The sequence below is a fragment of the Triticum aestivum genome, chromosome 5A (assembly GCF_018294505.1).
Source record: "Triticum aestivum cultivar Chinese Spring chromosome 5A, IWGSC CS RefSeq v2.1, whole genome shotgun sequence".
NCBI lineage: Eukaryota > Viridiplantae > Streptophyta > Magnoliopsida > Poales > Poaceae > Triticum > Triticum aestivum.
The window spans coordinates 150,375,090-150,447,178 of NC_057806.1; the positions used below are offsets into that span (position 1 = coordinate 150,375,090).

Here is a 72,089-nt window from a genome sequence, read left to right on the forward strand (position 1 = left end):
AATGCAAAACGAAGACAAACCCAACCATGAAGGGAAATCTTATAACTTAAAGCCAAAAATGGCAAGAGTCGGAGTTACAATTATGGCAAGTTACAACTGGGGTGTTACACTTGGTGTGCTAGGAAACACATATGGAATGGAGGCGGCCAACCTATCAAACCATGGAGTACTTCGCACATAGGCGTGACTAACTTGGGATAATTCCAGAGGAAGCAAAAACAATCTTTCTCGGATCCACGGCTGCAACTTACATCAAGTGCACGTGAATTAGTGGAAGTCACTTCTTTCATCCAAATGTATACCTCGTGAGCGGAACATGAAGGCAATGCTTACAAAGTTTCCAATACTAACTTAGATGTTCAACATGAATCATGGACAAGATGAAATTGTTGTCAATGGGCTCAACAACAATCCATCCAGGCTTCCATATAGGTGGAATTCCAAAATTATGTGAACAAGGCGATAGTATTGGTCATACCCAAAAGATGTAATGGTGTATGCTCGAGGGACAATCGCGAGTAAGACAACATTACGAACATCGTTGGTTCTGATTTAATTTGACGATAGCCCATACGCCAATCAAAGATTCGGGTAAGACAATAGGTCCAACAATTGATCATGAGGACCAATCAATGAAGATATCATCTTTCTTCAACACACACACACACACATACACACTCACACACACACAAAGATATCCCTTAATGATGAACTAAGTCAGACAAGCTTTCATCTTCCAACTCTCCAAGTTGTTGTTTAGCTTAACCCACTAGCTCAGGGTATCCAACACAGATTCTTGGAGAAGGGGTGGTTTAGAGAAAAACAACTTGATCATGAACTCAACATAACGGTCAGGGGTCAACCTGGTGATACTTCCGAGAAGATATTCGGAAAATCCCGAACCACCAATATGTTACTAAACTCGAGAAAAATCTTGCTCTTCAGGCAAGATGATATGATCAAAAGAGCGAGGGATTGATACAATCCTAACTCACTGATTGAAGGGTGCACCAAGAAAATGGGCCAGGTAGCACAGTCAATCTTAGAATAGTGGTCCAATAACCAACATGCTAAGAATGATATTATTGTCCATTAACTACCAGGCAACAGGGTTGCTAGGAGTATTGAGTTCACACATCATATTTCACTTGTCGGCATTCCGATTACAACAACACGGGACAGAGGAATGAATAATGATGGCGAGAAGTATCACCGCGTCAAGAATTCATAAGAGGTCGTGCAATTCTCATGACATTCTTGACATAAAGATGGTAACACTCCAAGGTAGAACAGAGCAAAACCTGGATTTGCATTTTGATCCACGGAATGCAACTACTTTGACCCAATCCTCAAAGTGGACAAGGTACTGGAGTTTGTTTCTCCTAGTCATTCCAGAATAGAATGGCTTGACAGACCACAAGAATATGAGGTATCGATGAGCATGAAAACCCAAAGTGGCACTAACTTACAGGGACAGGCATACATGACCCAGCAACGAACGTGTCGGTCATCAGCAAGTGAATCCGGGCTATAGCAGCTGGGCTAACAGGACTCTGGAGAATCCGGGCTGTAGCAGGCTAATAGGCCCCCGGTAGACACTGTGTGACATTTCCCCGAAGGGACAGACATAGGAACGAACAAGGACACATGCCGGCCAGCCTATGTGTTTCGGAGTAGTAGCAAGCTACCATGGCTCAATGGAAGCACTAGGAGTCATTTCCCGATAAGAGATGCTACCAAGGATAAACAACTAGGTTGTCAGATCCCACACATACCAAGCATTTCAATAACATACACACAATATGCTCGATATGTGCAAATACACATGGCATCACAACATAACTCTATAACTCAAAGTATTTATTCATTAGGCTCCGAAGAGCCGCATATTAGAAACATGGGTCTGATGACCCAGCATTCAAGTCATACAAGCAACAAGCACAAGCGGAAGCTTAACTTGTCTGAGTACAGACAACTACAAATGAAAAGGTTGTAAAGCCTGACTATCTACAAGACCCTGCAGAGGGCACAAGATCATAGCTGAGGTAACAAGCTAAATGTCGAAGTCCACGCGGAACTACTAGCGATACTGAAGTCTCTCTGCAAAAACATAAATTAAGCAAACGTGAGTACAAATGGACCCAGCAAGACTTACATCAGAGCTAACTACATATTCATCGGTATCAACAAAGGGGGTGGTGGAGTTTAAGTGCAGCAAGCCAGCTTTGACTCGGTGGCTATCCTAAACTACGACTGCAAGTAACTCTTTTGAGGTGGCGCACACGAGTCCACATATTCATCATATCAATACACCACTATGGATCCTCTCCCGTCTCCCTATGAGAAGGCCATCCATAGCACTCACGCTTATCTTGCGCATTTTAGAGTATCCAATTTCACTTGTCTATGAACTGTATAGGCAACCCAGAGGTCCTTTACTGCGGACGCGGCTATTCGAACTACAGGCAAACCTGACCGATGAGGCCGACTAGTCAGTGACATGGGTGCTAATCCCGCGTTGACTAGCACTTTGACCCGTTGCGGGGCCCATTGTCAGTGGCTGAAGGGCGGCTGAGCTGGCGGGGATTAGCGATAATAGCTACGCCACGTCGGCCCTCGCCAGAATTCCACGGCGGAGACCAAAGCAATGGCGGTGCGGCTCGGATTTGAGCTATGGGTGGTGGTTTTGAGCTTGGTTTTCATCTATAGGATGCTGGGACTCGCGCGCATCCATTGTAACAAGCGGCAGCAGCTGGGGTGGCCAGAGCTCGTTGGAAATGAGCTCGTGGCGGCGGCCGGAGTTCGGGTGGGGTCGGGTTTGGCACTATGGTGCATGGAAGGAGGACCTGGTGGGTGTGTGGGCTTGCTGGGAAGCTTATGAGCACGGTGACGCGCTCGGTTTCGAGCTTACGCGTCTGTGGCCACGACGGCGACATGGCCGGCGACGGTGAGGTTTCGGCTCCAAAGGCTAACGCGGCTAGCAGACGAAATCAAGATCGGGGAGCAGGGGAAAAGACGGCAGGGCTCACTAGGGGGCGGAGGAGAAGGCCAACGGGCTCGGGGACGCGCCGGAGCGGGAGCACGGTCGTCGGCGATCTCGGCGACCAGAGGAAGAAGACGTCGGGGACGGGGCTCCGCGGCTCTTCCCGTCGTGTGGCTCGATGGAGACAGCGTAGGGCTCAACGACGGAGCTCGAAGTCACGTCGGAGAGGCATGGGGGAGGCTGTGGTCGCGGCAACAGCGAGCGGTGGCATTGGTTGCGCTCGGTGGCGTTGTGGGGAAGAGAAAACAAAGGAGGGGAGGAGCACGGGGAGAGTGAGAGGGGGTCAGGGGTGTACGTGGCGGTGACCGGGCACGTCGAGGAGGAGCCAGGCAGGCTGGGAGGGAGGAGGTGGCCAGGGCGCGTGCCCACGCGCGGCAACCACACGCCCTCCTGCCTACCACACGCCCTCCTGACGGTGGGGGTGCCTGGTGGGCTGGGCCAACAGTGATGGGCCGCAGCTGGACCGCCAGGTAGGTTAGGTAGGTTTTCTGTCCTCTCCCTGTTCTAACTCTTTTCTGTTTTCTATTTTCTGTTTTGATTTAGTAATAATACTAAACCATTTCATAACATGCTGGAAATAATATGGGTGCTTTCTGAATTATTCCAGTGACCCTTAACAATTTCCAACATTTTTGGAGCATCTAAAATATATATAGCATTTAAATAGCTCCAAATCAAATATGTTTGAATTAATTCAAAGTCCAAATATGTCCTTCAAAAATGTGAACCATTTTTGTTAGATGCTTCCACCTTGATCCAAAAATGATGAACATTTTTAAAGGGCATTTTGAAATCATTGAAAAATATTTTGGTTGGACCTATTTGAATTCCTTTGATGCTAGTGTTTGAACATCCCCATTTCTAATTTCTATGAAAGTTAAACATGATGCAGGCAAGATGCAAACACTAGGCAGCACCAGAAGCTAGGGATGTGACAGTCTACGCGAGCTCCCCGGCACACAAGCAGAGGTTGAGGATGGAGGCGCCGGTGATGGGGGCGACCTACCAATGGTTTTGAGGGTTGTGTGTGTCTGTGTGAGTGGAGGTTGTGTTTGAGGAAATACTGCGGCAACTGAAAATTTTACTAGGCGTGAGTACCAAGGCGGGGCTACTAAAAATTTGGATCAAAGGCGAGGATATATTTTTGAGATTGCAAGGGATGCAGAGGCAGTAGTAAAATGCCGGGGCTACTGAAAATTTGAATCAAGGGACAAAAGCAGAGCGGGAGTAACAGACATCACACACAGTCGACACATACTAATCATGTGCTATCAAACATTAAAATCTTCCAGGAGGTAGATATTTTCGAGATTGCGAGGGATGCAGAGGCGGGAGTTTTAGGGGAGCGAGCAGTGTGCTTGACACGCTGGCTATGGACTGTAGCCAACACACCTTCTCGCGTAAGCCATAGGCGTACTATACACCGACGGTGCTCCAAGATATTTTGTACTACATCTCACACAGTTGGTGAGAATAAACTGGGTGGGATCTACTTGATTTGAATTACAAAATGGGGTCACGGCGGAAATGGACAGTGTTTGAATTGCTAGACCTTTTATCTGTAGTGAACATGCAACTGTATGTGTGTAGTAAAAGAATTGAAATTATTCAGGGTTCGTTTGGACATTTCATACATTAAACTGGTTTTCTAGCCATTTCAGGTGCACAATTCAAAATTAGACTACATGCACATGCTCCGGTGCATAGAAATTGTTTGAAAAATCAAATCTGTGTCCTTCAGTCCATGCTTAGGTCCCATGGAAGAAATGGGAATGAATTTTTCGAGGTTCGTTTGGCCTTTTTTATACATTAACTGGGTTTACTAGGCATTTTATGTGCAAAATTCAAATTTTAACTACAAGCACATGCTCCAATGCACTAAATGTTAAAACCAAGGTTGGGCCTTGCTGGAGGAGTTTTATTCAAAGCAAACTATCAAGGGATTCCCATAACACCCAACCGCGTAAGGAATGCAAAATCAAGGAACATAACACCGGTATGACGGAAACTAGGGCGGCAAGAGTGGAACAAAATACCAAGCATAAGGCCGAGCCTTCCACCCTTTACCAAGTATATAGATGCATTAAAGTAAATAAGAGATAATAATGATATCCCAACAATATCCATGTTCCAACATGGAACAACCTTCATCTTCACCTGCAACTAGCAACGCTATAAGAGGGGCTGAGCAAAAGCGGTAACATAGCCAAACAACAGTTTGCTAGGAAAGGTGGGTTAGTGGCTTGACATGGTAATATGGGAGGCATGATAAAGCAAGTGGTAGGTAGCACGGTATAGCGATAGAGCGAACAACTAGCAAGCAAAGATAGAAGTGATTTCGAGGGTATGGTCATCTTGTCTGCAAAGTTCTCAGAGTTGTCGAAAGCTTGATCCTCATTAGCGTACTCAACAGGTTCCTAGGTCACATAGTAATCTCCCGGCTCTACCCAAAGAAAGAACACAAGTAATAGAACAACAGTCAATCACGGTGCAATGCACAAGCAACATGATGCAAAACATGGCATGATATACAATACATGATGTGCAATGCATAAGTTTGCTCCGGAAGAGAAAGAATTATCAAGGCATCAACTTGGCAAACCAAGTCTGCCACTGGTAAGATGAGATGATTTCGGTTGAAATCAATATAAAGATCACCGAAAACGGAGGCACGGTTTGCAAATGGCAAGCAAAACAAGAATGGTGCTATTCTGCGATTAACAGCACGATGCCACTTAGAATGCAACAAGAAACTAAGCTACTGCACTTCAACATAGCAACAAAACATGAACACTGAGCTACGGCTAAATCACACAAGAGTAGATTCAAACAAGCATGGCAAAAGTGCAAAAGATATCAGCTTCACAGACTTACTGAAAATACTAACATGTCAAAAACAACATCAGGAAGCACTGTTTAGAGCAAGCAAGCAACATGCTACAGGAACATATCATAGCAAAAAAAAAGCATGGAATTATTCTACTAAATGCATAGATCAAAAGTCCCTTACTGATTATGAGCCAAAAAGGTACAGAAGATATGATGGCACCCGTGTAAACATGCAAGTTTTATTAACAGTTTCAGACTTAGCAGAAAAACCGAGCATGTTATAAACAGAATTATGATAGCAAGTTCACGAGCTCAAACCACTCACCAAAAAGCATTGCATGACAAAACAAGCATAGCAACATCAATATGACATGTTCATGAAGCTAACCATGGCAATAGCTAGTTCATAGGATGCATGGATCACTAGCAACACCCATGTCAAAATTGACTAACATGTTATCATTCTGCCAGGAACATTTTAAGTCCCTCAAAACAGCAACATTGCGGAGGCTACTTTGCATGCTTGTGCTATTCACCACATATATCACAAAAATACAAGACAAGCACCCCTGTAAAGATGGCATGGTGTAGTTCAAAAGTCATGTAGACCTCAAGCTCATATGATGCACACATCAAATGGAACAAAAATTACAAAACCTCATGATTTGATAAGTACCAGCAATTAACATTTTATAGCACTCTTGCATCAATGAAAAAGTCATCATAACAGACAGTAACTGCCGGATCACGGGTTCCGGCAAAACCCTTAAGGTTCGAACACTCGGGTGCGCGCGAAGATCTCCCCCCTATCAATCCGCATCCGAACTTAGCCTAGATCTCATGAACTAACTCGACGAACTCGCAACACAAAGGACACAAGATTTATACTGGTTCGGGCCACTATTGTGGTGTAATACCCTACTCCAGTGTGGTGGTGGTGGATTGCCTCTTGGGCTGAAGACGAGCAGTACAAGGCAAAGAACAGCCTCCTGAGGTTGAGGTGTTCTTGTGCTTGGTGGGTGTGCCGCCAAGGATGTGGTGGCTCCAATCTCCGATCCCCTCACTCTATGGTGGTGGCTAGTATTATTTATAGAGGCCCTGGTCCTCTCCCCAAATATTGAGCGGGAAGGAAGCCAACAACGACCAATTTGAAAGGGGACAGCTAGTACAAGCTATCCTGATAAAAGCAGTCTTCGCCTGCCAAAGGCTCTGGTGGTGACGCCGTCTTGGGCTCCACGGTGACCTCCGTCTTGCCATCCTTCTGGTCTTGGTCTTGTTGCACCAATATGGAAACCTTTGCTTGATGCCTCGGTACTCCGCGCCTGCGCTTGCCCCCTTAGCACCAAAGAGGAAACAAGGACGCTACGCGCGCTGGCGCCCACCTGGACTCGATCGTCATGGCTTACGTCACGAGAACCTCGCGAGGTTTACCCGGCCTTGAACTCTCCGCCCCTCACGAGCCAGCCTGGTGAGGCCGCTCCTGAGGAGGTCTTGTGTCGTCCGCCTCGCGAGGGTCTTGATTCCTTGTTGATGAAGATGGGACGTACGGGCCTGCCAACAAAGCCACGCCATGGGCCGCAGGCAGGCAAGTCTGGGGACCCCAGTTCCCAGAATGCTGACAGTAGCCCCTGGGCCCAAGGCGCGCTCGTCCTTGGCTTCGAGGCGAAGCCAAGGGTCAAGTGCGGAGCGCCGCGGGCCCCCATAGCATGCGGCCTCGGTCGACGCGTGGCGATTGATTGGGCGTGGGCGTCTCCGCTTCCCCATGCTGCCTCGGCAACTGCCCGACTGACAAGTCCCCGCGACATGCAAGGAAAACCATCATTACCTGTGATCATGGGGGGTGCTGGTTGGCCTTCTCTTGGTATAAATGGGAGGGGGCCGGAGCCCCCGTCGCCCATCTTTCCTCTGCCTCTCCTGCTTCTTCTTCTTCCTTGCTCCACTCCTTGCTTGTGTAGACATGGCGCCGATCCGGAGGTTCTCGGACGCAGAGAAGGGCAAGGCTCCCCTCAACGTGCCCGATCTGCTCCCATCAAAGAAAAGGAGGTCTCATCACTGCGAGGTGGTCGTGAGGCCGGTGCTGTCGAGGCCTAGGTATGAGAGGCTGCCTCCTAGGTACCCGTTGTCCTTGTACGCTCACGCTGACCATTCCGGAGGGATGAGCGGTGAGCGGCGCCGCCCGTGCCAGGGCCGTGGTCGCCGTGCCACGGAGGCGCACGTGTCGCCCCAGGGGTCCATGATGCGGACTCTTCGCGCAAGTTCTTCCTGTGGGCAGTGATGCCCCGAGCACCTGGATATACCTCCCGCCGAGCCTGAAGCAGGGTCGTGGCGTCCAGCCACCGTCGCCGCTGATCTAGATGGGGTTGGTGCCGGCCTCATGTGGCCCACTGTTGATGATGGCGTTGGCAACACCTGGTGCGCGTAGATAGAACCCCTGGGAATTCCTTCCCTTTTGTTCCCTGCGAGGAATCAAAAAACAGACCCCGTGGGGTGTGTAAAGCGTCTGTAATGCCTTTTGTCAATATAGCCCTCGTTATGAAGATTTGTGTGTGCATATTCTGTCGAGGCTCGGCCTCCCCTTTCCAATCCTGCGGTAGCTTGGTGCTCTACGCTAACAGGTCCCGGTCCCCAGGCAGGTTGCAGCCATCACTGGTATGCCAAGTCACGTGTCGTGGTCAAGGCCAGGAGGTGAGCGGCCCGAGGTCCAATAAGAGCTCCTGAGGCGCGATGCTCAAGAGGTCCCCCTTAGCGCGCAAGCACCTATCTTAGGATGGGAAAGGAAGAAAACATTGATGTAGCAGGGCAGTGAAGGGAGTGAGTGAGGGTCTCGTGCCGCAAGTGACTGGTGGATCCAGAGCGAGAACTTATCTTTGGCTGTCTGGGGTCTGCTCCTCGAGTCGTGCCAGACTCACGTGTCGGTCGCTGTAGTTTGGCTAGGTATAGCCCGTGCGGGCTTCCCCCTCCCCTCCATGTCCTTCTTGGTGCTCTGCGTCCTCAGGTCCCGACCCTCGAGCGAGCTCAGCCGCCGCTGGTATGCCAGGTCGTGTGCCGTGGTGAAGACCAGGGGGTGAGGGCTGGAGAGCCAGTAAGGGCTCCTAAGGCGCGATGCTCAAGAGCGCCCCTTTTAATGCGCAAGCGAATCGCATGAGGGAAGAGAGAGAGTCCGCGGTACCGCTTGCTGTGGCCCTCATGAAGTTCCAGAAAGTTAGCGCAAGGTAGGGTACCGGTCGCTGTGGTGATTGCTGGTTTGCTTCTGGCGCGTGAGAGGGGACTCCCTACTGTGGGGATCCCCCGGGGCGTGTACAGTCCCGCCCTACCTCAAGAGGGCGTGCACGGCAGGGCTATACAAGGTGTGTCTGGACACTCGTGAGCTGGCGCGGGACTCACGAGGCCCTACCTCAAGGCGGGTTGCGCGTGGTCTTGGTTCTTGTTTGCTGTATTGGTCCTGTGAAATGGTTAGACAGCGCGAAGGGTCCTAAAGAAAGACGGCTGGCGCGCGGCTCCCATGGTGGGTGACAATCAAGCAGGAGATAGGCATAGATAGATTAAGCATGGAAAGCAATCTAGCTCAGGTAAATGCAGGGAAAATGCATGCCACTGGGTTCGGCCCGAGCGTCTTGGGGATGATACAGCCCGAGGGGCCCCCCAACAGGGTAAGCTAAAGACATAAAAGGAAAGATACATGCCACAGGGACGTACCCATGCGGCCTGGGAATGATGCAGCCCTGGGGGCACTCCCAGCTGAATGAACTTTGGAAAATGTCACCTAGTTCTGTTGATGAAGGAGAGTTGGGGTAGCTGAAGGCGTGCGGCGAAGGGGCTGCCCCTCATGAGCCACCGGGGCCCTGAGCCTCGGGAGGCTCTGGGGGTCCAGGGGGTTCCTTGAGGACCGTCTTCATCTCTTTTAGCGCCGCATGGTGCCTGGCCCCCTGAGCCTCCAGGATGCTCCGCAGGTTGCGTTGATGGGCGGCCGCCACGCTCGGTAGACCAAAGGGCATGCGAACGTAGATGTGAGGTGGGCCCTCACAGCGTCCCATGCGCGAAGGCCAGAGAAGCTTCTGAGAGGCGGCCCGATTGAGCCCTGGGACGTCGATGCAAATGCGCAGCCCGGCATCCTCGCCTGGATGGGGAGCTGTGCCTGAGTGGTCTTGGTGATGACCTCGTGAGCGGTGGGCACTCCTTGCCCTGTGCTCTCCTGAGAGAAACGTGCTGCGAAGCACGCCTTCAAGTGGTGCCCAAGCGCCTCCCTCATGATGTTGGCAAAGTCGGAGGCCGTCCAAAAGAGAGCCCCCGAGCCCTGCTCGAGAGGGGCGCTGGGCGCGCTTTCCTATGCGATGAAGGGAGGCGCCCCAGGCGCGGGCGCCGATCCTGACGAGGCGCCGCTTGCTTGAGGCCCTTCGTGGCGCAGCTGCTTCTTCTTCTTGGGGGTGGCCTCAGGAGGGTGCTCGCCCTGACTGTTGGGGGTCGTCGATTGCTGCAGTTGGAAGGCACGCTCGAGGGAGCACACCGCGTCTCTCTCTTCGCACGGGACCATGATGATTCCACCGCTTCCCGGCATCTTGAGGACATTGTAGCCGTGATGGGTCACCGCCATGAACTTGGCCAGGGCTGGATACCCGAGGATGGACTTGTATGGCAGGTGGATGCAAGCGACGTCGAAGTCGATGAGTTCGGTATGGTAGTTGTTGCGTTCTCCGAAGGTAACGGGGAGGCGGAGCTGCCCGATCGGGGTAGTAGAGCCGTCGGTCACTCCTAAGAAAGGCTTGGTAGGCTGAAGCTGGTCATATGGCACTTGGAGGTTGTCGAACGTGTCGATGGACAGGACATTGAGCCCCACGCCCCCGTCGATGAGGGTCTTGGTAACTTGCACGTTGCTGATGACCGGTGAACAAAGCATTGGGAGGACGCCTGCAGTAGCCGCGCACTTGAGCTGATCTGCCGAACTGAACGTGATGGGGCACCTGGACCATCTGAGTGGGCGTGTGGCCTCGAGCTTGGGGAGAACTACATTCACTTCACGGGCAAATTGTTTGAAGATACGCTATGAGGCTGGGGCTTGAGCTCCGCCCAAGATGTAGGCGATAGCGCGTGGCTCCTGGAAGCCCCCAGCCCCCTTGTCTTGATGGTGGTCGTCATTCCTTCTGGGTGGCGGCGGTAATGGAGGAAGGCCAACGTTGCCTTGAGGATGAGCCTCACGAGGATGGTCCCTCCAGGTGCCCTCGCGAGGCTGATCCTGCCAGCGGTCCTCACGAGGCCGGTCGTGCCGCTCCTGGCGCGGGCCACGATCGTCCCAGCGTCCGCCGCCACGTCCTCCTCGGTCATAGCCCCGGTCGCTGCGCTCGGGGCGTCGACCGAAGTGTCCTTCTCGAATGGCTCTGAGCTCTTGACAGTCACTGGTGTTGTGGGTATGCAGGTTGTGGAAGGCGCAGAACGGTCGGCTGCCCTTGGATGACTCAGGCTAGTCTATGTCGCGCTTGGTGTGTGGCTCTGCCGTGAGCACGGCTGCTCCCTTGCGCTTCACGTCCTTGGCCTTGGTCTTCTTCTCCTCTGGGTCCGCGGTAGGGAGCTCGAGGAGGGAGAGGCGCCCCTCCTCAGCTCTTGCACACTTGGTCGCGATGTTGAACAGCTCCAGGGTCATGCACAGCTCCTCATGGATGGCGAGCTCCTCCTTCATCTTGACGTCGCGGACGCCATCGGAGAACACTGAGATGATGGCCTCATCGGTCACCTTGGGGATTTTGATTCGCATGCTATTGAAGCGCTGAATGTACTTCTGCAGGGTCTCTCCTGGTTGTTGCTTGATGCGGTGCAGGTCACCCCCGACCGGGGGGCGGTCGCGAGTGCCCTGGAAGTTGGCGATGAAGGGTTTGTGCATCTCGTCCCAGGAGGAAATTAAGCCTGGAGGCAGGTTCAGGAGCCAGGAGCGAGGGCCGTCCTTGAGAGCCATGGGAAACCAGTTCGCCATGACTTTCTCGTCGCCGTTGGCCGCCTCGATGCTCAGCTCGTAGAGCTGCAGGAACTCCGCGGGGTCAGGGGTGCTGTCGTAGCGAAGAGGCAGATCTGGCTTGAACTTGCCCGGCCAGGCGATGCTGCGCAGCTTGGGGGTGAAGGCGCGGCAGCCGGCCGTGGTCACCAGGGCCCGCCTTGGAGGTGGAGCTTGGTCTTGGCGCCCGCATGCCGCTACGGCAAGTGGCGCAGGGCCCTGCCGCAGCAAACGATCATGGCGTGGCGGTGCAAGGAGCGGCGGAGCATTCGCTTGCGGTCGAGGGACTTCTTGACAGCTTCTTTCTTCACGCGCGGGCGCCGGACACGGTGGGTCGCGCCATGGAGCCGCGTGCCTTGGTGCTAGGGCGCCGTCTTGGGGCAGAGGTGGTGAAGGTGCTTCATGAGCTGCGTCGCCCGTGGCTGGCGGAGGGCGAGGCAGAGAGTGGGACGGCGCAGGGGAGCCCCCTGCGGCACAGACAACCTCAGCGATGCGGTCAAGCCAGTCCTCGTAGAGGTCGTTGACTGGGCGGTAGCACAGAAGCTCGTGTGCCATGAGGAGCGCGACCCGTGTGTCCGTGGGAACGCGACGAGCGTGAGACGACGAACTAGTGGGAGTCAGCGATGGAGTGGCAGTGCGGCCGTCCTGTCGCACCGAGGGTGCAGCGAGGATGCTTGTTGTTTGTTTCCCACCGGGCCGGTGGAGGCATTGGCGGCAGGCGACGGAGAGCGACGGGTTGGCCCGCCGATAGGGCCGTTTGAGCAACGCAGGTGGAGAGGGCAGCCCGGCGCTCGGCACGGGCGCGACGTGCGTCCGCCATGAAGACGATGAAGCGACGTGATGCGGAGCGACGGGAAGGAAGCTTCGGCGCACCCCTACCTGGCGCGCCAAATGTCGGATCACGGGTTTCGACAAAACCCCTAAGGTTCGAACACTAGGGTGCGCGTGAAGATCTCCCCCCTATCGATCCACGTCCTAACTTAGCCTAGATCTCACGAACTAACTCTTGCATCAATGAAAAAGGCATCATAACAGACAGTAACTGCCGGATCACGGGTTCCGGCAAAACCCTTAAGGTTCGAACACTAGGGTGCGCGCGAAGATCTCCCCCCCTATCAATCCGCATCCTAACTTAGCCTAGATCTCACGAACTAACTCGACGAACTCGCAACACAAAGGACACAAGATTTATATTGGTTCGGGCCACCGTTGTGGTGTAATACCCTACTCCAGTGTGGTGGTGGTGGATTGCCTCTTGGGCTGAAGACGAGCAGTACAAGGCGAAGAATAGCCTCCTGAGGTTGAGGTGTTCTTGTGCTTGGTGGGTGTGCTGCCAAGGATGTGGTGGCTCCAATCTCCGATCCCCTCACTCTATGGTGGTGGCTAGTCCTATTTATAGAGGCCCTGGTCCTCTTCGCAAATATTGACCGGGAAGGAAGCCAACAACGGCCAATTTGAAAGGGGACAGCTAGTACAAGCTATCTTGACAAAAGCAGTCTTCGCCTGCAAAAGGCTCTGGTGGTGACGCCATCTTGGGCTCCACGGTGACATCCGTCTTGCCGTCCTTCTGGTCTTGGTCTCGTTGCACCAATATGGAAACCTATGCTTGATGCCTCGGTACTCCGCGCCTGCGCTTGCCCCCTTAGCACCAACGAGGAAACAAGGACGTTGCGCGCCCTGGCGCCCGCCTGGCACCCGCCTGGTCTCGATCGTCACGGCTTATGTCACGAGAACCTCGCGAGGTTTACCCGCCCCTGAACTCTCCGCCCCTCACGAGCCAGCCTGGTGAGGCCGCTCCTGAGGAGGTCTTGTGTCGTCCGCCTCGCGAGGGTCTTGATTCCTTATTGATGAAGATGGGTCGTACGAATCTGCCAGCAAAGCCACACCATGGGCCACAGGCAGGCAAGTCTGGGGACCCCCGTTCCCAGAACACTGACAGTAACATGCATGGAAATGCTTCTACCATGAACAGCTCATCGAGACGAACAATTCTACATATCATATGCATGATTTGGAGCTACGGTCACCAAGATGTGATGCGATGAACATGGCATAAAAATATTGCAGAAGAAAGACTTAGATGAAATCGGGGTCAACCTAGGGTTTGCATGCTTCTCGATGCACGATTGGATATCACCGGAGTTGGAGTTCGCCGGAGTTGCGGGCGGTGGAGGAGGCCGGAGCTTCATCGGAGGAGGGCCGGCGGGTCGGGGGCGCCGGATCCGGTCCGGCCCGACCGGATCCACGGCGGGGCGGCGGCGCTCGCGGCCGCGAAGCTCGGCGGCGCTCGGTGGCGAGGCGCGCGGTGGCGGCGGCGGCCGGCGATGGCGGGGCGGCGGCGGACGCGGCGCGGGGCGGCGGGCGAGCGCGGGCGCGGGGCGGTGGCGGTTGGGCCCGTGGGGGCCGGCCTCGGGCCCGGCGGGCTTCGGCGGCGGCGGCCGATGGAGGAGCCACGTGGCGGGAGGTGATTGGATGGGGCGCGGCGGCGGACGTGTCTGACGCGCGGAGGAAGGGGAAGACTAGGGTTTCATCCGAATTTTCGGAGGAGGAGGCCTTTTTATAGGTAGAGGGAGTTTGGAGTTTCCAAAAGAGGTGTAGTTTTCGCCCACACGGTCGTGATCCGACGATGAAGGACATGAAGATGGTTTAGATGGGTTAATGGGATGTTTTGGAGGGTTGTTGGGCTGCAACACACAAGAGGCCTATGCAGTTACCCGGTTAACCGTTGGAGCATCAAATGGACTCCAAATGGAATGAAATTTGACAGGCAGTCTAACGATGGTGCACCAAGGCCACTTGGCAAATCTCGGCCCATTCCGAGAATGTTTAACACCCGCTCACGAAAAGAGACAAGAGGGGTGCGCCAGTGCATGTAGGAGTGTCAAATTGCGAAACGAACAACGGGGAAAATGCTCGGATGCATGAGATGAACACGAATGCAAATGCGATGCACATGACGACATGATATGAAATGCATGACATGAAAAAAATGCAAAATGAAAGACAGAACCCAACCACGAAGGGAATCTCATAACTTAATGCCGAAAATGGCAAGAGTCGGAGTTACAAATATGGAAAGTTACATCCGGGGTGTTACAATAGAACAACAGGAGTGTTGTGTTCAATCTTGGAATTTTTCGTGGTTCGTTTGGCCTTTTTTATACATTAACTAGGTTTTCTAGGCATTTTATGTGCATAATTCAAATTTGAACTACAAGCACATGCTCCAATGCACTAAAGTTGGTTGAAAAATCACATGTGCGTCCTTGGGTGAATTTCTAGGTCCCATGCAAGAGATGGGAATGAAATTCAAACACCAGGGCACTATTGATTGCCAGCAAAACGTTGAGATGCCTGGTTTTTAAAATCTAGTGAATCCAAAACTCATATGAAATTCATGAAACTTGGCATGCTATCATGGAGCGGCATCAACATGTCGTGGTAAAAAAATTGTCCAATTTGGGACGGGTTCGGGTATAAGCTTCTCACAAATTAGAGCTTCTCACAAACAAGCATGATGGTTTCGATAGGGAACGTCCTACCTTTGGGGGGGAAACGATATTCATTGTCTCTTATTGCTTTCAAATTTTTTTCTAGTATCAACATAGAACAACAGGAGTGTTGTGTCAATTTTTGTGATTTTTCGGGGTTCGTTTGGACATTTGTATGCATTAACTGGGTTTTTTAGGCATTTTATGTGCGTAATTCAAATTTGAACTACAAGCACATGCTCCAATGCACTAAGGTTAGTTGAAAAATCTAATCTGTGTCCTTGGGTGAATTTCTAGGTCCCATGCAAGAGATGGGAATGAAATTCAAACACCAGGGCACCGTTGATTGCCGGCAAAATGTTGAGATGCCTGGTTTTTAAATTCTCGTAAATCCAAAACTTGTCTGAAATTCATGAAACTTGGCACGCTATCATGAAGCGGCATCAACATGCCGTGTTAAAAAAATGTCCCATTTCGGGCAGGTTCAGGTATATGCTTCTCACAAACGAGAGCTTCTCACAACAAGCATGATGGTTTCGGTAGGGAACGTCCCACCTTTGGGGACGAAACGATATCCATTGCCTCTTATTTCTTTCAAAAAAATTCTCGTGTCAACATAGAACAACATGAGTGTTGTGTCAATTTTTGGGATTTTTCGGGGTTCGTTTGGACATTTTTATGCATTAACTGAGTTTTCAATGCATTTATGTGCATGATTCAAATTTGAACTTCATGCACATGCTCCAGTGCATATAAATTGGTTGAAAAATCAAATATGTGTCCTTGTGTGTATGCTTAGGTCCCATGCAAGAAATGGGAATGAATTTCAAACACCAGTGCACCGTTGATTGCCGGCAAAACATTGAGATGCCTCTTTTTAAATTCTAGTAAATCCAAAACTTGTCTGAAATTCATGAAACTTGGCATGCTTTCATGGAGCAGCATCAACATGCCGTGGTAAAAAAAATTGTCCCGTTTGGGGCAGGTTTGGGTATATGCTTCTCACAAACGAGAGCTTCTCACAACAAGCATCATGGTCTCGGTAGGGAACGTCCCACCTTCAGGGACGAAACGATATCCACTGCCTCTTATTGCTTCCAAAAAATTTCTCGTATCAACATAGAACAACAGGAGTGTTGTGTCAATTTTTGTTATTTTTTGAGGTTCTTTTGGACATTTTTATGCATCAACTGAGTTTTCAATGCATTTATGTGCATAATTCAAATTTGAACTACATGCACATGCTCCACTGCATATAAATTGGTTTAAAAATCAAATATGTGTCCTTGGGTGCATGCTTAGGTCCCATGCAAGAAATGGGAATGAATTTCAAACACCGGGGCACTATTGATTGCCGGCAAAACATTGAGATGCCTGGTTTTTAAATTCTAGTAAATCCAAAACTCGTCTGAAATTCAGAAAACTTGGCATGCTATCATGGAATGGCACCCGACATGATGTGGTATTTTTTGTGTCCATTTTGAGAGAAGGCACACTCGAATAATGACAGCCAACAAAGGCATTTTGAAAAAATAGCTGCCACTTTAATATCTCAAACGATTGTATAATTCAAACCGTGTGCGTTCCGTTAACCATTCACATGACGCCACGTGTCTTGGTTTTAATGACTATAGGAGGTGTCGTGCGGACAGCTGCTTGACCTTGACTGAACGGAAGGCATGCTAGTGTAGTCTGGTGCGCAGGCTGACCGAGAAACGTGCAAGATGTCCTCCAATGCGCAGGCTTGCCAGGAAGCGTGCGAGCTGTACGCTGCGCAGGCTCATTGGGAAGCAAAACCTTTGACTTCCATGGCCGCTCGCCTTCCTCTCCATTAATGGTACCCGAGCCGCTGTTTAATACGGGCGGCCTTACTGTTCGCCTCCCATTCCCCTCCCCCCGCAGACCTCCACCGCCATGGCGCAAAATGATCATCTGCACCTAGTCTTCAAGTTTGGTGAAGTCGACTCCGAATCAGAGGAGATAGAAAATAAGGAGGAATGGGGCCTCATGGACATGGCCCAGAACGAGCTCGCCGCGGTGGTTGCTGCCCCACTCCCGTCCCAGCGACCATCCCCGCGCCCGCGCCAGCAACCATCCCCGTAGCATTGACGGGCTGGTCGCCGAGCACTATCGCAGAGCTGGAAGCCACGGGCATCAGCGAGGTCTCCACGGACCCGCGCGAGCTCGTTTACATGCCAGCGCCAGCGCCCGTGCCCGTGCACGCCCCTCCACCCACCGTGCCGCCGGCCCCCGTGCGTTTGGTTGCACACGTCGCGCCCGTGCACACTCCTCCACCCACCGCGGCGCCGATCCCCGTGCGTTTGGCTGCACCTGCCGCGCCCGTGCCCGTGCCCGTGCGCCCCCCTACCCTCAGCGGCATGGGACGCTGCCGTCGTCCGCTACCTCTCAGCGGCGCCAGTTGCCGTCCTCCCGCGCCCCGCCCATCGATCGCGCGACGACATGATGTTTGATTTACAAGTGAAGAACATTTTGTGTTGCCTTGAAGACTTCAACAACGGCGTCCCAGAGATGACAACGACAACAACGGCACGGCACACCGCCTCCGCCGCCGCCGGAAATAGTTTTTTTTTGGTTTAATACTGTATCTCGAATTCTCGATCATATGAATATAAATTCGTAGTGTGACTGAATGAAAGATATGGTTTGAACGAACTTGCATTTTTCTCTCTTAATGCACAGACTTATCAAACGATTTTCTTTTGAAAAAACATCAACGGCTTTTAAATATAAAACATTCATCACAAACTTTTTAGTTAGAACACCCGTATGCAAACCGACAGCTTCCCCAGGAAGCCAACGGAAAATGTACCGAGCAGGATTTCTGCATCCCTTCAACGCAAACGGTTTGTTTTGCATGACCCGTGTGCAACCACGTACAAACAATTGGGTAAGATTTGCATATCTGTCATTTTGGGTATGTTGCCATTTCTCAAGCTGGAAAGATTGACATTTGTTTATCTAGTAACATTGCCATTTGTCAACCTTGTAACACTACGATTTGTCAAACTATGCAGCTACAAATCACTAGCACTATCTAATTTTTGCAACTAAAATCAATAGCACTGTTCATATGGACACCACTAGCAGGCGTGAGTTCATGGGCGCTGTAACGCCCCGAGACCGATGTGCCAGGTGTCTTCCAGTTATTCGCCATCGTTGCCATGTCATTTGCTTGCGTGTTGCATCTTGTCATGTCATCATGTGCATTGCATCATCATGTTTTCAAAACCTGCATCCATCCGGGTTTCCCCCAGTTCTTTTCGTTGTCCATTCTGAGCCCAGACACACTTGCACGCGCCCGCGGCATGTCCGAAATAGCATTTTATAAGTGGCCAGAAAATGTTCTCGGAATGGGATGAGAGTTGATGTGTGGTCTTATTATAGTGTAGATAGACTGCCTGTCAAGTTTCATCGCATTCGGAGATCGTTTGATGCCCCAACGGATGACTATAGAGGCAGTATAGCCGGGTCTAGCGTCGGACGTTTCCGGTCTCCGGAAACGGTTGCCGGGTTGCATTCCCCCTCTCTCTTCTCAGTCCACACACTTGACCTCGTTCGCCTAACCCCTCTCTGCACAGTGCATCGAACCCCTCGCGCGCGCCCGAAAGCTGTCCCGGACCCGACCCGGGGTTTCGTCACCGTTGGATCCGGATCATCCCCAAACATCTACAAAACATCTCCGTTCTGTTAATTGGACTCCCTAGCTTTTTATCCGCGATCATCCGATTGCGATCGAAGGGACGAGGTAGCCGCTAACCTAATCTGTGATGTATATATACTCCACTTCTAGTCTATTTTGGACAAACCCTAAAATCAAGGAGAGCTGTCCCATCCCGCCGCCACTCCACCTAAATCCTCTCGGGATCCCCTCTGCAGCCTCCTCCCACCTCTCTTCGAATCCAGATTCAGCCAACCACCACAAGCTCTTCCCACCCGATCTGGACCACCGGATCTCAGATCCGACGGCCCAGAGAGCCTCTGCAGCCCCAGCTCCCCCACAAGCCGAGAGCCTCCTCCCGTTTGACCGCGTTGGCGGGCGCCACCACCGGAGATACCCCGTCCGCTGCCCGAACCTGCAAGACAAGCAGATGAGTCGCCGCCTGCCTCCTTTTCTCCCCTGTTTTTCCTCTCTTTCCTCCTCTAACCTCTCCCTCTTGTTTGACTTCTTCTCTGCCGGGAAACGAAAGGGCCTCGCGCCCTGATGCTGTGGCCGCCAGCGACCGAAGCCGCTGTGTTCCCTCTCCTTCCCGTCTCCTACCTCGCCGTCCAGACACTGCATCGCCGTCCGCCGGCACCCTGACCTCCTCATCGTCTGAGCGCCTACAGAGAACCCCGCATGTTCCCGTCGCCATGGACGACCTCCTTGTCACCCGTTCGTCGCCTGAGGCTCCGCTACTGCCTGAAGCTTCCTCGACCCCGTCGTCGGCCAGATCTGCGTCTGCCCTCCGCTGCCTTGCCTTCCTCACTGGCATCTCGCCGGATGGAGCAGCCGCTGCGCCCCTGCCGTCGCCGCTGCTTTGTCTCTGTCAAGCAGAGAACGAACAGCGAACGCGCGCTCCTACGGTCCTACCTGCGTTGACCGAGGCCGTGCCAGGCCCAGATCCCGCCAGCGTCCGCCACGCGCATGGGCGTCTTTGCCTCTCCAAGGCCCAGTGCCTCCCTTCGCGGCCTGCATCTTCCTCCGACTGGGCAAGGCCCATGGGTGAGAAACCCCGGCGCCTCATGATGTTTGTTTTTCTTTTGCCTTTTCCCCACTGTTGGGCCAGCAGTTCCGACCCATGTAGTTTTTTTTGGCTCTGCGATTTAGCTATTATCCCAGGTTTTGCAGTTTTACAGAAAAACCCTTTGGGATCAGGCATTTAATAACTTCTAAACCGTGCATCGGATTAAAATGCTTTATATATGAAAAATGCCTAAAATTTTGTTTAGTTTCGTAATATCCAATTTTTATCCATGTTTAAAATGTTTAAAATGTTGTTTGGTTAAATTTGCTCCTATGCCATGTTAAAATGCTTTATTTCATAACTAAATAACCGTAGCTCCAAATTTAATAAACTTTATATGTAAATGGGGTAGAAAATGCCTAGTTTAACAAGATGCACTCATCTAGCATGTTTAACAACTCTAAAATTATGTTTAGGGCAGAACAGTACCAAACCTAATATATGCATATGAGGAGTTTCCGGACTTGTTGTTTTGTTGTTCCGGACTCATTTAAACTTGCCTAGATTAGATAGTTTCATCATGCTTCACATCTTTCCATGCTAACAACATTTAACCTTGTTGGGTACATAAACGAGAGAGAACTAAATAAGTCATGTGGTGTTTTCTTCAATATGCAACTCCGTTGCATATTGAGCTCCACTTAATTTGTAGGGTTGTTTGTGCACTTTGCCATGCCATGCCTCATTAAACCGGACATGCATCATACTTGTTTGCGCATCGTGCCATGCTTATGTGATGTTTGTTCACTATGTTGTGTGCTTCTTTCCGGTGTTGCTTCTTCAAGTTGGTTCCGATAACGTTGTGTTGTGAGGATCCGTTCGACTACGTCCATTTGTCTTCTTCATGGACTCGTTCTACTTCCTTGCGGCATTTCAGGCAAGATGACCATGCCCTCGAAATCACCTCTATATTTGCTTGCTAGTTGCTTGCTCTTTTGCTATGCCTATGCTGCGATACCTACCACTTGCTTATCATGCCTCCCATATTGTTGAACCAAGCCTCTAATCGACCTTGTCCTAGCAAACCATTGTTTGGCTATGTTACCGCTTTGCTCAGCCCCTCTTATAGCATTGTTAGTTGCAAGTGAAGATTGAAGTTTGTTCCTTGTTGGAACATGGAGATGTTGTTCCTTGTTGGAACATGTTTACTCGTTGGGATATCACAATATCTCTTATCTAATTAATGCATCTATATACTTGGTAAAGGGTGGAAGGCTCGGCCTTATGCCTGGTGTTTTGTTCCACTCTTGCCGCCCTAGTTTCCGTCATATCGGTGTTATGTTCCTGGATTTTGCGTTCCTTACGCGTTTGGGTTATAATGGGAACCCCTTGACAGTTCGACTTGAATAAAACTCCTCCAGCAATGCCCAACATTGGTTTTACCATTCGCAACCTAGCCTTTTCTTTCCCTTGGGTAGGCCTGCCAAGGGTCGTCGTTATTTTAACCCACCCTAGGCCAGTGCTCCTCTGAGTGTTGGTCCAACCGAGTAGACTGCGGGGCCACCTCGGGGCAACTTGAGGGTTGGTTTTACACGTAGGATGTCTCATCTGATTGTGCCCTGAGAACGAGATATGTGCAGCTCCTATCGGGATTTGTCAGCACATTCGGGCGATGTTGCTGGACTTGTTTTACCATTGTCGAGGATGTCTTGTAACCTGGATGCCGAGCCTGATCGGATTGTCTTGGGAGAAGGAATATCCTTCGTTGACCGTGAGAGCTTGTGATGGGCTAAGTTGGGACACCCCTGTAGGGTTTTGAACTTTCGAAAGTCGTGCCCGCAGTTATGGGCAGATGGGAATTTGTTAATGTCCGATTGTAGAAAACCTGAAGTTTATCTTAATTAAAATGCATCACCGCGCGTGTAACCGTGATGGTCTCTTCTCGGCGGAGTCCGGGAAGTGAACATGGTGTTGGAGTAATGCTTGACGTAGGTTGTTCTAGGATCACTTCTTGATCATAGTTTCTCGATCGTGCTTTGCCTTCTCTTCTCGCTCTCATTTGCGTACGTTAGCCACCAAATATGCTAGTCGCTTGCTGCAGCTCCACCTCATACCTTTACCTTACCCATAAGCTTAAATAGTCTTGATCGCGAGGGTGTGAGATTGCTGAGTCCCCGTGACTCATAGATACTTCCAAACCAGCTTGCAGGTGCCGTTGAACCGTGCAGATGACGCAACCAAGCTCAAGGAGGAGCTCGATGAAGATCTTGTCCTTTGTGTTGTTCGTTCTAGTTGATCAGTAGTGGAGCCCAGTTGGGGTCGATCGGGGATCTGTGTAGCTTTTGGGGTAGTCTTCTTTTATTTTGGTTCCGTAGTCGGACCTTGTATGTATTTGGTTGATGTAATGCTTTATTCATGTCATTGTGTGAAGTGGCGATTGTAAGCCAACTATGTATCTTTTCCCTTATGTATTACATGGGTTGTGTGAAGATTACCTCACTTGCGACATTGCTTTCAACGCGGTTATGCCTCTAAGTCGTGCTTCGACACGTGGGAGATATAGCCGCATCGAGGGCGTTACAAGTTGGTAATCAGAGCCTTCCCCGACCTTAGGAGCCCCCTGCTTGATCGAATCGCTGGCGTTATTGAGTCTAGAAAAAAATGTTTTGAGTCATTTAGGATTTTATATATCGGAGAGTTAGGAATTCTTTTTACTCCTCAGTCCCTTAGTCGCTCTGGTGAGGCATCCTGACGTAGAGTTTTGACTCTTCTCTTCTAAAATTTCACTAAAAAAAATTTAGGATCACGTGGGTATCTTGGAATCGTTCCGATCGATTTGTGATAAGAACATTGTTCTTGGTGCCTCCTGACATTTACGGTTTGTGGCAGTGTCCCGGGGAGTTGAGCTTCGAGGTGTTGTCGTCACAATTTTATCGTTGAAGTTCTGGAATACCTGAGTTTAGTTTCGCCGACATTGAAAATCTCTTTTATGCAGTTGTTGGTGAGATAACCTCGATGCCACCCAGTACTGGGGCGGGAGTTCGGGAGTATTGCCATAACTCGTATAACGGATGCTTTTCGAAGGTTGAGGTAAACGATTTCTGAAGGTTTCTTGGTTATGTGTTGAAGGATGGATACAGTTGGATGTAGGATTTGCTAGTTTTGGGTGAGATATTGTGCTTCCCCTGTATCCCCAACACCTGATTGCATAACCGGAAAATTTCGGGAGTTTATAAGTGGGAATTCAAGTAGCTCTTAGGATATCTTTCCGTCAGATGTATGGTATGAAATTGGGGTTCGACGTCTAGTGGTCCGCCTATTCACGGTTGGTTTTACAATGGTCTCGTTGTGTCTTAAAGAGTCCTTGGCTATGCCGACTCGGGGACGCTTCGTATGTCATGTGCACTGCCTTGTACATGATGGTGCTGTACGATCGAGCCCGTGTAGGCCCCACCACGAAAACTTCGGACGAAATCTCTATCATATGTTTGTTCCGGCTTATTCTGCAAGCCAATCCTTTGTTTTTTGTTTTGAGTTGTGGTATTCAAGTTGCTTCAATGTCAAGTGTTGATTCCATACCTGTTCCTAAGCGGTGTTATCATACTCCGATGTGAATACTAATCCTTCTTGATCATCGAGATTGTCTTGCCAATCCTTTTTCAATCGGTGTGTTTTCTCTTCAAGTGGATCTGATCATTTCAACTTCTGCAAGATCAATTATCACTTCTTCTCAACGGTGTTTGTTTCATCCATCTCCACGTTGGCTTTGTTTTTCCCGCCCACCCACCCTTTTCCTTCAAGGACTCAGATTTCTGAATCAAGTATCCATTTTATTCATGTGAAGTCTCTCCATTCTTTTCCGTCAATATTCTTATCCGGTGATTCTCATGAAGATCCTAACGGAACCTCAAGTTCATCATTATTCATTCTCTTTCTTCTCCGGTGGGACCAATTCAAGCTTTGTGGTTCATATCCTTTTCCTCGTTTCAAATACCCTCTCATGCCGGTGCACCTCATAATCATTCCACGCTCGCTATTCTATTGTTCCGGAGTGCTCAAGATATCTCGAAGATTCGTGTTTCCACTCTACATTCGTTCAAGTTCATTCGAGGATGTTATCTCATTCAAGCCTTTTAATTCAACCAATGCAATCTATCTTCCAAGCGACCTTTTCAACGGTGTTTCTTTTGAGTGGGCCCTAACCCACAGGTCTTTTCCCAGGATCTTACCTGACTCTTCTTATTTTCCCGGAGCTATCCTAAATTCTTTTGAAGTTTGACGTAAGAATGAATCATCATCAGTCAAATGTATTTCTCCAAGATTGGTCAAATTATTTCATCATTGGCTCAACCTTTTCTATTTTCATTCCGGAGGGCATCAACAATTCATGGTGGTGTTTTCTCGTCGTCACGCTCAACATTTCAAGACCGAAGAAGATTTTTCCTCTCAATCTTGCTCCATTCTCTTCAAGATTCGTCATTCTAGCTTGTTGCCTTCCTCTCATAATTGTTTTCGATTGTGGGAATTCTTTCACCTATCCGGTGTAATTCAAGAGTCTTCTCAGTTTGATTATCTGGAGTCCATCAAATTCAGGTTTATTCATTCTCAGCTTTCAGTTGTCATTCTCCAATCTTACCGGTGCATCGTTCAAGTGATCTACAATCAGTTTGTGATCCCTTCGTTCTCATGTATCTAGATTGTCTCAAGTATCTTCGTTCTTTTTATAATTCTTCCCAGTGCTTCTTTATCTTTTCTTCAATCGTTTTCAATTCTTACGGTGGTTCGTTTAAGAGTTTTCTATTCCTTCTTTATCATATCTATTTATTCGTTGTTTCAACTCTTCCGGTGGTTCGTTCAATACCTTCCCAAGTTAGCGTGATATCTATATTAATTCTTCCAATGAGAATAAGTAGTTTGCCAAATCCGTGGCTTGTCATCAATCTAAAATTGGTGAAGGATAAGCATAATGTAATTCTTCTTCTTGTTTCATCGAGTAAATTCTATTCCTTAGTCCGGAGGTTCATCAAATTCTCTATTTCAATTGTTTCCCATCTTTTGTTTCCGGAGTTCCAAGTTTCTTCCACATTATCTCGTCGCCAAGATCCATATATATCATCGCAAGCCTCCACCTTGCATTTTCAATTTCTCCTTCCTTTCGTTTGATCATCCTTTCGTTACCGGAGTTCTTCATGGAGGCTCTACATGATGGTTCATCAAGGATTTAATTCCTTTTTGAAGTGTTCATGGAGATTCTTTTCAAAGGAGCTCATGCATTCTTCATCTTGCAATCCGGAGTGCAATTCTTTCATGCATATCTTTTGAGGTGGTGTTATGTCATTCTTGATAATTTCCCTTCGTGCTTCGTGATTCACAAGTTATCAAGAATGAGTTATTTTAAATCCATCAATCTCATCATTGAAGGTATCTTGTGTCATGTTTCACCTAAAGCTTTCCCTAAGGATTGTTGCTAATTATGATGCTTATAAATGACCCAAGTTCTTCATTCATCCTTCCGGTGAAATAAGTTTCTCGTATCCTTGTTCATATCGATCCAATCTATTGTTTCGTTAGTGGCAGAATTTCACCTCATAATTTTGAGATGTCTGCCATAAGCCCACATCAACCTTATCCTTTTCGTTGTTGGGTTTCCAACAACCCCGTTCGACCCTTCTCCTAAAGATGCTTTTCAAGCTCATTTGAGGTAGAAGATGTTGTTTTCTTCTCCGTTCTTTTGTTCCAACTATCCAACTTCTATTCCTTCATTCCAGAGGCATTGTGATATTGCTTTCTTCAACCATCATCTCGAATTGTGAAGATCATGTTCTTTTCATGCTTACCATTTAACCGGAGTGTTGTGCCCTCTACTCAAGTTCTTTTCATTTTATCAAGTTTTTCATCTCTTTTAAACCGGAGTGCTGTTCGAGATCTTTCTTACCCCTTGTTCCATTCATTTAATAGTTACGGAGGCAGTGTTTTGTGATTCCAGCAAGTACCTTCTCATCTTACCAAGTTCTTATTCAACTCCTTTTTTTCTTTTCAATCGGAGTGCTGCCCAAAGTTGTTCTTCATTGTTCCTCTTTGCTAACAGAGTGTTTTCAACTTCATTTATCTCTGTTGTATTCTTTTCTCGAAATGGTTTAACCTTTTTCAAGGTTCTTTGGTCTCACTCATTTGTCAAAGGAGCAACTTAGTTTTACCTCCTCCCTTCCTCTTCCTCCTCCGTTTTCCCTCCGGTGCCATTCTAGATCTCGGGACGAGATCCTCTCGTAGTGGTGGAGTGTTGTAATGCCCTGAGACCAATGTGCCAGGTGTCCTCCAGTTATTCGCCGTTGTTGCCATGTCATTTGCTTGCGTGTTGCATCTTGTCATGTCATCATGTGCATTGCATCATCATGTTTTCAAAACCTGCATCCGTCTGGGTTTCCCCCAGTTATTTTCGTTGTCCATTCTGAGCCCAGACACACTTGCACGCGCCCGCGGCATGTCCGAAATAGCATTTTATAAGTGGCCGGAAAATGTTCTCGGAATGGGATGAGAGTTGACGTGTGGTCTTATTATAGTGTAGATAGACCGCTTGTCAAGTTTCATCGCATTCGGAGATCGTTTGATGCCCCAACGGATGACTATAGCGGCAGTATAGCCGGGTCTAGCGTCAGACGTTTCCGGTCTCCGGAAACGGTTGCCGGGTTGCATTCCCCCTCTCTCTTCTCAGTCCACACACTTGACCTCATTCGCCTAACCCCTCTCTGCACAGTGCATCGAACCCCTCGCGCGCGCCCGAAAGGTTTCCCGGACCCGACCCGGGGTTTCGTCACCGTTGGATCCGGATCATCCCCAAACATCTACAAAACATCTCTGTTCTGTTAATTGGACTCCCTAGATTTTTATTCGCGATCATCCGATTGCGATCGAAGGGACGAGGTAGCCCCTAACCTACTCTTTGATGTATATATACTCCACTTCCAGTCTATTTTGGACAAACCCTAAAATCAAGGAGAGCTGTCCCATCCCGCCGCCACTCCACCTAAATCCTCTCGGGATCCCCTCCGCAGCCTCCTCCCACCTCTCTTCGGATCCAGATTCAGCCAACCACCACAAGCTCTTCCCACCCGATCTGGACCACCGGATCTCAGATCCGACGGCCCAGAGAGCCTCTGCAGCCCCAGCTCCCCCACGAGCCGAGAGCCTCCTCCCGTTTGACCGCGTTGGCGGGCGCCACCACCGGAGATGCCCCGTCCGCCGCCCGAACCTGCAAGACGAGCAGATGAGTCGCCACTTGCCTCCTTTTCTCCCCTGTTTTTCCTCTCTTTCCTCCTCTAACCTCTCCCTCTCGTTTGACTTCTTCTCTGCCAGGAAACGAAAGGGCCTCGCGCCCTGATGCTGTGGCCGCCAGCGACCGAAGCCGTTGTGTGCCCTCTCCTTCCCGTATCCTACCTCGCCGTCCAGACACCGCATCGCCGTCCGCCGGCACCCTGACCTCCTCATTGTCGGAGCGCCTACAGAGACCCCCGCAGGTTCCCGTCGCCATGGACAACCTCCTTGTCGCCCGCCCGTCGCCTGAGGCTCCGCTGCTGCCCGAAGCTTCCTCGACCCCGTCGTCGGCCAGATCCGTGTCTGCCCTGCGCCGCCTTGCCTTCCTCACTGGCATCTCGCCGGATGGAGCAGCCGATGTGCCCCTGCCGTCGCCGCTGCTTTGTCTCTGTCAAGCAGAGAACGAACAGCGAACGCGCGTTCCTACGGTCCTACCTGCGTTGACCGAGGCCATGCCAGGCCCAGATCCCGCCAGCGTCCGCCACGCGCATGGGTGTCTTTGCCTCTCCAAGGCCCAGCGCCTCCCTTCGCGGCCTGCATCTTCCTCCGACTGGGCAAGGCCCATGGGTGAGAAGCCCCGGCGCCTCATGATGTTTGTTTTTTTGCCTTTTCCCCGCTGTTGGGCCAGCAGTTCCGGCCCATGTAGTTTTTTTCGGCTCTGCGATTTAGCTATTATCCCAGGTTTTGCAGTTTTACAGAAAACCCCTTTGGGATCAGGCATTTAATAACTTCTAAATTGTGCATCGGATTAGAATGCTTTATATATGAAAAATGCCTAAAATTTTGTCTAGTTTCATAATATCCAATTTTCATCCATGTTTAAAATGTTTAAAATGCTGTTTTGGTTAAATTTGCTCCTGTGCCATGTTAAAATGCTTTATTTCATAACTAAATAACCGTAGCTCCAAATTTAATAAACTTTATATGTAAATGGGGTAGAAAAATGCCTAGTTTAACATGATGCACTCATCTAGTATGTTTAACAACTCTAAAATTATGTTTAGGGCAGAACAGTACCAAACCTAATATATGCATATGAGGAGTTTTCGGACTTGTTGTTTTGTTGTTCCGGCCTCATTTAAACTTGCCTAGATTAGATAGTTTCATCATGCTTCACCTCTTGCCATGCTAACAACATTTAACCTTGTTGGGTACATAAACGCGAGAGAACTAAATAAGTCATGTGGTGTTTTCTTCAATATGCAACTCCGTTGCATATTGAGCTCCACTTAATTTGTAGGGTTGTTTGTGCACTTTGCCATGCCATGCCTCATTAAACCGGACATGCATCATACTTGTTTGCGCATCGTGCCATGCTTATGTGATGTTTGTTCACTATGTTGTGTGCTTCTTTCCGGTGTTGCTTCTTTGGGTTGGTTCCGATAACGTCGTGTTGTGAGGATCCGTTCGACTACGTCCGTTTGTCCTCTTCATGGACTCGTTCTTCTTCCTTGCGGGATTTCAGGCAAGATGACCATACCCTCGAAATCACTTCTATCTTTGCTTGCTAGTTGCTCGCTCTTTTGCTATGCCTATGTTGCGATACCTACCACTTGCTTGTCATGCCTCCCATATTGTTGAACCAAGCCTCTAACCCACCTTGTCCTAGCAAACCGTTGTTTGGCTATGTTACCGCTTTGCTCAGCCCCTCTTATAGCATTGTTAGTTGCAGGTGAAGATTGAAGTTTGTTCCTTGTTGGAACATGGAGATATTGTTCCTTGTTGGAACATGTTTACTTGTTGGGATATCACAATATCTCTTATCTAATTAATGCATCTATATACTTGGTAAAGGGTGGAAGGCTCGGCCTTATGCCTGGTGTTTTGTTCCACTCTTGCCGCCCTAGTTTCCGTCATATCGGTGTTATGTTCCCGGATTTTGCGTTCCTTACGCGGTTGGGTTATAATGGGAACCCCTTGACAGTTCGCCTTGAATAAAACTCCTCCAGCAATGCCCAACATTGGTTTTACCATTCGCCACCTAGCCTTTTCTTTCCCTTGGGTAGGCCTGCCCAAGGGTCATCTTTATTTTAACCCCCCCTGGGCCAGTTCTCCTCTGAGTGTTGGTCCAACCGAGTAGACTGCGGGGCCACCTCGGGGCAACTTGAGGGTTGGTTTTACTCGTAGGATGTCTCATCTGATTGTGCCCTGAGACCGAGATATGTGCAGCTCCTATCGGGATTTGTCGGCACATTCGGGCGGTGTTGCTGGACTTGTTTTACCATTGTCGAGGATGTCTTGTAACCTGGATGCCGAGCCTGATCGGATTGTCTTGGGAGAAGGAACATCCTTCGTTGACCGTGAGAGCTTGTGATGGGCTAAGTTGGGACACCCCTGCAGGGTTTTGAACTTTCAAAAGCCGTGCCCGCGGTTATGGGCAGATGGAAATTTGTTAATGTCCGGTTGTAACCTGAAGTTTATCTTAATTAAAATGCATCAACCGCGCGTGTAACCGTGATGGTCTCTTCTCGGCGGAGTCCGGGAAGTGAACACGGTGTTGGAGTAATGCTTGACGTAGGTTGTTCTAGGATCACTTCTTGATCATAGTTTCTCGACCGTGCTTTGCCTTCTCTTCTCGCTCTCACTTGCGTATGTTAGCCACCAAATATGCTAGTCGCTTGCTGCAGCTCCACCTCATACCTTTACCTTACCCATGAGCTTAAATAGTCTTGATCGCGAGGGTGTGAGATTGTTGAGTCCCTGTGACTCACAGATACTTCCAAAACCAGCTTGCAGGTGTCGTTGAACCGTGCAGATGACGCAACCAAGCTCAAGAAGGAGCTCGATGAAGATCTTGTCCTTTGTGTTGTTCGTTCTAGTTGATCAGTAGTGGAGCCCAGCTGGGGTCGATCGGGGATCTGTGTAGCTTTTGGGGTAGTCTTCTTTTATTTTGGTTCCATAGTCGGACCTTGTATGTATTTGGTTGATGTAATGCTTTATTCATGTAATTGTGTGAAGTGGCGATTGTAAGCCAACTATGTATCTTTTCCCTTATGTATTACATGGGTTGTGTGAAGATTACCTCACTTGCGACATTGCTTTCAATGTGGTTATGCCTCTAAGTCGTGCTTCGACACATGGGAGATATAGCCGCATCGAGGGTGTTACGGGCGCATATGCAAATGTACCATTGATTACATACAACAAGTCATGAACCCACAATGACAACGAGGATACACGTTGGATTATAGATCATTTCCAACAAAACATTCTAGTAAAGTTTTTCTCACACAACAAATAACAAAGCAATGAAATGAACTTCAGCCCAACCACTCGTCGGCATTGGAAACACTTGCTTTGAACCAGAAGTGATTCTCTGGAAAGGGCCAGCTATTGTCGATCTTGAGACCAGCGCAGGATTGATCATCGAGGCTGAAGCGGCCTATGTCAGGACCCATATTGGGACGGTAGGGAAGCATAGTAATGTCCGAGGTATAGATACAATTGCTTCTCATAAATGGTAGTAACATTGTGTTAACATCAGCTAGATCACCTTCCACCATCATTGGATAGTTTTGTCCAAGGAAGAACGAGTTTCCTCCAAGACTTTCAACACTGAACCAGGGAGAAGGTGTTGGCACTAGTACACTAGTATCCATCCCGAATACCCTGCAACGGATGTTGGAATAGGTCTGGAGAGTGCGACCATACGAGACAACACCTACTTCCTTAGTAACATCAGCAGTGCCTCGTATACAGACAAGAAGAGGTGATCCAACGAAATAAGTTGCCAAGAGCCACTAAGTATATGGGTCCTGCTAGTCCTCATGCTCGTGAATAAAATTTTCAAGTATAGGTGGTGGAATGTTCACAGGACCTTGGAAACACAAGAAGGTTAATTAGTAAAGGGAAACTAGCTAACCCGCATGCATGTGGATGAAACAATTATAATTACGGTGGACGACAAACATACCGAAATCATGAGGATTCCATGCAAATACAGTGCCATGAGTGGTGGCAGCAAACACAAGACCCTCGTATTGAATTGCATCACAGTACTCATCCGTGTATAGAAACTGATTTTTGAGCAATATCCATCGAGTTGAACCATGAAGGACGGAAACAAGCTTGTCGAAGATAGCGACAACATAAGCATTCCTATAACCCCAAGAGCGGTTGGGAACTCGACAAATTGCTATCTTTCGTAGATGACAGTCAGCATGATCGTATTTGAACTCACGTACAATACCGGTGTACTCAACCTCTAGGCAGTCGTCTGAGATTTTTCGAAGTGGAACCCGGTGACGAGTGTACACATTCACAAGTTCCCACTCACAGTTGTACCCAATATAAACAACCCAATCTCCATTTGCGCCTACCCAAGCCTTGCCCTCAAGCGATGACATCTTAACATCATACGTATCATTATCAAGCGGCATCAATACACAAGGCGAGGCTTCCCTTGTCCCCGCGCCAGTCATCAGGGTCACGGCGAAGAAGATAGGGGAGATCAAACCGCTCCTGAACCCTTGGGTTCCTTGTAATGATGTTATTAGTTGAGCTGAGAATGGTCTTGAACGAACCTGCCATGCTAGCCGAGGTGATGACGTCACACCGATCAATGAGTTCCTCCACTACATCATCATTCAGATCGGAGCAAGAATAACGGGGTTGTTTCCGGCTTGTTCCCTCCATGGAGAAGACGATCAAACAATGGCACAAGGAAGGGTGAAGGCAAATGGAGGAGGGAGGAAGAGATAGTGTGCGACAACAGTTCCAAATCAAGAGGGAAAGGCGAAGAGTCGGTGGACGGCTGCCATAGTACACGAAGAAGCGCCTGGGGAGTGAACGGTTGCCACAAAGGTCACACACTGACGACAAGGGCCGAGTGAACCGCATGCAATCCCATCGCACAACACACACGTCTTGTTAAGTTGAACCGTTTATGTTCCCTTGTGTCAACGCAAATAGTTCATCTGAGTGAACTGCATGCCGTATATCGCACACCTTGATCTGGCTGACCGTTTCTTTTGTGTTGCCTAATCACAAAAAGTTCATCCGAGTGAACTCTATGATGTATATCGCACACACCTTCATTTGGATGCCCGTTTCTTTTGTGTTGCCTAACCACAAATAGTTCATCCGAGTAAACCGCATGCTATATATCGCACACGCTTTCATCTGGCTGCCCGTTTCTTTTGTTCCTCCTCATCGCAAACAGTTAATTGAACTGAACGTATGCCCTTCATCACACACGCAACTAAAATCTGAACCGTGTTTGATGCATCCTCCATCGCAAATGTTTTCACCTTTTTTACGGTTTTCATACACCACCATTTGCGATTATTGCATCGCACACAGTTTCTCGAAGGGTCTTTGATTGTAGTGTCACGTTAGCAGCATCCTGCATTAGTGAGATATTAATGTGAGTGAGTAGGGATTGCCATGCAACGGATGCACTAGAGCTATAAGTGTATGAAATCTCAAAAAGAAACTAAGTGGGTGTGCATCCAACTCGCTTGCTCATAAAGACCTAAGGCATTTTAAGTCAAGTTCAATAATGAAAATTTTCCACTAGTATATGAAAGTGACAAAATAGGAGACTCTCTATCATGAAGATCATGGTGCTACTTTGAAGCACGAGTGTGGAAAAAGGATAGTATCATTGCCCCTTCTCTCTTTCTCTCTCTTTTTCTCTCATTTTTTATTTTTTTATTTGAGCATTTTCTTTTTTTTCGTCCGGAGTCTCATCCCGACTTGTGGGGGAATCATAGTCTCCATCATTCTTTTCTCACACTAGATGATCCGTTGCGCCAATGGCGCAAAGGCCGGCAGCAAGCCAAGTATTGTAAGAGTGGTGATAGGAAAACTCAGTCATAGATCGAAATAATGAGTACTTACTGTTGGTTACTTTCTCTGTTCATGATTACTGTTTCTCCTGGAACAGTCTATGCTAAATGATAGTGCTATATCCCTTGGGTGGAAGGTGGACCCTGCCAGGTAGGGCATGCCTCTTCCTTTCTTAGCATATTTGTTGTTGCTGGTGAGTACTCGATGTTTGGAATAGAAAAAGTAGTAAAAACAGATAATTATAGATAAGGGTGGCATTATGCATATTAATAGTTTTATGAGGAACAACAGCAGAGGTTATATAGGTAAAAGCATAGATGGTAGCTGTTCAAAAGCAGCAGAGATAACATCCCCGAAAAACAGAGGAAGGTTTCATCCTATTACTGAGCTTGATTAGTAGTCCCTGGAATGCTAGATGATATTTAGATACGACCTTCGTTGCTGTCGATGGTTCATCTAAAGGCAATGCACGATGCTTCATCTAAAGGCAATGCACGTCCGTGTGGTTGGGCACGTGAAAGTGTGTTCGCGACTTAGAACCAACCACACGGACGCCCATTTTCTATGCAGCTCCCCTCAGTCCCTCACCCACTCGCCCAACCCCTACCCATCTCTTATCCACTAAATAGGAAGTGCGGCTTGCCGCACCCAGCAGCACCGCTGTCGGGTATAGTAATATCCAACCTGCTAATAGAGTCATTAAAGCATTGCAAATATAGAACATAGCATAATGTAGTTGTGTTTACCAATTAAATTTACAGTCGTTTAACATTGCACCTGATCCAGTCTTATGAAAAATTAGATAGTTAAAACTCTATTAGAGTTGCCATGTACATAAGTATTTGGTAGCAACATTGGTAAGTTTAATCAGACACAAAGAATGGATCGAAAATCAAAGAGAGCATCAAAAGGCTCAACAAATTACCCTGCAGGGACCAGCTAACTATTTAAGAAACAGTCGCCAACAAATATATAGTTAAACAACATCCATACCTAGTCCTCAACTTCCTTGTCATTACATACCATATTATAGGTAAATAAAGTACAAACTGAATCCTGGGCAGCAATTCAGATAACTCAACACCAAGTTCCATGCATTTAGACAGAGGTCGGCGTGATTCGTTATTACATACTGCATCTACGAAAAGAGAGCACAAATTCAGGCTTCTCGCTTATAAGAGGCATAATACTGAAGCATGTCTTTCGAGATTCTCAACAAAAGTCGATAGCTGCAGAGAAGAGCACGTATGCTACTTAAACACTGATAAATTCTGTAGATGTTATAGGAAACGATTTTAAAAACCAGCTTACATGCGACCCATGCATTTAGTCTTTAAAGATAAAGTCCTACGGGCAGTATGATGGACTTTGTTTTTTTGCTGGGCATGTGGTATGTTTCATTGGGAAAGCAACAAACATGAGTAATACATATAGTTGTAGAAGTCTGAAGAGTAGGAGGGAGGGTATGTCAGTTTCAGTGAGGCCATCCTAGAGGTCAATGTCCATTTTTGGCACAAGTTTTAGGTAAGAATGATACTTGGACAGTAAATAAAAAAACAACTGATTAGAGTTATTTCTCAGTTTAGATAGAAAAGAAAGAACCAATGATTGTTTACATATAGCAGAATTATGTCTGAGTTCAGATCAAAAAGAAATATGCACCGATTGTTTCCATATAGCAGAATAAATGCTGGGTGAGTATTTTGTTGATGCCAAAATAACATAATTTGATACATATCCATAATTAGTTAAAACCGTGGAAAGAAATCATATATAGTATAAGCTAGAAGAAATAGTACGTCAAATCTGAAGGAGAAGCACTCTAGATAACAACCATTGATTTGATAATCAGCAACATCAATATAAATGAGAACAATCTTTAACCGTAGTATCCTATACAACACCCGGGAAACAAAATTAGCTTACTCTGCCTATATAACTTTCTTGGAGAGGTCGAACGAGAGAAAGACGAAGGGTACCTGACCAATGGGGACGAGATCGCTTCTTTGGTGTGCTCCCTCTCTGGTCAAACCACAAGACAACCCTCCGCCACGGCACCAACCGAACTGAAATCATCCAGAAACATCAATAGTCATCCAGAAACAGGGTACGCCATGCGAGTTCTGCATCATGCCAGTTCTGAATATGGTAGGGAGGTTTAATATATCAAATAGCTAAGGCATAGGTTGCATTTGCCTAATATATGAAGTATGTCAGATGTTAATAGATTAATTAAATTACTTAGTACCATGGATTTCGGTGGTGAAAAACATAAAACACTATGTATACTGAATGTTAAATTAGACAAATTCGAATTATTGTTCAGAATGTTACAGTCAAAAATAGTGTACCCAAGCAAAAAATCAGTGGCCCTGAGATGTATGGTGACATCTTCTTACTGGCCTCCTTTCCAACAAAAGTTCAATAAGCACTGCACTAATAGACCAACTGAACATGAAAGACACAAACATCGCGAAAACTAAAAAAATTGCTATATACTTTCTATCTCCTATAGGATACTGATTTATGATAACAGAAATCCGAGGGTGAGCCCTCGTCGTTAAGTAAAACTATATATTTTCTATAAAAATTCCTGCAAGAGTAAATTAATAACATCCTTGCCTTCAAGTGAACCCAACAGTTTGGTGGACATATCAGAGGCGGGGAAAGAGAGAGTAAACAGAACATACATGCATTTTATTTCCTTCACAATTTGTGCTTTCATGCATAAAGAAATAATGACTACCCGTTAGACTATCACAAAGAAACTCCAAGGAAATTAAACCGTAACAGTAGGAGACTGGAAACTAAAGAGGCAATATGTTGAGGCAGCCTCTATACAGTAGGAGGGATTAGCTAAATTATGTTGCTTGTAAAAGAACTACCATAATGTGACTGGCATTGATCATTCACATGATCAAGCCATGTGTGTACCAAGACAAAATCAAATACATGGTACCGACACATTGATGCATAAAACAAAAAGATTCCTTGCCTATTGGCATTACAGACCACGATTCCGCTAACAAAAGAAATGCAAAATTGGCATTACAGATCACAACTCCGCTCACTAAAATAATCAAGGGAAGTACAAAGAATATATATATACACACACACACACACACAGCATATTTGGGCTGAGTACTGCAACAGAAACCAGAAGGAACAATATAAAAACAGAGCATCCGAAACAGAGTGTCTCCCGAGTAGAGGACGGTGGCATGAATAATAATGCAGTGATGGATTGCAAAAGAAAAGGAGAAAAAGAGAACAGAGGATTATTGCATTATTATTCATGGCACGGCTCAACACCTATATACTCCTTTTCAAATTGGAGTATATTCATTCCATTTTAGTGCATATATTTCATTTCAGTGTACAGCAACATAAAAGGAGCAAAGCAACCAGCAATGGAGAAGAGGCACTTACCGTGGACAAGGGAGAAGAGGCTGCCATTGGGGTAGTAGTCACTCCTCTGCCTGCTCCATGTCGAGGGCCACACGCCCGAGCCTCGATGCCGTCATGGCCGTTGCAACCTGCCATGGATGAAGTTGACTTAAAGTTAAGTTCAGGTCTGTTTCAGAATGAACAACAACATATGCATGCCGAGAGCATGTATCAACACAACACCCACATGCATGATGATGATCCAGAGCTATCAAATCTTTAGACTTCATATTACTTCAGAGTACACTCTAGCTTGAAGTAATAGGCGTGATTGATCTTACATTAGGGCCCAGAAAAGTAGGGGTTGTTGTTGAGGTTCAGCCTGTGTGCTTCGAGTGCTACCGCCTGGCAGAGTAAATCATCTCTAGACCTGGAATTTGTAACCAGCAGAAAAAGGAATGTCTGCAATCAATTTCCATGCATGAAGAAGAGCTAGCTTGATGGATCGATGATGATTGCTCACCTTCTACAGGAAGAACAGGCGGTCGATGAACTGCCCGGAAACCTCGTCCAGCTCCACAACATCGGTGACCTACAGCGGTCAGAGAGAGGGATGGTGAGCAAAAGCAGCGCGAGATTGACGGGGAGAGGAGTCCCGCGTCTTTAATCGAACGTGTCTCACCTTGAGGTCCTCGACGTCTCTGCAGCCCGTACTCTAAAGCAAGCTCGGCACAGGCACAATTTGCAAGATCTTGGGCATAAAAAATGAACGCCCAAAAGGGAGTGCAGCAACAACAGAAAGAAACGCTAAAAGGGAACATAGAGCAGAAACCAACCCAAAATGCAAGCAAGAATTTTTAAAAGGGAACATAGAGAAGCATGAGCATGAGGCATAGAAAAATGGTGTCACCTTAAGATCAAGAATCAGTGGTTCTTTCTCAGTTCAAATCAAAAGGAAAGAATCACTATTATTGATTAAAGTTATTTGCAATTAGGCAAAGCACTACAACACTGGATCCTAAGCAACAGTTGAGGCATACAAAACTACCAAGTGTTTGTTCTTTTCATATATAAACAACCTTTAGTATCTCAACCAGAACCAAAGCAAAACAAAAATCATGGTTAAGTAACCAACAAAGGAAGAATGAATCTCTTTGGAATTTTAAAGTAGCAAGACATGAAAAGTTATTTTATGCCTTCAATACTACACACATTAGGGGAGGTAGCTGCAGTTTTATTGCATAATGGGCTCAGATTCGCCTTTCCTCGATCATATAACCTACCCCCATCATCTCTTCTCACCAGATCAATCTGTTTATATAGTACAGCTACCCTAGTTATCACTCAACAAGAATGACCATCCAAGGACAACAACAAGTATCACAGGATCAAAAAGGATTCTAGAGACAAGAGGGAGGATCCAACTTGATACCCATAGGTGCCTCGATTGCTCAAAGGCACACTAATTCCAGCCAAGGTAATCATCATCGCCCTAGCACGAACACCACCTGAGCATAAATAAGCAACACATTTAAATACAAATAAAAATGGTACAGGGTTCATTGCGTAGCTGCCACGGACGCCATCGTCGGCGCCGCTGGTCTGCGCCCTCCTCCATGGCCGCTGCCGCCGTCGCCGTGGTTGGTGGGAGCCACCTGTGTGGGAGGGAGGGAGGGAGGCGGCTGCGGGAGCGAGTGAGAGAGGAGGCAGCTGCTAGGTTTTCATCGTAGGAAGCCGCGGTCATTTTATAGCTGGTACGCGAAATGACACAGATGCCCCGGTGAGGGCACGGTATTTACCTTCTGTTGCAATTGGAATTTTATCCAACGGCTCGCAACGATCTAGTAAATATCCGACGCCTCACGTGAGCCGAGCCCGAGATCCGACGGCCGGAATCACATCAGGAAAACGATCGAACGGTCCAGAATCCAAACGAACGGGAGAGCTCCATTTTCCTTCAGACTCTAACAAGGGGATTCCAGTGACTGAGAGTCGGAGGAGATGTGGCAGCGACACCGATCTGCTCGCGGCGGCCATGGCGGGTCTTGCAGCGTGGGACAGCTGCTTCCGGCGTCCGACGGCAGCACGCATCCCCAGAGCGCGACCTGCTCAAGCTACGCGCAGCTCGTCCACCTTCCACTCAAAGCGACAACGGCGGCCGCGGAGGACCAGTGGCAGCCATGGGTGGTCTCGATTCGACGTGCGGTGGCAGGGCTAGGCGCGTGTAGGTTGCTCAGCATCAGCGGCCGACAGCGCGCGCCTGTGCAAGGAGGTCCTCGTCGAAGAATATCAGAGCCGCCTTGTTCTTGAACTCACAGAGGAGCATGTGGTCGCCCTCTGGGTACTTGTACTGGCGAGGCGACGAATCGGTGGCCACGCTCTGGGGCGAGCGAGGCCGGGGTGCACAGCGAGCCAAGCTACTATCCTGGGCGCTGTAATTGGAAATTTCGGGCCGAGCGAGCACATCCGGTTGGTTAGCTGGCGCCTTGGCGGGAGGTGCTGTTGCTCCTCGCTGGGAACAACCACCATATCCTCAGGCGGCGGTAGCGACTCGTTCATGTGCGCGCTGGGCCGGAGCGTCACGGGCGCCATCATTGCGACCACACCAAGCGCAAGGGCCTTGGGAACAGCCAGATGCCCCTACACTACAAGGTTTGCCTCCTCGTCCCATCTTATGTTGCTTCCTTTTATTTTCATTTGCCATCCAGCGTCCCGCAGATTGCAAATTTTTTTAGCAATCCTTTTATTGTGTATGTGCTCCAGTGTCTACTCATCCCCAATCGAGAATCCTAGTAAACTTTGTTTGTTTCCATTTGTACATGCCCGATGTGGAGCTTGACCGATGTATGGCAAATTTTTATAGGACAAATTGGTTAAAGGTTGCCATGTGTATCCCTGATTTCTTATACAAGTTTGCCATATTATCTAACACATGGCAAAATTCTAAACATGTTAGTAGTAGGCCATCTCAAAATTAGAGAAATGTTCTAAATAATGTGGCAATTTTGCTTTTCTATCAGGTAGACTGATAGTTTATCATCTGTTGCTATGAGTGACAGAGTTTTCTGTTTAATTAAATAGCTAACATTTTTTCTGATAGACTGCAATATTATCTCTGGTGAGAAGCAAATTGTTTCTTGTTATCCGAAAAAGATTGCCACCATGGCTATACAGTAATAAAATGAGTTTATTCATTGCTACAGAGAGAAATGTCCAACACTGTCAATTTTTGCATGTCCAGCTTCCTCAGAAGATGGCATTAGGCAGTGTGCTGCTAAACAAAGTTCTTGATATGAGCTACCTATAATCATCTAGCGCGGCTTATATAATTTTTTGACAGTAAGACTCATGGCACAGAATAGATCTAATACCTCTATTTGGACAAGCAATAGAGAATTAATTTGCTAGATTTGAAAAGCACAACCCGGTATTTTAGTGTTTGGTGAATTGATAGCATCATCACAAACACCATACAGATAGAGGTTTTTTTGTCTAATTAGTCAATTAACAACATACATGAACAGATACACTGGGTAAAGTATGTGTGCATCACCCCTCAGTCTAATACTCATCGCAAGCACCAAAATAAATTATCTTAGTTTTGTACAGAAATCCCAACTGATGAAGCGAGGATAAATTCCAAAAGCTAGTCTTGGCAGGAACTCCTAAACGACTAACCTGAAAAAAGCATATCCATATATAGAGATGAGAGCCGAAAAACCCTTAGTCAAAATCAGTAGCAAAATTGTACAAGTACCTCTTTTCTAACGTAATAACACAACCATCACCTTTTGGAATTGATAAATAACGCATGCAAGATTTCACATTTGGAAAGGACCATTGGCCTAACACAGGTTGATTTTGTGCATCTTAGTCTTCCTATAATAGCTAAAAAAGGTCAAATGTTGATCTATCGCCGCAAAAGGAACATGGTACTTCTATGATACTCAAAAACTCAAGACCTCACTTGTGGCTATCCACAAATAAGTTTTGGGCCATAAATAAATAGAATGTAGTGCTTATCATGTGAAATGCCAAGTGAAAGTTCTTTATATTGAAAGTCGGTGGGGGTGGTGGGGGGGTGGGGGGGACCCGCGTATTGTGGTGACTAAATTAGCTACAGAATATGACCCAAGCTACCACATTAGTGTATGCCTAAAGAATACATCTGAAAATGATGATGAAGTCAAGTGTGACATACAGATCACATATCAATACCTAATATCTTATTATCATAATGCATCCCAATCCATGATGATCCCAGCAACAGTTCAAAAAATGGCAATCCTGTGTAGATAGTATAAACATACCCACTTCACTGTATATTTAATATCATGTGTTCAGCATATCAGTACCCAATAAGGCCAACAAACCTACATTAGATTTCTTTAGTATAAGAGCAGATTTTGCGAAGCTTCTTAAAAATGTGATAATGCCTCAACGGCTGAGCGCCCTACTTTTGGCAACCTTGTTCAAAGAATTAAAAATGATTCATTTTACTTCTATAGGAGAGGGCAACCTTGTTCAAAGAATTAAAAATGATTCATTTTACTTTCATAGGAGAGAGAAAACTATCACAAAAGGAACAATAAAATACCTAAAAATAATGTAGTACTGCAACAATCAAAGTTGTAGCATTTCCTCTATATGTCAGCTATTCAACACATCATGTGTTTATTTCTTTAACATCGGCCATGGGGTAGATGGAGGGGACCGGCGGCCGGGGCGAATGCAACGCCCCGAGACCGTTGCGTCAGGTGTCTTCCAGTTATTCGCTGTTATTGCCTTGTCTTTTGTTTGCGTGTCATGCATTTCATATCATGTCATCATGTGCATCGCATTTGCATACATGTTCGTCTCATGCATCCGAGCATTTTCCCCGTTGTCCGTTTTGCAATCTGACACTCCTATGTCCTCCGGCGCCCTCCTTTTGTCTCTTTTCGTGTGTGGGTGTTAAACGTTCTCGAATTGGACCAAGATTTGCCAAGCGGCCTTGGTTCATTACCGGTAGACCGCCTGTCAAGTTTCGTGCCATTTGGAGTTCGTTTGATACTTCAACGGTTAACCGGGTAACCGTAAAGGTCTCGTGTGTGTTGCAGCCCAACACCCCTCCAAAGTGGCCCATAACCCATCCAAACCCCCTCCATCCTCTCAATCGTTCGATCACGATCGCGTGGCCGAAAACCGCTCCTCATTTGGACTCTCCTAGCTCCCTCTACCTATATATATGTGTGCATCCCCGAAATTTCGCGCAGATGAACCCTAGATCCAACTCCCACGTCCGCTGCCTCCTGCGCCTACTCAGGGACCGCCACATGTCGCCGGAGCCTTCCCACCGTGCGGCCCGCCGAGGCCCGTCGCCGGCTCCCGCGGGCCCGAGCCCCGCCTGTCTCTCGAAGCCGCCGCCCGCGCCTTCCGCTCCTAGCGCCGCCCCGCGCCCGAGGTCGCCGGTCGCCGCAGCCGCCAACTGCGAAGACCCGTGCTTCGCCGCTCCGCCGCCGCCCGGCTCCGTCCTCGCCAGAGTGCGCCGCCCGAGCCTTCGCCGCCGACTGCAAGCCCGCGTGCCCGCCGACTCCAGCTCGCCACTGCCGCTTTGCTCGCCGGCCTCCTCCTCGCCGGAATCTCGCCGGCGACCGCCCCAAGCTCGCCGGAGTTCTCTCTCTGGTGGATCTAGAAAAGGTGGACCAGATCCACCACTTCAACGAACCAAACAACCCCGCTGCGTCCCGGATCTCCTCGTCCCGCACGACCTCGCCCCGCTGACTTTTTCGGAGGTTGATTTTCTCTAAGTCCCCAGATCTGTGATGTTTTTAGGCCATGTTCATCGCATCATAACTTCATCACCGTAGCTCCGTTTTGCATGCATGAGATATCGAAATGTTCATCATGATGTGCTCTTCATTTCATTCCATTGCATCATGCTTGTTTGAGTCCATCTTGATGCCCTGATGACGGTTGCAAGAGTGCTATAAAATGTTAGTCTCGGTTTCTTATCAGTTTATGAGTATTTGTCATTTTTGCCATGATTATTGTGTGCTGCATATGGACTTGAGCTCTACATGTGTTTTGGGCTATGTCATGTAATCTTTATAGGGGTGTATGCCATGTATTTTTATGATCAATGTGGTGACTAGCACAAGCATGCAAAGTAGCTCTCGTGATGTTGCTGATTTCAGGGACTTAGAATTTCACCAAGTCATTTCCCTGCTGTTATTTTTATGCCATGTATTCATGTTGCTACAGTGAGATCCATGCTTCTTTTGAGTATGTTCAGTAAGGATGATTTTGACATATGGTTGTTCTCTATCCATCCATGTTCCTGTTTGCATTTATGGAGTGCCCTAGCATGACTCAATCTTGCTCTACTTTTGCTATAAAATGTTTCTGGCAGATTGTTTACGTGTTAATCAATTTTGCCAAGATTGTTGTAGTTGATCCATGCATGCTATGAGTTTGTTCTTGCTTTGCTTAGCTTCATGAACATGTCTTCTTGCTGGTAGTATGCTTAGCTTGTCATGCAATGCCTTGTGTTGAGTGTATCGAGCTCGCAAACATGCCTTCATAACTCTGTTTTTGTCATGACCAGTTTTCTACTAAGTTTGAATGTGTTAACGAAACTTGCTATGTTTACATGGGTGCCATCTTATCTTCTGATCCTTTTTGTCTTATGGTCAGTAAGGGACTTTTGTTGTATGCTTTGAGTAGATTCATGTTATGTCTTGTTTTGCTATGATATGTTTCTGTAGCATGTTGTTATCTTGCTCTAAACATTGCTTCTTGATGTTAATTCCTGACATGTTAGTATTTTCAGTAAGTCTGTGAAGCTGATATCTTTTGCACTTTTGCCATGCTTATTTGAACCTGCTATTGTGTGATTTAGCCGTAGCTCAGTGTTCATCTTTTGTCAAGCATCTTGAGTAGATCACTGCCATGTACTTTGTTGCTATGTTGGAGTGCAGTAGGTTAGTTTCTTGTTGCATTCTAGATGGCATCGTACTGTTAATCGTAGATTTGTGCCATTATTGCTTTGCTTTACATTTGCAAACCGTGCATCCGATTTCGGTTATCTTTATATCGATTTCGACCGAAATCATCTCATCTTTCCAGCGGCGCACTTGGTTTGCCAAGTTGAGGCCTGGTTTAATCTTTTTCTTCTGGAGCACGCATATGCATTACATATTACATCCCGCATATCATGTCATGTTTTGCATCATATTACTTGCGCATTGCACCGTGGTTGATTTGTTGTTTTCCTTGCTTGTGTTCTTGCCTTTGATAGAGCCGGGAGACGAGTTCGTGATCGAGGAACCCGTTGAGTACGTTTACGAGGATCAAGCTTTCGTCTTCGCTGAGAACTTTGCAGGCAAGATGACCATACCCTTGAAATCACTTCTATCTTTGCTTGCTAGTTGCTCGCTCTATTTCTATGTCGCAATACCTACCACTTGCTATATCATGCCTTCCATATTGCCATGTCAAGCCTCTAACCCATCTTGTCCTACCAAACCGTTGTTTGGCTATGTTACCGCTTTGCTCAGCCCCTCTTATAGCGTTGTTAGTTGCAGGTGAAGATGAAGTTTGTTCCATGTTGGAACATGGATATTGTTGGGATATCATTACTATTATATCTTGTTTACTTTAATGTATCTATATACTTGGTAAAGGTTGGAAGGCTCGGCCTTATGCCTGGTGTTTTGTTCCACTCTTGCCGCCCTAGTTTCCGTCATACTGGTGTTATGTTCCTTAATTTTGCGTTCCTTACGCGGTTGGGTGTTATGGAAATCCCTTGACTGTTTGCTTTGAATAAAACTCCTCCAGCAAGGCCCAACCTTGGTTTTACATTTGCACTAACAACCTATCACCTTCCCTTGGGTTCTGCAGACTCAAGGGTCATCTTTATTTTAACCCCCCCCCCCCGGGTCAGTGCTTGTCTAAGTGTTGGTCCGAACTAGAGCCCCTTGCAGCGTCACCTCGGGGAAACTTGAGGGCTGGTTTTAGTTGTACGGATTGCTCATCCGGTGTTGCCCTGAGAATGAGATATGTGCAGCTCTTATCAGGATGTCGGCGCATCGGGCGGTCTTACTGGTCTTGTTTTACCATTGTCGACATGTCTTATAACCGGGATTTCGAGTCTGATCGGGTCTTTTTGGGAGAAGGAATATCCTTCGTTGACCGTGAGCGCTTGTGATGGGCTAAGTTGGGACACCCCTGCAGGGTTTTGAACTTTCGAAAGCCGTGCCCGCGGTTATGGGCAGATGGGAATTTGTTAATGTCCGGTTGTAGAAAACTTGACACTTAACTTAATTTAAAATGCATCAACCGCGTGTGTAGCCGTGATGGTCTCTTTCCGGCGGAGTCCAGGAGGTGAACACGGTTTTGGAGTTATATTTAAACGTAAGTAGTTTCAGGATCACTTCTTGATCACTTCTAGTTCACGACCGTGCTTTGCTTCTCTTCTCGCTCTCATTTGCGTAAGTTAGCCACCATATATGCTAGTGCTTGCTGCAGCTCCACCTCACTACCTTTTTCTACTCATAAGCTTAAATAGTCTTGATCGCGAGGGTGTGAGATTGTTGAGTCCCCGTGACTCACAGATACTTCCAACAGTTTCAGGTGCCAATGATACCAGTGCAGGTGACGCAACCCAGCTCGAGTGGGAGCTCGATAAAGATCGTGTTCGTTGTGTTGTTTCATTCCAGTTGTTCAGTAGTGGAGTCCAGTCGGGACGATCGAGGATCTAGCATTAGAGGTGGTCTTTCTTTATTTTGGTTCCATAGTCGGACCTTGATTGTATTCTGGATGATGTAATGCTATATTTATGTATTGTGTGAAGTGGCGATTGTAAGCCAACTCTTTATCCCTTTCTTATTCAGTACATGGAATGTGTAAAGATTACCCCTCTTATGACATGTCTATTATGCGGTTATGCCTCTAAGTCGTGCTCCGACACGTGGGAGATATAGCCGCATCGTGGGTGTTACAGCGAACCTGGGGAAGGACAAGGGGAGCCGATTAGGATGAAGAGCAGCAGGGCAGCGAGCTATTCGCCACCAGCTACAGGTTTGCCCCCTTGGACCACACAAAGGCCACCGCTGTTTATCCTGCCTTCAGGCCAGGGAGTCGGAGCCGAGGAAGATCCATGAGGAGGCGATGGTACGCTGCTCTCTTGATTCATGTTGTAGCCTGCACGCACCTCTCGGCCGGCCAGCCGGAGCGGCGACGTAGCACGCCATGGTATCTCTGGTGGAGGCTGGAGGGCAGCATCAGGAGGGATGGGTCTATTGGTGAGGAGCGGTTTGGGCACAGCCGTGACTGGAGAGACCCACGCCACGGGGGGCTTTTTATACGCACATAGATTGGTAGAGCCACGACACGAGATTGAACCAGAATTTTCGGGAGAGACAGAGATAGCCCAGTCAAAGCGGTGGGCGGTCAAAGAGGTGGAGGTCACGAACACTCTAGAAAGAACGGAGAAGATCGTTACGTCCACACGTAAGTAGTTCTCGTGCGTCACTGGTAACACGCGTAAATCGTTAGAGGCAGTAAAAAATCCAAAAAACCCAGGTAAATCGAACTCTTACGAGCATAGTCTTCTTAGTATAAATGAACACAAAAGCACCAACAATTATATGTATATTCTCATCCCACAACAGCTAAAAGTACCCAGCTCTGATTCATACTGCTAGCGAACAAATTAAGAGGTGCTCCAGATTTTCTAACTATTTGAGTATGTTGTGGGACCCATGCTCATTGTATAATTGAAATAAAACCTTAGGATACCCTAGAGTATTGTAGTCTCTTAAGTCACAATAAAGTAGATGGCCTTAGCATACCTTGTCACCCACAGCCATGTAACACTTGATTCCCAGCAGATGCTTCTACCAACTAATCAATGTGGTGATAAAGATTTAACATTAGTGAAGAGGAGATAAACCTTCACCTGAGCTTGAAGAAAGAAAATAGAATAGGCTCACCTTTGATCTGCAATAGCACTTCCTCAATCATGCAGTACACAAAAAAACTTCTAGTTCCTCGGTGAGCAAACGTACTGAAGCTCCTCAAAATATGAAAATGTTGAATTTTGGAGGGGAAATGTGAGTGTTGCCCCTGGAAACGTGAGAAGCCGTACTATCAGATATTGCCATACTGGCATAGCTTGCTATATGAGTTGTAGCGATGAAACAACCTATTCATGGTGGTGTACAGTTGTGCTGCCTACACAAGATCAAAATGACAAGCTTTGTAAATAAATTTTCCCTTTGCAATATTCTAGTGCAAGAAAAATAGATGGTTCGAAGAAGTTGAATATAAATACGGTTTGAGCAAACCATATATAACATAAAAATGAAAATGCAGAAAAAAAACATGAATGGGAGAAAGAGATGATTCACCCCTTTCTTTTTCGTCAAGCTCTTCCACAAGAATCTTTCTCTTCTTTTCTATCTTAGATATGAAATTCCACAAGATTATTTCTCTTCTTTTCTATCTCAGATCTGAAAAAACACAAATTGAGAAATCAAAATCACAAAATCAAAGAACTGGGATATAATAACTGGGGGGAGGAGGAGGGGGAGGGGAGCAACAAATAGGGATTGAGCAAACCATATATAACATAAAAATGAAAATGCAGAAACAAACATGAATGGGAGAAAGAGAAGATTCACCCCTTTCTTTTTCGTCAAGCTCTTCCACAAGATCTTTCTCTTCTTTTCTATCTCAGATATGAAATTCCACAACACTACATTTGGATGTCTCCATTCAAGCCCAGGAAAACGAATTGGTAATCATCTCACCTCAATACGGGTGTTTGGCTGGACGCCGAATTCGTATTGGAAATATCGGGCCAATTCCAAGCTGTTTTGCCTCCCACGTAAAGCTCCCTCCCACGATTCGGAGGGCTCCCGCTCCGTTTTCCTTTGAATTTCTCATCTCCCACAAAACTAACCCCTTTGACACCAGCCACCAGAAAAAGAAAAGAAGCGAGACGACAGGGGATCTCGGGGCGACCTAGCTACTAGTGCGGCGGCCCACCACAGCGTTCAATGGCGGTGCAGATCTGTTCCTCCACCGTCTCTTCCTTTCCTCCCCATCCCGGTCCTGATTTCTCAGCCCCCTCCTGCATCACTCTGCTCTTGGTCTCCATCTACAGCGACGACCACCATGAAGACCGGTCTCCATCCCCATCCCGGTCGGCAAATGGACGAGAGGATGCCCGACGACGACCACCGCCCCGTCCGGCGGCGGCTGCGACCACCATCCAATCCCATCCCCATCCGCCCGCCCCCACCCGTTGGCCCAATTTGTCCTATCCAGCACCTTCTCCATCATTGTTTGATGTGTGCATCTCTTTCGTGTGTGATTTGTGTGTATGCATGATTGGAGATGTTTCCCATAGGTTTCTGTTTGTGCTAGATAATTTTCTTCAGCGTCGCCATTTGTATTTAAAGCTAAAATGTGTTAACAAGATGGTTGTTGTGTGTCCATTTGTCTTGTGATTTATTCCAGAATTTTTTTTACTGCTATATATTCATTCAATTATAGTCACATGTGAATAGATTTCAGTTTTGAGTCATGTAGAACAAGGTATAATCTTCATGGTAATGTAGTTATGCAATTCCAAAGTTTGTCATCCAAACATGATTTGGTATTGAAACCTCAAGAGGCATTTCAAGGGTCAATTCAGCGAACAACCAAACAAGCGAATTTGTATTCGTGCCATTTCAGTTTCCTCACTGAATTGGAATTTCAGTCCAATTCAATACAGAGCTCTCCAGTACGGACATCCAAACGCAGCGCAAGACTATTTCTTTTCATTTCTATCTCAGATCTCAGATCTGAAAAAACACAAATTGAGAAATCAAAATCACAGAATCAGCGAACTGGGATATAATAACTAGGGGAGGAGGGGGTGGGGAGCTACCTAGATTGGGGGTGGTGATGCTGGACGAGGAGCTTCTCCACTCCATGAGCGTCTCCTAGACCTGGAATTCCGGCTACTCTGCTCCCACCACCCACCTCCATCCTCCTCTGCTCCTCCATGCCCACCACGAAGACCATGTTGACCCTGCTCGCCCATGGTGGCATTCCTCCTCTCCTTCCTTCTCTCTCCTCATGTTCTATCTTTCCTGCAGATCAAATCGAGCGCCGCCACCGCCCTTTGACTGCAGGTCACCGCCGCCGCTGCCAGAGAAACTCGCCTCCGCACCCGCACACCTCAGATCCGCTAGATCTGAGATGATGAGGGATGGACTGAGTGAAGGGGACGAGGAGCTAGGTGAAGCGGCTGTGGGGTGGAGAGGGAAAATGTTTAGGGTTGAAGACAAGGAGGGAGAGGAGAGAGCCAAGGGAGCGCGGGGCTCAGGATGTGCACGTCGAGCACGGGGCGGGCGCGGAGTGGCTGCCTAATCCCTCGCAGACACGGGAACAACTGACCCAGCCAATACATGTGAGGGCTGAGCCCACTAGTCATAGGCCAAGAAAATAATTACACAGTGACGAAAAATTACCACCAGTCAAATGATCGAACGACCAGGAGCCAAAGTCAAAGGAGATCGAACGGACAGGAATGATGCGCACGGGAAGGCCTCCTGAATGGCGGGTACTCGGCTGCCTAATCCCTCGCAGACACGGGAACAACTGACCCAGCCAATACATGTGAGGGCCGAGCCCACCAGTCATAGGCCAAGAAAATAATTACACAGTGACCAAAAATTACCACCAGTCAAATGATCGAACGACCAGGAGCCAAAGTCAAAGGAGATCGAACGGACAGGAATGATGCGCACGGGAAGGCCTCCTGAATGGCGGGTACTCTAGGAGGCTTTATATGTTAGATACTGGAAGATGCTTATCAATAACTATATACAGTTCTTATTCCATTCACACATTTTTCTTGCCTCCTGATCATGGTATTGTAAAGGGGACTAAAGAGACAGGTTCTAGGAAAAAAAGTAATAGAGCTATAGGAAATAAAGTAACTCATTTAGGTATGACTATGGACAAGGCAAAGGTTTCAGAGAGAAATTGGGGAATAAAGCAATTTTTCTCAATCTAATTACTTCAGAATCATCAGTATGAGAAAACATTGATACCTACTACTACATACTGATCCACTTGCTTCTCTTCATGGAAGAGTACCATTAGTCCTCTGTCCACATGGAACGAACATAATGGCCATCTAACATCAAATAATGTCTTCTTGAAACTGAAACATAGAAAGGCAAGTTTGAGGTAGAAACAGAATCACCCATCTTATCACAAAAAAATTAAGAAACAAAGAAAACGTCCAACAAGAGAAACTTGCAACCCATCCTAAAAATCCTAGAATCTGAATGACATCAGATTCAGCACAAGGCAAAGTATGTATCTTAATCTTATTGAACCAAAGAGAGTAAAACAATAAAATTGGGAATATTATATACATAAAAAATATAATTGTCGAAGACCACCGGTGCCATTCTCATCAGCATCGACCAATTTTGCGAAAGTAAAAAACATCAAACATGGGAACCGTACCGATACACGAAGAACATCAGACACATGACTACCATACATTATATAAAAAATTAAGTTATTTTAATTACTGAGAAACCATGCATCTATTGCCAACAAAATTGGGGCTTCTCATGTACATCAGACCAACAAGTGCAGCTGCAATTTTAGAAGTATTTTGGTTTGACTAAAGCAAACGCTAGTCCTCGCACAAGACCCATTCCAGCCTCATGCTTCAACCTAACACACCTTGTATTCCAGCCTCATGCTTCAACCTAACACACCTTGTACGTAATACATCAAGGCCCCATCACAAAATAGAAATGAATATATACGCTAGTAAGACCAGAAATTAACAAAATACAGGGAGCTTAATCATATTGTCTTACATGCATCAGGATGTAAGATGCGGTGACCTTGGCGCCACAACCATGGAGACAGCCAGTCTGGACATGATGGTGGCAGGGGTTCAGCAGCGAGAAAAGGAGGAGAGTCTGAAAAGTAAGCACAATTACTGATCATTTTTACAATTGCTGATTTAGATTCCGATTCATACTCTAAAATAGGAGGGCTAAAATTCTGTATTCAACCGCTATAAATAAACTACACAAGATGATAGTGAGACTGTGCGTAGAGAGCTAAATGTGCAAGATCGACATCTTTGCTAGTAAAAGACTTAGCATTTTCTTCTTGCAGAAAGTACATCTCTATTTTTGGACAAAAGAATGCAACACATACAAAGAATGGAAAATCGCCATCGAACAAAAGCCATGTTCCACCATTCAAGTATCTGAACAAACAAGCATGGGATTGGTAGCAGTAGTGAATAGTATGCATAGATGTGTAGGCAAGTAACAAACATTAGTGAAAGGGAAATAGATTATCCAAAAGAAGAAAGGTTTTATATTTTTTCAACGTACCCAGCCATAAAATCATATGCTTCTTGATTAACAAAATGAAAACACAATTAAGTAGGCATAGGAGGTGCACAATCATGTACCGACAAAAAGCAGAGATGGACAGGGATCAAGTTCATCCATCCATCTTCAAAAAGAGTTCTGAGTTCCGCATATATATAGTGGTGTTCTGAAAATAGCTCTTCTTAATTCTGCATTTCTCCTAGGTACATCTATAAGAAATGCAGAGTGAAGATGATATTTCCTTTCTATCCTCACAAATATTTTTCAAGCCAATAATAAATTTAGATTGCTACTATTATAATTAGAGTACTTATATCAGAGAGTATAAGCACTTAATAAACTGCTATCAAAGAAGCATACATGACATAAGGGGTATTTTGTTGCCTCGACAATTAAAAAAATAGAGCAGTACAAATCTTTAAAGGAAAAGGCAAACCGAACTTGCAAACAGTGTGGGTTCCATGAATTTGCACAGAATTTAGACAAAGAAAAAAAAACTAAATTCAGACCACAGAACATGGCAAACCATGGAGAAGGAAAATCAGGAGATGCCAAAATCATTCAGCAATTTTGTCCCTTGGACCAAGAAGCAAAGACAATTTACTTATATACAGTATACACCCAAGAGCTTGCAGCAGGGTATTGAATAAAACAGAACTGCAAGTCTGCAAGAAAGGAGCAAATTTACCTTATTAGTTTCCATTGGATTTCTAAGCTACAAAAAGTTGTTACATTAATGCTCTCAAGATTGGTAGGTTGTACCCTTTTCATAGTGTGGTGAAACTATAATTAAATGAACTTTAATTGCATAGCTCTTGCAAGAGTATCACTTCATGTATGACCAATTGGAATCCTTGCTCTGTACTTAATAATTATGCACTCCAAATAGCTACAACCCTCTACTGATTTTTTTAACCAAGAAGCAATAATGTGACCACAATTAATGGCAAAAAATGTTCATTGCTCGTGTTAGAAGGATAAAATAACTACCTTTGGTAGGTACTTCAACTATGAAAGAGCATGTAATAATTAGTGATTTACCTGAGAGTAAAAGGGTCGCAAGTATATTCATTAACTGCCCTCGTACAACCTGCAAATTGATTATGGAATGAGTTTCTGGCGGGAAATAGAAAACACACAACACAAAAGAACAGTAGATACCTGACATAGCTCCAGCGTGGTAAACTTTTTTGAGTGCTTCCAGTCATCTTTGGTGCCTTACTCGTGTCTGGCCATTGCCCTGCTCGTCGAGGTCACCGTTGCACCACCACTCACGGCAAGGCTCATGTACCAAGTATGCTCCAGCTGCCAATAGACAAGCAATGTTGCAGAAACCAATTGAGGCATTTTCACTAAGTAAAGCTACAAAACCATTTAGTAAAATCCAGTGGAACTATCCTACTACATGACTGAATCAATGAAACATAACAGGAGCTGCAGAAGCCACTCTAGATCTTTTTGACAAACCAAAGGTAGCATTTTAGGTACTAATTAACCCTGGGGCATATATTATCATTTAGTCAAATAACTGAATCAAAGAAAATTGATAGGAAGAGAAGGAATGGTGGTGTTTCAGAACCATGGCTACACATACATGGCATACATCTGAAAAAGGGAAAATGAACAGCCTAAATACGTACTTGAAGGAAACAAGATAAAATAAACTGATGTATGAACTGTAATGTGATGAGATTATTAGTAGACATGATAAAATACGTATGTACAAGTCATTAATTAATAGATTATGAATAGGAAGAGCTTGGAAACAAGGATGAAATTAAATCTGGAAAGGAAACAAGAATAAATCAAATCTGACTAAATCCACGAGAGTACATGTGAAGAGAGGGAGAGAGAGAGGGGCAAGAAGCACGTGATTAACTTTGGATTCATATGATATGCTGCCCCAATGGCTGTGTGTAACAGGAAAGAGGGGTTGGAGAAGAGAGAGGGCACAAAGGGGAGAGGGGGAGTACCTGCATTCTGAATTACTTTGCTATCAGATATCAGCATACCAAAGGTACATCGAGTTATTATATATCAGCATACCAAAGGTACATCAAGTAAGTTTCACTTGCAAACAATAGAAAAACTTTAATCCAACTGAAGGATGAATAATCGAGAAACAAATATGGATATAAACTCGATTTGACTTTTATAATCAAGGGATAACAAAGTTTCATGAGAATACCTATTATGCCAATGGCGCAAAAGGCGAGAGTGAACCAAACACTCAAACCATGCAAGTAACAATATTTATAGACCGATCATAGAATCTCTGAAACACAAGGAAATAGATATTTGTGTATGATGATCATACATAGCATTATATATTACATTGTATGGTAGGTTTATAGGCCAAAACAAAGGCATGATATCAGTTTATGATATCTTATTTATATTTCTTTTAAAAAGCAAAGCAGAGCAAAAAAACAAAGGCATGATATCTTATTCATTGAAGTAGTATGCCGCTGCCATCCAAAAAAACACAGGCCTGCACCTTCATCATGCCATGTGCTCGGCACCCAACCTCATCTCCTCAGTCAACCTTCTTGATTTGCGCCTCCACTATGGACGCAACTCTGCTTATGCATGAAAGATTAGTGAAGGTTAGAAGATTACACGATCCAAGCTTTTTTTGACCAGTGAAAGACAGTGGGAGAGGCTCCCACTGACCTAAATTTTAATTAAATATAGTTACTACATGATCCCGGCTTAGTAACATATCAAGCAGAACCAGGTAAGACAGGTCACAACAAAAGAAAGAAAGCTTTTAACCATAGTTCCCCTTTAGCCTTGTCCTACTATCTTCTTTCTCGAATATCTTTAGAAAGAAAGAAAGATGAATATCAGCACAAATCAGAACATCACCCTTCTCAAAATGCAAACAACAATGCATTTAGCTAAACAGTCAAATAAGTAATTCATATGTGGTGAATATGTATCAGCGCTAGATGTATTAATTAAACATTATAACTTTGACCACTAATATATCAAAAAATATTTGCATCCATAAGGTTAAAATAAATAAATAAATTTGGCATGAACAGTACCATTTCAAGATATACTATCCAAGGCGTGAAAAATAAGAAGATGATGGCCTGGGTAGATGGTCTAGCTGGTTTATATTCCCTTTTTTCGAGATCAGATGAAGTTTAGGCTGGTGTTGCTCTCGATTTATCTGCATTAGTTGGTGTCCAGTTTAGCATTAGGTTTCAGATAACAGGGCAATTGCTGACTGACACACATGAGCATATATTGTTCTTTGAGCAAACACACACACACATTTTTTTAGGTCATCACACACATTAGGCACATTCTTTGTTGTTGAGTGAAATATACATTAGAAATTTTTCTTAGTAGACATTTTTTTATCAAACTGAGCAGACACACATGAGAAAATGAGAGGGGGGTAATTCTAACCTGAGAGGGTGAGGGATGGCAAAAGCATGGTCGTCATGAAGCATATCGGCATGGTGGATTAATCATAGAAGAGGGAGGAAGTGAAATTAGTACTGACCTCATAAATGATGAAGGGAATAAAATAGTATCAGCTGCAACATAAGAGCTCCTGGAAAATAAAACTCGCTTCTCTGCATTTTGGATATAGTTAAAAAGGGCAAATCGTAGAAATGCTAAATGTTAGGAACCGACACCATTCATGTGTGAGTATGAGATTCAGATTAATGCTGTAAAATTATTTAACTTCCTAATAATCTTACCAGCTCTCGCACTATCTATCAATCTCCTGATATGCTCAATGAAGTCACTCAGAATTCAACATGCCCTCAAAGCAGAGCAAAAAAACTTCCCAGGGGAGTATAGTGTGCTTGTCAAAACATCCCAGCAGACAGACCATAGTGTTGAAGGCGGGTAGATACATAGTGCAAAGCAAGCTCTACTATGAACTAACCCCAAATTCGAAATATCCTAAATTAGTACACATATGCCTAGGCTGACTTCCATCTATTGATATTTCACCAAGAGCAGAAGAAGCTGGGCACTAACTGGATCAAAGACGATGAGATAAAATTGGGAAGGCAAACCTTGAAGGTTAATGCAAAGCTATTAAGCACCAAGAACATATGCTTCCCAGAATAAAGCATATGTTTACCATCAAAGCAGCATCTAACTCTTCTTCTTTGATCGTTACTTCCTGGAAACAAACAGCCAAGCTATTAAATTGTCAGATTTGACTGTATTTAATTTGAGAGGATTAACTGCAAAGCATCATTAGATTCCTGAACTCGGCGTGTTTAGAATAAGTACACAGGACAAAATTTTCTCATACAAAATCGATGTGCAAATGTACTAATCAAGCACCCCTTTTTATTATCCAGGAGCTCCGAGTTTGTAACTCAACTGCATATGATTGCAGGTAATATCTATGGCAGGGTGTATCTTATAACCACAAGACAAATGTCCATTTGTTTGTAAGACATGCATAATCACTTTTCTTAGCCGTCTTGAGGCTATAATGAGAAGTTAAAAAATGTTATCTATTATAAATCCTAATGTATGTGGTGTGCCTGCATTTAAAACATCTATGTTTTCTGACGAGGTGAATGGTAATGGCTGATTTACTAATTTTCTAAACCGATTATTTAATCAGTTTGCTTACATACTGGACTACACACGCACATCTTCTATATCATTGCTCAATAGGTGGACAAATAAGCAGCTGCTGACACTTTTGTAGGTGGACCATTTGCTCTATATTCGCTCCTCTGCAGGCATGCAAAGCTTAGCTTGCTTCCGAATCAACATGCAACGGTCAAGGAGTTATCTACATACTACAGAAATGGGTTCGCAGCTCAGCATGGATCTTCACCCTGGCTAAGAAGGTTCCTAGAGAGGCACAAAACAGTCAAAACTGGACTTCTTGTAGTAGTTCGCTGTGGCGCTAGCATAGTGATCGGTGATGGTGTCCTTACTCCAGCAATCTCAGGTGGATAATACCATCATCTGGTGGTTACCTTTCATGTAAATGCACAATTCTGGTTATTAACATCTCTGCATGCTCACCATGTTTTCTTCTGCTCCTTTCCTTGCAGGCCTGTCATCTATGTATGGGCTGCAAGTAAAACAGAGGCATGAATAACAGTGATGACAGGACCAAGGCATAGATGACAAGATTGTTCACACTTATTGACAGCTAGTCGTACAGAGGCATGAAGACCATCCTCTGTTCACATGACCAACATTATTGCTCTGTCAGACCACAAGGTTCAAACAAACACTTTCTTCTACTCTTCACAAAACCAAAATTTGAGAAATCAAAACAAGTTATCAGAGAACCGGAAAATCAAGGAGGAGAAGGGGAGAAGCGAAGGGGAGGAGGAGGGGCATGGCTGCTACCTGTAGACGTGTGTGGCTCCATATTGTTGCTCGCGCCCACCCCTTGCTTGTGCTGTAGTGGCCCTGTCCAGATCGAGAAGCTCAAGTGGTCGCCATCTTCCCAACCGACGAGCGCCCCCAGTTTCTCCCGCCTGCATGCGCCTGCCGGACCGTTCCCCTCCATTGAAGTCGCTGTCGGTCCGGTGGCCACCCCACAGGCTACTGCTGCCCTTCTAGCTCCAGCCACGCCCGCCAGATCGCCGTCGGCCGCCAAGCCCGCCAGAACCCCACCGGCCGCCACGCCCGCCAGACCCACGCCGGCGGCCTGCACCTAGGTCGCCAACACCCTCCTTCTTGATCTGGCCCCTGCTTCCGCCGGCTCTCTCTCACGACCGGCCGTGGATGAAGGAGGTGAGAGGCGAAGGGGAACTCGAGGAGAACACGGGGCTCGAGGGCGAAAGCGATTGGTGTCCAGGGGCCAGGGCACGCCCCGCAGGCTTTTCACCGAAGAGGCACGCGACCCACACACCAGATGCACACTGTGAAACTGGCCCGCAAGGAATAGAGGCCCACCGGTCATCCACCTAAGCAGAAAAGAGCAATGTATATAGGAACGAGCGGCTGGATTTTTTTACAGCGGGATAAGAAGTTGCCAGCGAGGTGAATCGGTCGAGCCAGATCGTGCGCGCGATGCAAAGGCACCAGAATAGTGGGTAGCCTAGCGTCCTTTATACGTTCCATGTGAAAAAAAGCCAACGGTTGACCAGCTGCTAGCAGCCAAAAAAGTATTATGGTAAACTCATCCTGCGGTGAAAAACGTCTCGCGGGAGAAGTGCCTCTGGAATGGCGGGTACTCTAGCATGGTTTATATGTTCGATGGGACAATGCTCTAATAATGAAGATCATCACATTTTTATTTACTTATAACTTAAGAATTACAAAATATGACTCTATGTGAATGTCTTCGATGATGTATCGGGATGTGCAATGATTCAAGAGTAACATGTATGAAAAATTATGAACGGTGGCTTTGCCACAAATACTATGTCAACTACATGATCATGCAACGCAATATGATAATGATGGAGCATGTCATAATAAACGAAATGGTGAAAAGCTGCATGGCAATATATCTCGGAATGGCTATGAAAATGCCATAATAGGTAGGTATGGTGGTTGTTTTGAGGAAGGTAAATGATGGGTTTATGGTACCGGCAAAAGTTGTGCGGTACTAGAGAGACTAGCAACGGTGGAAGGGTGAGAGTGCGTATAATCCATGGACTCAACATTAGTCATAAAGAACTCACATACTTGTTGCAAAAATCTATTAGTTATCGAAACGAAGTACTACGCGCATGCTCCTAGGTGGATAGATTGGTAGGAAAAGACCATCGCTCATCCCCGTCCGCCACTCATAAAGGAAGACAAACAAAAAATAAATCATGCTCCGACTTCATCACATAACGGTTCATCATACGTGCATGCTACGGGAATCACAAACTTTAACACAAGTATCTCTCAAATTCACAACTACTCAACTAGCATGACTCTAATATCACCATCTTCATATCTCAAAACAATCTTAAGGAATCAAACTTCTCATAGTATTCAATGCATTTTATATGAAAGTTTTTATTATATTCATCTTGGATGTCTATCATATTAGGACTAATTTTATAGCCAACGCAAAATACCATGCTGTTCTAAAGAACTCTCAAAATAATATAAGTGAAGCATGAGAGATCAATAATTTTTACAAAATAAAATCACCATCGTGCTCTAAAAATATATAAGTGAAGCAATAGAGCAAAATTATCTAGCTCAAAAGATATAAGTGAAGCACATAGAGTATTCTAATAAATTTCGATTTATGCGTGTCTCTCCCAAAAGGTGTGTACAACAAGGATGGTTGTGGTAAACTAAAAATCAAAGACTCAGATCATACAAGACGCTCCAAGCAAAACATATATCATGTGGTGAATAAAAATATAGCCTCAAGTAAAGTTACCGATAGACGAAGACGAAAGAGGGGATGCCTTTCGGGGCATCCCCAAGCTTAGCCTTTTTGTTTTTCTTGAATTTTATCTTGGGGTGCCTTGGGCATCCCCAAGCTTAGGCTCTTGCCACTCCTTATTCCAAAATCCATCAAATCCTTACCCAAAAACATGAAAACTTCACAACACAAAACTTTAACAGAAAATCTAATGAGCTCCGCTAGTATAAGAAAATAAACCACCACTTTAACATACTGTAATGAACTCATTTTTTATTTATATTGATGTTAAATCTACTGTATTCCAACTTCTCTATGGTTCATACCCCCCAATACTAGCCATAGATGCATCAAAATAAGCAAACAACACACAAAAACAGAATCTGTCAAAAACAGAACAGTCTGTAGCAATATGTAGGTTTCAAATACTTTTATAACTCCAAAAAATCTGATAAATTAGGAAGACCAGGATAATTTGTATATTGATCTACTGCAGTTGGAATTGGTATTTTATCGCTCTCTCGTAAAAAATGAAAATTATTTTTGTGGGCGCATATTTTCTGTTTTTATCAGCAAGATCGAACAACAATCATCCAAGAAGATCCTAAAGGCTTTAATTGGCACAAACACTAATTAAAACATAAAAAACACAACCATAACAGAGGCTAGATGAATTATTTATTACTAAACAGGAACAAAAAGCAAATAACAAAAATAAAATTGGGTTGCCTCCCAACAAGCGCTATCGTTTAACGCCCCTAGCTAGACATAAAAACAAGAATAGATCTAGGTATTGTCATCTTTGGTATGCAATCCATAAGTGGCTCTCATAATAGATTCATAAGGCAATTTAATTTTCTTCCTAGAAAAGTGTTTCATGCCTTTCCTTAACGAAAATTGGAATATAATATTTCCTTCTTTCATGTCAATAATTGCACCAATCATTCTAAGGAAAGGTCTACCAAGAATAATAGGACATGTAGGATTGCAATCTATATCAATAACAATGAAATCTACGAGCACATAGTTCCTATTTGCAATAATAAGAACATCATTAATCCTTCGCATAGGTTTCTTAATGATGGAATCCGCAAGATGCAAATTTGAAGAACAATCATCAAATTCATGGAAGCCTAGCACATCACACAAAGTTTTTGGAATCGTGGAAACGCTAGCACCCAAATCACATAAAGCATAACATTCATAATCTTTAATCTTAATTTTAATAGTAGGTTCTCACTCATCATAAAGTTTTCTAGGGATAGAAACTTCTAGTTCAAGTTTTTCTTCATGGGATTACATTAAAGCGTCAACGATATGTTTAGTAAAAGCTTTATTTTGATTATAAGCATGAGGAGAATTTAAAACGAATTGTAACAAGGAAATACAATCTATCAAAGAGCAATTATCATAATTAAATTTCTTGAAATCCAAAATAGTGGGTTAATTGCTATGTAAAGTTTTGACCTTTTCAACCCCACTTTTATTGATTTTTGCATCAAAATCTAAAAACTCTAAATCATTGGGACGCCTTTTAACTAAAGTTGACTCATCTCTAGTCTCATCTTTATCAAGATTCATATTGGAAAACAAAGATTTAATAGGAGTCACATCAATCACTTTTAGATCTTCATCATTATTATCATGAAAACTAGAAGAACACACGTTCACAAAGTAATCTTTTTTAGCACGCATTCTAGCGGTTCTTTCTTTGCACTCATCAATGGAAATTCTCATGGCCTTGAGAGATTCATTGATATCATGTTTGGGTGGAATAGATCTAAGTTTTAAAGAATCAACATCAAGAGAAATTATATCCATGTTCCTAGCCAATTCATCGATCTTAAGCAATTTTTCTTGAACCAAGGCATTGAAATTCTTTTGAAAACTCATAAATTCTTTAACACTAATCTCAAAATCAGAGCGCATCTTATTAAATTTTTCATAAGAGTTTTTGTAGGAATTTTATTAGAGGAATTACTAGGAAACGACCTAGAATTAAAATTTCCTTTATACGCGTTGTTACCAAAATTGTTCCTACCAACAAAATTCACATCCATAGATTCATTGTTATTCTCAATCAAAGTGGACAAAGGAATATCATTAGGATCAGAAAAAACACTTTTATTATCAAACAATTTCATAAGTTCAACCATCTTTCCACTCAAAACATTAATCTCTTCAATCGCATGAACTTTTTTACTAGTGGATCTTTTGGTGTGCCATTGAGAATAATTAACCATAATATTGTCTAGGAGTTTAGTAGCCTCTCCTAAAGTGTTTTCCATAAAAGTGCCTCCCGCGACTGAATCTAAAAGATTTCTAGAAACAAAATTCAATTCGGCATAAAAAATTTGTATAATCATCCACAAATTCAAACCATGTGTAGGGAAATTACGTATCATTAATTTCATCATCTCCCAAGCTTGTGCAACATGCTCATGATCAAGTTGCTTAAAATTCATAATATCGTTCCTAAGAGAGATGATCTTAGCGGGAGGAAAATACTTAGAGATAAAAGCATCTTTACACTTATTCCATGAATCAATACTATTTTTAGACAAAGAAGAGAACCAAATTTTAGCACCATCTCTAAGCGAAAACGAAAATAGCTTCAATTTAACAATATCATCCACATCTTTCTTTTTTTGCATATCACACAAACCAACAAAGTTGTTTAGATGGGTAGCGGCATCTTCACTAGGAAGGCCAGATAATTGATCTTTCATAACAAGATCCAACAAAGCGGTATTAATTTCACAAGATTCAACATCGGTAGTAGGAGCAATCGGAGTGCTAATAAAATCATTGTTGTTGGTATTGGAAAAGTCATACAATTTAGTATTGTCTTGAGCCATCGTGACAAATGGTCAATCCAACACACAAGCACACAAGAAGCAAGCAAAAAGAGACGAACGGGAGAGGTACGGGGAAAAGGCAAAGGTTTTCAAAAATCGTTTTAGAAGTGGGGGAGAGGAAAACGAGAGGCGAATGACAAATAATGTAATGCGAGGGAGAAGAGTTTATGATGGGTACTTGGTATGTCTTGACTTGGCATAGATCTCCCCGGCAACGGCGCCAGAAATCCTTCTTGCTACCTCTTGAGCATGTTGGTTTTCCCTTGAAGAGGAAAGGGTGATGTAGCAAAGTAGCGTAAGTATTTCCCTCATTTATTGAACCAATGTATCAATCTACTAGGAGATAACGCACAAGCCACCTAGTACCTACACAAACAATCAAGACCTTGCAACCAACGCGATAAAGGGGTTGTCAATCCATTCACGGTCACTCGCAAAAGTGAGATATGATAAAGATAGTAAAGTAAATATTTTTGGTATTTTTGTTGTATAGATTGGAAAGTAAATATTGCAAAATAGTAAACGAGATGTGATGTAAATAAAAGAGATGCATATAATAAGAAAGAGACCCGGGGGCCATAGGTTTCACTAGTGGCTTCTCTCAAGATAGAATGTATTACGGTGGGTGAACAAATTACTGCCGAGCAATTGATAGAAAAGCACATAGTTATGAGAATATCTAGGCAATGATCATGAATATAGGCATCACGTCCATGTCAAGTAGATCGAAACGATTCTGCATCTACTACTATTACTCCACACATCGACCGCTATCCAGCATGCATCTGAGTATTAAGTTCATAAGAACAGAGTGACGCTTTAAGCAAGATGACAAGATGTAGAGGGATAAACTCAAACAATATGATATAAACTCCATCTTTTTATCCTTGATGGCAACAATACAATACGTGCCTTGCTGCCCCTACTATCACTGGGAAATGACACTACAAGATTGAATCCAAAGCTAAGCACTTCTCCCATTGCAAGAAAGATCAATCTAGTAGGCCAAACTGAACCGATAATTCGAAGAGACTTGCAAAGATATCAAATCATGCATATAAGAATTCAGAGAAGAACCAAATAATATTCATAGATAATCTTGTTCATAAACCCACAATTCATCGGATCTCGGCAAACACACCGCAAAAGAGTATTACATCGAAAAGACCTCCAAGAACATCGAGGAGAACTTTGTATTGAGAATCATAGAGAGAGAAGAAGCCATCTAGCTAATAACTATGGACCCGAAGTTCTATGGTAAACTACTCACGTTTCATCGGAGAGGCTATGCGGTTGATGTAGAAGCCCTCCGTGATCGATTCCCCCTCTGGCAGATTGCCGAAAAAGGCCCCAAGACGGGATCTCGCGAGTATAGAAGGTTGCGGCGGTGGAAAAGTGGTTTCGTGGCTCTCTGGGATCAATCTAGGGTATAAGAGTATATATAGGCGGAAGAAGTACGTCGGTGGAGCTACGAGGGGCCCACGAGGGTGGGGGGCGCGCCCTCCTGCCTCGTGGCCGCCTCGTGGCGTTACAGACTTCAACTCCAAGTCTTCTGGTTTGCTTTCGGTCCAAGAAAGATCATCGCGAAGGTTTCATTCCGTTTGGACTCCGTTTGGTATGCCTTTTCTGTGAAACTCTAAAATAGCAAAAAAAACAGAAACTGGCACTGGGCCTCCGGTTAATAGGTTAGTCCTAAAAATAATATAAAAGAGCATATTAAATCCCATTAAACATCCAAAACAGATAATATAGTAGCATGGAACAATCAAAAATTAAAGATACATTGGAGACGTATCAATCCTTTGTTCGCCATTCTTCCTGGGCCGACCAGAGTCTCAGGGGCTACTATCCATATACATGCATATGTTCCATATGGAAAGTGGCTAAATACATTACATCGCATACCTCGAAGCCTATTAGTAGGCTCGTAAAGGCTTCATGCAGCCCGCTTTTAGCGGACTGAATCTTCTCAGCCACCGTAGCCATCAAGGTACGGTGCTCCTCCAAGACGGACGCACTCCGCAATCCGTCCCTCAGCATGTTCGGCGCCTCCGGATTCATGGAGGTCGCCGCAAGAATAGGCGCTCCCCCTCCCCTGAAGGGGGCCGCTCACTCGACTCCGGATCTGTCTCCGGAGTAGTATTCGGCTTGGGGCCAAACAATCTAGGGCCCCCATTCCCAGACTTCACGAGGATCGCTTCCCCCGTGTCCTCAACGGCCGAGGTATTACCCTCCGGTGCCGTATTGATGGTCCCGTGCACCTCTCGGCGACCCGGAGAAATCCTCTGCGATGACACCTCCATGTCATCCGCCCTAGGCGGCGAGGAAACTTGCGGAGGCGTCTCTCTCTCCATCATCTCCGGCGGCAAATCCCTTGACGAGGAGGATTGTGGAGGGAGATCGCAGGCCAGACCGAAACACATGATTTAATGATTATTCTCACAATTCATAAAGGAGCGGATGTATGTAAAGCGTCCTTAGGTACTTATGATTTGGCAAGGGGCTTGGTCCGGGGCCGGGGCTTGGGGATATCCTCGATGTCCGAATCTGAGTCATCCGAAAGGGATAACTTTCCCCTTTTGGACGCCCTCGCCTTCGGGTCTGCGGAGGCCACCCTCTTTTTCCCTTTGAGAGGAGGGTTATCTTCTTCTTCCTCCTCCTCGTCCTCGTTTTCGTCTCCCTCGTGAGAGGAGGGAGCCTCGGTCCCTTTGGACATAGCGTCCGAGGTACCTTCATGGTGGAGGCCACTTTCAGCCTCCTTGTTCTTCTTCTTCTTCTTGTCCTTTTTTTACCGGCACCTAGTATGGCGCCGGGACCAGCATCCTCATTAGGAGGGAATCGATTGAGACTTCGGGAAGGGGGGCCGGACACCTTATCTGCTCCGCCTTCATTGCCCAAACCTTTTTAGAGGATGGAATGGTTAGTGTATCCCCTGGATTAACAAACCAAGCTATAGGCGGAAGCTTAGCCCTTACCGGGGGATCGGATGGTTGCAGTCAAGACCAACGTCTTCAGACATCTCTGGTCATGAATTTTGAGATTTAAAGAGCAATTTCCATATCTCTTTGTGCGTCATGCCGAAGAATTGTCGCAGAGTTCGCGTCCCTTCCGGATTAACCTCCCATAAACAGAGAAGTCGTCGCTGGTAGGGAAGGGTTCGGCGGATGAGCATCACCTGAATCACGTCAGTGAGGCGGGTGTTCTTCTCTATGATACTTTTGATGCGCTTTTGTAGCATCAGCACCTCATCGGTTGATCCCTAGTCTGGACCCTTGTTGGTCCATGAAGCGAGTCGCAGAGGGGGTCCGGATCTAAATGCAGGAGTGGCCGCCCACTTGGTGCCACGGGGTTCGGTAATATAGAACCACTCCTTCTGCCATGTCTTGACGGTATCCACAAAGGCCCCTTTAGGCCAGATAGCGTGAGGAAGCTTCCTCACCATGGCTCCTCCGCAATCCGCATGCTCCCCGTCGACCACCTTCGGCTTCACGTTGAAGGTCTTGAGCCAGAGGCCGAAGTGTGGGGGATGCGGAGAAATGCCTCGCACATGACGATGAACACCGAGATATGGAGGAAGGAGTTCGGGGCTAGATCGTGAAAATCTAGCCCGTACTAGAATATGAGGCCGTGAACAAAGGGGTGAAGGGGAAACCCTAACCCGCAGAGGAAGTGGGGGATGAACACGACCCTTTCGCCAGGCTCTGGAGCAGGGATGACTTGTCCCTTTGTCGGAAGCCTGTGTGCGATTTCCGTGGTTAAGTTCCTTGCCTCCCGTAGTCCCTGGATATCCTTCTTCGTCACAGAAGAGGCCAACCACTTGCCTTGAGAACCGGATCCGGACATGGTCAGAGCGCGTGGTGGCAAGGGAGAAGGATTGGGTCTTGGGCGCTGGAGCTCAAAGATGGGAAGGCTGAGGAAGGAGAAGACGTGGGGTAAAAGAGGGGTCCTTATCCTTTTATAAAGGCAATGAATATCAAACGACCTCGCGCAGGCCTTAAAATTCGCCTATTCCCAAGGGGTTGAGCTGATGGCATGGTTGGATTACCCAAGCTCTCATTGATGAAAATCCCGTAATAAGGGGACACGATCTTTTCTTTGACAAGATGTGTCACTGGGAGTTGCGTCTCGAAACGCGAAACGGGGGGCTGAAAAATAAGGTTCAAAATAATAATAAGGCCGGGATTCACTGCCTCGCCAAAAAAGTTGTCAGAAGACATAACCTATTTTTGTTTAAAGTATTTTGCCCTCGTGGTCCAGGGTTGTAACTATTGTACAGAGTCGGATATAGTTCTTTTGATCAACTACTTTGAAGTATTCATAGGAGGAACCCGCCTTGCAATGCCGATGACAATTTGCGCGCCGAACGCATCGTCATTGAAGCCTGGTTCTGGGGCTACTGAGGGAGTCCTGGATTAGGGGGTCCCCGGGCGTCCGGGCTATGTGACGTGGGCTGGATGGTGGGCCGTGAAGATACAAGATAGAAGGCTTCCCCCCGTATCCGGATGGGACTCTCCTTGGCATGGAAGGCAAGCTTGGCGTTCGGATATTAAGATTCCTTTCTCTGTAAAACCGACCCTATACAAACCCTAGCCCCCTCCGGATCTATATAAACCGGAGGGTTTAGTCCGTAGAGGCAGTCATAATGATACAGGCTAGACATCTAGGGTTTAGTCATTATGATCTCGAGGTAGATCAACTCTTGTAACCCCTATACTCATCAAAGTCAATCAAGCAGGGCGTAGGGTTGTACCTCCATCAAGAGGGCCCGAACCTGGGTAAACATCGTGTCCCCTGACTCCTGTTACCTTCGATCCTTAGACGCACAGTTCGGGACCCCCTACCCAAGATCTACCGGTTTTGACACCAACAACAAGTGCTAGACCGGCAACACCTTCATCTTGAGTATATTCTGAGTCGGAGTGATAACTTCTCTCGGAGTGATGGTCGGAGTCGGAGCCGGATACCCATTGACCAACATGAGCTTGATGTATTCGTTTTGTGTAGCTCCTTGATTACTTGTCCTTCCTCTCCGAATCCTTGCTTGTGTGAGAGGTTCTTCGTTCATAACGATCATCTCTACTCCTTCTCTCTCTTGGAGGTGATTCTTCTCTTCTACTTCTCCTTTTAGGTGAGTCTTCACTTCTTGTGTAGGGAGTCGTAAACTCATTGGAGTAGTGTCCGGGTCTTCCACAATTGTAGCAATTACGCTCACGACTAGAAGATCTTTTATCATTGTAGGACCTTGACTTGGAACTTCATTCCTTGATTCTACTCGTGTAGAACTTGTTGAAGTTCTTCACCATTAGGCTCATTTCCTCATTGAAAGTTTGTTTCTCACTTGATGACGTAGGAGCATCACATGAGTCTTTGTAAGCACCACTTGACTTGTTGTGAAACTCTTCTTTATCCTTGAGTGACATCTCATGAGCAACAATTCTTCCGTTGACTTCGGTTGGCTTGAGATCTTTGTAATTGGGCATCATTTGGATTAATGTGCACACGATATCATATTTTCTATCCAAGACTCTTAGGATCTTCTTGTTGATGAATCTGTCGGTCATTTCTTCACTTCCTAAGCCGGCAATATCATTTGTGATGAGAGCAAGCCTAGAGTACATTTCAGCAACACCTTCACCATTCTTCATTTTGAACTTGTCAAAGCTAAAGCACATCCAATTTGGATTCGTTGACGGAGTCGGTACCTTCGTGCATATCAATCAAAGTATCCAAAATTTCCTTTGCATTCTCAAGACGGCTGATTTTGTTGAATTCTTCGGGGCACAATCCATTGAATAGGATATCACAAGCTTGAGCATTGTATTGCAGCATCTTCAATTCTTCCGCGGTTGCTTCATGATACGGTTCTCTCCCATCGAAGAATTCACCTTGCAAGCCAATACACACAATAGCCCAAACGACAGGGTTATGTCCAAGAATATGCATTTTCATCTTATGCTTCCAACTAGCAAAATTAGTACCAGCAAAGTAAGGGCCTCTACGGTGGTAATTTCCCTCGCTAGACGCCATACTCTCCTAGGTTGTGAAACCAAGGCTATGATCACCAAAGCTATGGAAGTCAAGGAAAATGGAGACCAAAGCTCTGATACCAATTGTAGGATCGAAAGTATGTCTAGAGGGGGTGATTAGACTACTTGACGAAATAAAAATCTAGCCTTTTCCCAATTTTAAGTCTTGGCAAATTTTAGCAACTTACCACAAGTCAAGCAATCAACCTACACATGCAATTCTAAGAGTGTAGCAGCGGAATGTAAATGGGAGGAGTTTGGAGGGAGGAAACGCAATGTAGACATGAAGATTGTTGGCGTGGTTCCGATAGGTGGTGCTATCATACATCCACGTTGATGGAGACTTCAACCCACGAAGGGTAACGGCTACGTGAGTACACGGAGGGATCCACCCACAAAGGGTCCACTAAGAAACAACCTCGTCTATCCCACCATGGCCATCGCCCGCGAAGGACTTGCCTCACTAGGGTAGATCTTCATGAAGTAGGCGATTTCCTTGCCCTTACAAACTCCTTGGTTCAACTCCACAATCTTGACGGAGGCTCCCAAGTGACACCTAACCAATATAGGAGACACCACTCTCTAAAAGGTAATAGATGGCGTGTTGATGATGAACTCCTTGCTCTTGTGCTTCAAATGATAGTCTCCCCAACACTCAACTCTCCCTCACAAATTTGGATATGGTGGAAAGATGATTTGAGTGGAAAGCAACTTGGCGAAGGCTAGCGATCAAGATTCTTGTGGTTGGATTGAAATATCTTGGTCTCAACACATGAGTAGGTGGTTCTCTCTCAGAAAATGAGTAGTGCAAGTGTAGGCACATTCTGATGGCTCTCCTCACAAATGGAGGATGGGTGGAGGGGTATATATAGCCTCCACACAAAATCTAAACGTTACACACAATTTACCAAACTCGGTGGGACCGAATACTGAAACTCGGTCAGACCGATTTAGTTCAAAATGTGAATGTTAGGCTTTTCGGTGGGACCTACATGTCAACTCGGTGGGACCAATTCTGTTAGGGTTAGGGCATAACGTAATGTCAGTGAGACCGATCACATGAACTCGGCGAGACCGATTTCTGTAATAGGCAAACAGAGAGTTGGGCAGGCAAACTCTATGGGACTGATCGCTCATTTCGGTGAGACCGAAACGTTATGAAAAGGAAACAGAGAGTTTGCATTGTGAACTCGGTGGGACCAATCGCTCATTTCAGTTAGAACGAAATGTTACAAAGGGAAACAGAGAGTTTGCAATCTCATCTCGGTGAGACCGAGATCCCTATCGGTGAGACCGAACTGATTAGGGTTTCTGGCTATGGCTATGTCAAATGAACTCGGTGGCGCCGGATAGATCAAATTGGTGGGGCCGAGTTTGACTTTTGGTTTGGGACATATGTGGATATGAGAAAGTGGTTGAGGGATTTTGGAGCATATCACTAAGCATTTTGAGCAAGCAAGCCATTAAGCAACACCTCATCCCCTTTTAATAGTATTGGCTTTTCCTATGGACTCAATGTGATCTTGGATCACTAAAATGGAAATGTAGAGTCTTGAGCTTGAGCCAATATGTGTCCTTAGCATTTTGAGGGGTCCACATCTCTAGTCCAGGCCATGCCAATCATTGAACTTTCTGAAAAGATTATCTTGAATGAATATTAGTTCAATGAGCTATATGTTGTTAATAATTACAAAAACCACCCAGGGATTAGTTCCACTTTCACCGAGCGTGTGTGTCAGGAGGGCATATCCTCGACGGTTTCTGGGTCGTGTGGGAAGGACCCCCTATCATCGTTACTCACTAGGCGACGGTTCCAAATGCCGTCGCGGAAAGGGGTTAAAAACCCGTTTGTATAGCACCGGCGCATACCAGTGTTCTTTGATCTCTTATATGCATGATTATTTACAGCCTCACATTTCTTCTTCAAATCTTTGGTTTAGTTAGGCCAACTAGACCGATTTTTCTTGCCATGGGAAGAGGTGCTTTGTGATGGGTTCGATCTTGCGGTGTTCTTTCCCAGTGACAGAAGGGGCAGCAAGACACACATGTATCGTTGCTATTAAGAATAACAAGATGGGGATATTCATACATGAATAGATCTCGTCTACATCATGTCATCGTTCTTATTGCATTACTTCGTTTCTCCATGAACTTAATACACTAGATGCATGTTGGATAGTGGTCGATGTGTGGAGTAATAGTAGTAGATACATGCAGGAGTCGGTCTACTAATCTTGGATGTGATGCCTATATATTGATCATTGCCTTGGATATCATCGTAATTATTCGATCTTCTATCAATTGCCCGACAGTAATTTGTTTACCCACCGTGTGCTATTTCTCGAGAGAAGCCACTAGTGAAATCTACGGCCCACGGGTCTATTCTTCATCATATTTGCTTTCTGATCTATTATTTGCTTTGAGATCTATTTTTATTCGCTTTTATTTTTAGATCTATCATTCCAAAAACCCAAAAATACATTGCTGCACCTTTTTATTACTTATTTTATTTCGCGTTTTACCGAGAGCTATTTATCCAATCTATCACAAATATTTCTACTTTCAACTTGACAATTTCTGGCGCTGTTACCCAGTAGGCATTGACAACCCCTCATACGCGTCGGGTTGCAAGTATTGCTCTTTGTGTGCAGGTATCGTTTACATAGTGTTGCTTGTTTTTCCTACTGGATTGATACCTTAGTTTCACAACTTAGGGAAATGCCTACCGTAGTTGTACTGCATCATCCCTTCCTATATGGGGAAATACCGATGCAGTTTCAAGCGACATCAATGCTCCATTAAGAAAAGCACCTTTCTGACTTCCTCCTCGGAAAATGGAGTTGTTAGAAGGCTATTTTCCGCATCAGGAACCTGGGGGGTGTCATTTGTCCGAGACTCATCCATTGAGAAGTTTCCTTCCTTAGGGGTTCTGAACAGATTTTTATAATAACTAGTGATATAAGACTTAAGTTGCTCATGCCCTTCAATCGTGTCCTCCTCCTGTTGTAGGGAATGAATAAATTTCTTACGATGTCTACCATTGGCGACACCATGGAAAAAATCGCATATTTGAATCACCTTTCAAGATAAACTGGGAGTTTGAATGTTGGTACCACTTGAGTTCCTGCTCGCGTAGCATGCGAGCTAACTGGGCATTCGATTGACTCTTGATCTCTATTTCGATGTCATAGAGGGGTCTAATCTCTGCCAGAGCATCTAAATCATAAATAATAGATGAAAGATGAAGCTTATCCTTTTTGAGGATACCCGCAGTGTGCCTATCCCATCCACCAAGGAACTTACGTAATGCACACATTTTGTTGTTCCATATGTGTATTGGGGTAAGCCGGGAAACCGGTTTATCCCGCACCTCCTTGACCATTCCATGGAATCCATCCCGATGCAACCAATCTAGTTCAAACTTGAGCTTGTGTCCGTCTCTGGTCGATGTAATCCAGTGGTTAAGAGAATGGGTGCATGGTATGAAATAGCCTCTATACGAGGAAGAGCGCGAACAGAAACCATTGGGAATTTGCATTCCCAATCGGCATCCATTAAAATGCGGTGTTTCTCATATGCCGACTCCGGAAGACTATTCTCCCAAGTTAACTATATTCCAATCATGGAAACCTCTCATAAATCTAGACTGTCATGATAACATTGAAAAGGAAAGGCCAATGATTATCAAACCAGTTGCGGAATGTAGCATGCAATTTCAGAAAAATTCCTACGATCACGCAAGATCTATCTAGGATATGCATAACAACGAGAGGGGGAGAGTGTGTCCACATACCCTCTATACCAAAAGCGGAAGCATTAGGTTAACGCGGTTCATGTAGTCGGACGTCTTCGCGATCTAACCGATCAAGTACTGAACGAATGGCACCTCCGAGTTCAGGACACGTTCAGCTCGATGACATCCCTCTAACTCTTGATCCAGCAAAGTATCGAGGGAGAGTTTTGTCAACACGACTGCATGGTGACAGTGATGGTGATGTGATCCGCGCAGGGCTTCGCCTAAGCACTATGTGAATATGACCAGAGGAGTAAACCATGGAGGGAGACGCCGCACATGGCTTGGAACAATTGGTGTGTCTCCAAGGGGTGCCCTGACCATCTATATAAAGGAGGAGGGGAGGAGGCCGGCCACCAGGGGCACGCCAAGGAGAGGGGAGTCCTACTAGGACTCCAAGTCCTAGTAGGATTTGGCCCCCTCTTTTCCTTCTCATGGAGGGGGAAAGGGGGAAGGGAGAGGGAAGAGGAGAAGGAAAGGGGGGCGTGTAATGCCCTGAGACCGATGTGCTAGTTGTCGTCCAGTTATTCGCCGTCGTTGCCATGTCATTCGCTTGCGTGTTGCATCTTGTCATGTCATCATGTGCATTGCATCATCATGTTTTCAAAACTTGCATCAGTCCCGGTCTCCTCGTTCCGTCCGTTGTCCGTTCTGAGCCCAGACACACTTGCACGCGCCCGCGGCATGTCCGAAATATTATTTTACAAGTGGCCGGAAAATGTTCTCGGAATGGGATGAGAGTTGGTGTGCAGTCTTGTTATAGTGTAGGTAGACCGCCTGCCAAGTTTCATCGCATTCGGAGTTCGTTTGTTAGCCCAACCGTTAAACTATAGCGGCAGTATAGCCGGTCTTTTTGTCGGACGTTTTCGGTTTTCGGAAACAGTTGCCAGGCTGCACTCCTCTCCTCTCATCTCAGTCCAACCTCTCTTCACAGCCCACTAGCCCACCTATCTAACCCCCCTCCACTCCGGGTCGTCCGATCGAGATCGAACGGCTCCGGAACGGACTAAAACCCCCAACCCTAGCTCCTCCTGCTATATATAGCAGCCCCCCTTGCCATTTTTGGCCTTCTCCTTCCTCCTCCTCGAAATCCGCGCCCCCAATCATCAGCCAGCCGCCTCCCACCTCCTCTCCTCAATTTCCGGTGCCGGCCACCCC

The 72,089-nt window shown here is 45.9% G+C and overlaps 1 protein-coding gene across 50 annotated transcripts; it reads right to left on the reverse strand.

Moving 5' to 3' along the window:
- Nucleotides 1-34,102: 34,102 nt before the first annotated feature.
- On the reverse strand, nt 34,103-56,932 carry LOC123102690 (uncharacterized). 50 transcript variants are annotated; one of them, XR_006449187.1, is made up of 20 exons: nt 56,283-56,930; nt 55,950-55,998; nt 54,348-55,080; nt 53,425-53,506; nt 53,116-53,202; nt 52,901-52,907; nt 52,089-52,232; nt 51,969-52,017; nt 50,397-50,501; nt 49,608-49,720; nt 46,908-47,009; nt 46,703-46,731; nt 46,491-46,623; nt 46,350-46,401; nt 37,199-40,194; nt 37,040-37,108; nt 36,858-36,946; nt 36,559-36,665; nt 35,109-35,195; nt 34,103-34,267 (listed from the first exon to the last, which is right to left on the reverse strand). XR_006449187.1 is itself a non-coding variant. In XM_044524111.1 (4 exons), the coding sequence occupies exons 1-4, from the start codon at nt 56,417-56,419 to the stop codon at nt 53,992-53,994; spliced, it is 429 nt and encodes a 142-aa protein (XP_044380046.1). In that variant the 5' UTR covers nt 56,420-56,848; the 3' UTR covers nt 53,204-53,991. The 50 variants fall into 50 exon arrangements, 1 of the variants encoding a protein (XP_044380046.1); XR_006449184.1 differs by having other exon boundaries at nt 53,978-55,080; nt 56,283-56,923; XR_006449188.1 differs by lacking the exon at nt 52,901-52,907 and having other exon boundaries at nt 54,445-55,080; nt 56,283-56,932.
- Nucleotides 56,933-72,089: the final 15,157 nt, after the last annotated feature.

Coding starts and splice junctions, on each gene's coding strand:
- LOC123102690 (XM_044524111.1), bottom strand. CDS start 56,419: ATGCAGGCGGGAGAAACTGGGGGCGCTCGTCGGTTGGGAAGATGGCGA. Junction 55,999..56,282: donor GGAGCCACACACGTCTACAG/GTAGCAGCCATG, acceptor TTTTACTTGCAG/CCCATACATAGATGACAGGC. Junction 55,100..55,949: donor AAGGAGCAGAAGAAAACATG/GTGAGCATGCAG, acceptor ACAATTTAATAG/CTTGGCTGTTTGTTTCCAGG.